This window comes from Haliotis rubra, unplaced genomic scaffold, assembly GCF_003918875.1.
Source record: "Haliotis rubra isolate DU_JTF1 unplaced genomic scaffold, ASM391887v1 Scf40, whole genome shotgun sequence".
Classification (NCBI taxonomy): domain Eukaryota; kingdom Metazoa; phylum Mollusca; class Gastropoda; order Lepetellida; family Haliotidae; genus Haliotis; species Haliotis rubra.
In genome coordinates this window covers 714,967-787,055 of record NW_025767080.1, presented here as the reverse complement: position 1 = coordinate 787,055, position 72,089 = coordinate 714,967, and the positions used below count along the sequence as shown (strand labels likewise).

Below are 72,089 nucleotides of genomic sequence, written 5' to 3'. Positions count from 1 at the left end.
ATGAAGGGGGTGTAGGAGAGTGTGGGTGTGTGGGTGTAGGAGTGAGGGGGAGTGGGGTGTAGGATTGTCGGGTGTAGGAGTCTGGGGTGTAGGGGTGTGTGGGTGTAGGAGTGTGGGCATGTGTGGGTGTAGGATTGAGGGGATGTGGAGTGTGGAGTGTGGGGGTGTGTGGGTGTAGGGGTGAAGGGTGTTGGAGGGTGTGGGGTGTTGGCATGTGGGGGTGCAATACTACTGTGGTTAAAACATAAGTAAATGACTTGGTTGCCTGTGCTCGACAAAACTAAGTACTTAGTATTACTTCACTCATTTTTGGCTTAAATGTGCAACCTGTTTCCCACATTACAAGCATACATCTATTGGGTTGTTTTAAAGTTTCCTTTTTTTTTCAAAATATGCATTGATACACCATCTATATAAATATTTTCCAACTATGTTTAAAGGCTGCAGGTTCAAGTACCTGGCTGGCCTTCTATATCTGCAATCTCAAAGGAAAATAGAGAATACTGAATACAAAACTCCTCTGAATTGGTTGGTTTGGAAACACAAAAAATCAACTAAAAGAATCCGGGACAGCAAGTGATCAAATCAGCATGATGTGTATGGAATGGGTCATAAAGAAATATTCTAAGGTATATGACATTATAAATTATGGATACGAAACATGACCATATCAACTAAGATATATACATCTGGAAAATAATATTTCAAAAACTACCAGTCAGGTAAAACTTTTCCAATGTTGCTTTGCAAGTTTTCTTTGTAGGTTTACCCCACTTGTGTGTAAGGATACGGCACCAGCAGCATCGATCCCCGGAGCATCTTCCACACTACAGCGCCACGCCCCTCCTTCATCTCCAGCTGCTCAGCATCACACTTCAGCATGTCTTGGGCAAGATGGATCACCCAGTCCGCTACAATATCACACACACCCAAAACATGTGTATATTTCATAATTAATACTTAAGACAATATCCTGAAGTCATTTTGTACATATTTTATACTCAAATATCTACAAAATGATGAAAAGAAATAATTATTTAACCATACTTACAAAATCAAGAATATCAGCAACCTCACAAAGGGTTTGTCATGTTCATTGTTATATACAATAAATAAATAAATAAATAAATAAATAAATAAATAAATAAATAAATAAATAAATAAATAAATAAATAAATAAATAAACTGTATTTACATATGAAATGAAAAATATATTTTCAAATATCCGTAATCATGGGAAGATGTTCAAACGCCCCAACTACAAGGATATACATGTCTTCTCCTCCAACTGAAGTTAGTACAGACAGTATGATCCCAGCATGCTTAACCTCAAGGTGACATACATGTTCCACTCCTCCATTAACAGAATTCCACATTCAGACAACTTAAAGAAGTAATCTCTCTTCAAATGCTCTACAACTGCCAATTTTCAGTGACTCACCCGAAAATAGTTCTCCTTGGCGAGAATATTTTTTGCTCTTGCTTTTCTCAAAGATACTTTCAGCTGAAACATCCTGTTTGGAGAGAAGGGGGGCAGCCATTGCTAGTGCCACCATCCCACATCTGGGAGATAAAAGGGCAAAGGTCGTCCTTAAAACTTAACTAACCATAACATGTGATAACATTAAACACATGTTCTTATGTGCATTGGAGAAAATGTCCATCTTATCACATGCTCCTATGACAAATTCCTTTGAAATTCCATGACATCAAATGATAACAGAAATAACTTTACATTATGGTGAAAATATTTAGATTCTTTTCACAAAAGGATATCTGTAAATGATCATTGACAAAAAGTTATGCACATGTCATTGACAAAAGATTAGGGATCCCAAAACTAATGTGACATTACCATGCCAACTATCACTTTTACCAATAGATAGACGGCAGATCAATTTGGTTGAGAAGAAGCTACATTGTACTTACTAAACTTGTTCATAAGAGTTACTTCCCTTGAATAAAGTGAGCCCTTCATAAATGCAAGACTGATGAAATATTGTTCACAGACCTGAACACATTATACATTTCTATGTTTTGTTTAATTAGTATTTTTCTTTACTTCATCACAACAAACTAGAATGAAACAAGGGACTAAGATTTTTCAGATTATTACACCCTTAACACTTCTCCATCACTGAAATTCACCAGTTGTTTCCTGACTATGTGATTTGTTTCCAGCTCTATCACCAAATTTTGCAATCCATTGTCCCCCTCAATTCTCATCAGCCCAACACCCACTATTAACTGAATGGTCCCTGATGGCATGCTACTCACAGCGGCCCTTTCTGTATCATTGGCTGCACTGGACGGTAAAAGGACAGGTAACACTGCCCTTCCAGATACTTGGCAATTCTGAAAAGAAAGTAAGCAACATAACAACTGAGTAGCATGCATGAAAATACTTTATCTACTTCCATCAGGGTATGATATCATCCAACACCATCAGGATATGACAACATCCACCCTATCAAGAATGACACCATCCACCCAATCTAGGAATGACACCCTCCACCCATCAGGTTATGACACCCTCCACCCCATCAGGTTATGACAACATCCACCCCATCAGGTTATGACAACATCCACCCTATCAAGAATTAAACCATCCACCCTATCAAGAATGACACCATCCACCCAATCTAGGAATGACACCCTCCACACAATCTAGGAATGACACCCTCCACCCCATCAGGTTATGACAACATCCACCCTATCAAGAATGACACCATCCACCCAATCTAGGTATGTCACCATCCACCCCAACAGGTTATGACACCCTCCACCCCATCAGTTTATGACAACATCCACCCTATCAAGAATTAAACCATCCACCCCATCAAGGTATGTCACCATCCACCCCATCAGTTTATGACACCCTCCACCCCATCAGGTTATGACACCCTCCACCCCATCAGGTTACGACACCCTCCACCCTATCAAGAATTAAACCATCCACCCCATCAAGGCATGTCACCATCCACCCCATCAGGTTATGACACCCTCCACCCCCATCAGGTTATGTCAACATCAGTCCTATGAAGGTATGTCAACATCCACACCATAAAGGTATTACACACCATCCTTGCCAATAATTCATTTAATCTTTGAGTGCATCACAATTTCATATATTTAATTATTTAATTAGTTTTCCAGGCACTGTCTGTGTAATAAGGAGTACTTTACCAAGCCATATTCACCAGCATTTAAATATTAATGGAGCAGAGGCTCCTTTCATGAAGCAACCTTTACTAGGTTAACCTTAACTCCCATTCTTTAATATTGCTCTAAGTTTACCATAGTGACTTACAATCACCTTAGTGCTTTGTGAAAGGAGCCCCAGGACTGCAGTCCCATCTAAACTACTGTTGTTATTTTTAAGTTTCACTGGAGTTGGGTGACATTCCAGGCAGCTTGGCACAAGATCAAACCCTGCATGTTAGAGGTATCTGATGCTGCTTCAGTGTGGGCAGTCTTCACTACCACTTGATGGTGAGTCATAGCCAAGATAACAATCTCATGATGCAATGTGTTTTGTTTAGTTCTGTTTCAAACTTACATTTACTAGTTTTAGGAATGTAATTAGTCACAACTTATAATATAATGGCACATACTATAAACATGGAGAAACATATAAAATTTTATGCATAGCTAAATAGATAGTGACCTGTCATGAGACATACTGAAAAATCCATGACGTATTTCCTGTCCAGTGACAGTAAACATATCTAGCTATTCTTATTTTTAACTAAAACAACCATAGCCAAAACCTCACCAAACAAATCAAAACATAAATCTTTCTTTTGAGGCACCCTACTGAGCCACAATAACTAACCAAGCTTATTGTGACACGATTTAAGTGCACTGAGTAAGATTTATGGTTCATTTAGAAGAGAACGTGTTTTCCAATTTGCAGATATTTATGAGAAATTGGCGCCTTTAAATTTCCACTGTCAAATGCTTGAATCATCCAATGTTAAAATTTCAGAACATCAAATACTAAATAACACCTCCATATCTAACTCCAGTGATGTTTATTGAGATTTTAAAATACAAAAGTTGTCAATAATTTTCCTTGATCAAATCCAGTGAGTAAATTAAATGTTAAATTTAACAATATTAAATAATTATTAAATTATTATTAAATACTAATATAATTTAGATCCTATTTCATATAACATGGTAAGCATAATTTTCTATAGCAGTGTTTAAATAAGCAATACATGTTTACCCTTCTACTTTCACTTTCTGTGGGATGAAAAAGGTTATCACAAGTATCCAGTTAAGTTAAACCTACTTACTGCACAAGTTATAAGAAATACCATTTAACTGCTGTGGTCTTCACCATTATCAACACATTATTAGTTAACAGAAAAACCAGAACATAATGACATAAGGCCAAGAAAGAAATACTTGTTTCAGGTACCAGGGACAAGTATTGGCAGGTACATTGGTTGTTTGTTCCTTATTTAATAATGTTCCACGGGTGGCTTGTTTAGAACTGATGTTCATTGCATTGTTTCTTTTGTTCATGAAACCAGCTAGAACAACATTTAATACTCAAAAACACAAAATATAAAATTGTAAAATATGAGTTTTGTGATAACAATTGCAAGCAAAACAATGTGTCAGTCATGCTACCTGAAACACAAGTAACTTTACAGTGGCCTTAAGTATAACACTCTCTTCATTGGAAAGTCATCATACTGATCCTATTGTAAAGATAATGTGTTCCTTCAGTGGAGTTCTCAGTTCTTTGATTCCACAGAGGAGTGTAGCATGGTTGTATTTACCTCCACACTGAAGAGTAACTGACTGACAGCACCAGTCACCTTGAATTGTGCACCAAGGTGGAGCTAGTTCCTGCATCCCCTCTGACACAGGGATAATGCATTAAATCTCGCTCAATACAGACATGCCTTACCTAAATAAGGCCAGTGTTAAATGCATTAGAAGTATAAATAGGATTGTGATTAGAAAATGGTGAAAGATAATCTTGTACAGAAATATGTAATTTTTAGAGTAAAATTGATATTTTATACTTATCCTGACTCATGCTCTTTTTGCTTGTCTTCTTCTTCTTGCGAACATAGTGGAACACTTGTATCTCCCTAATTGAAGCTCCCCTTCAATTTAAAATCACTAATTAGTATTCACCACGAGTTACCTCCTTTCCACAAGCGCGGGAACGAGGGCGCGCCACCTCTACCCATGTGCCTCACTCTCTCCTCATATACTGAGCCCAACATTTGAATTTACAGGGAAATCCAAAGTGTTATTTGGGGAGGATGGGAGGGCTGACCTCATGAGTCAGGATAAGTATAAAATATCAATTTTACTCTAAAATTACATATTTTCCTTATCCTGACTCATGCTCTTTTGCTTGTAGCATCCTAACGGAACGGAGGTGGGAATATCTAATACTTTGGATTTTAATAATTAGTGATTTGAACTGTGATGATTGTAATAACCCTATGGGAACTTCATAAAGGCACTGAACTGATGAATTCCTGCTGCTAACTTATCAGCTGCCATATAAAAGGTTTATTACCATGTACTTATTATGATAAAGTATATATAACATTAATACAATGCTTAAGACTAATAGACTTAAGCTTGTTAATATGCTAGTATAAACTCCTTAGAGTTTGTTAGCTAAAATACTTTAAGATATAACATAGTACTAAGCTTAAGATATGATTAAACTTAAGCTAATTATATAATAGCAAACTCTTTAGAGTTTGTTAGTTAATATACTTATATGATATAGATATAATGCTGAGCTTAAGATATGAATAAGCTTTAGCTACATATATAATAGCAAAACTCTGTAGAGTTTGTTAGTTAATATATTTTTATAATATTAGTATAGTACTGAGCTTAAGATATAATTAACTTAAGCTACATATATATAGCAAAACTCTGTAGGGTTTTGTTAGCTAATATATTTTTACAATATGAGTATAGTAGTGTGCTTAAGATATAATTAACTTAAGCTACATATATAATAGCAAAACTCCGTAGAGTTTGTTAGCTAATATATTTTACAATATGAGTATAGTAGTGTGCTTAAGATATAATGAACTTAAGCTACATATATAATAGCAAAACTCCGTAGAGTTTGTTAGCTAATATATTTTACAATATGAGTATAGTATTGTGCTTAAGATATTATTAACTTAAGCTACATATATAATAGCCAAAAAAAACTCTGTAGAGTTTATTAGCTAATATGTTTATAGTGTAACCATAGTACTAAGCTTAAGATAAGATTAGACTTAAGCTAAATGTATATAGCAAAATAAACTCCTTAGAGTTTATTAACTAATATACTTTTTATGTTAAAAACATAGTACTGAGCTTAAGTTATGATGAAACTTAAGCTATATATATATAATAACAAAACTCCGTCCGGGTTTTGTTAGCTAATACCTTTATAATGTAAACATACTGCTTAAGATATGATGAAAACTTAAGCTAATTGTATAATAGCTTAAAACAACCCTTTAGAGTTTGTTAGCTATGATATAAACCTAGTATTGAGCTTATGAAGGAAAACTTAAGCTACATATATATAGCAAGAACTCCGTAGAGTTTGTTAGCTAATACATGTTATAATGTAACCATAAAGCTTAAAATATGATAAAACTTAAGCTTAAATATATAATAGCAAAACCCTCTTTTAGAGTTTTGATAGCTAATATACCTATATGATATAAACATAGTACTGCTTTTAAGATATGAATAAGCTTAAGTTACATATATAATAGCTAAAACTCTGTAGAGTTTGTTAGCTAATACATGTTATAATATAACCATATTGCTTAGAAATATGATGATACTTAAAGCCAAATAGCAAAAACTCTTTAGAGTTTGTTAGCTAATCTACTTATATGATATAAACATAGTACTAAGCTTAAGATATGAATAAGCTTAAGCTACCTATATAATAGCAAAACTCCTTAGAGTTTGTTAGCCAATATATTTTAATAATATGAGTATAGTACTATGCTTAAGGTATAATTAGCTTAAGTTACCTATATAATAGTAAAACTCCGTAGAGTTTGTTAGCTTAATTAACTTAAGCTATGTATAAAATAGCCAAAAACTCTGTAGAGTTTGTTAGCTAATGCATTTATCATGTAACCATAGTATTACTCTTAAGATATGAATAACTTAAGGTAAATATATATAATAACAAACTCTGTAGAGTTGTTAACTTATATATTGTATGATGTAAAAATCATAGTACTGTGATGATAAAAGGAACTTAAGTAAATTATATATAGCATGAAGCTATTTAGTATTGTTATAAGATAAGTAAAAATCTGTTAGATTGACTTATCTTCTCCGAGAACTGTCAGCTGTTGTGCGAGGACCATGGGATCGAATTGGTGTATACCTGAGACGTCCTCGGTGGTGATATCTCTCAGATAATGGTTTGCAACCACCATATCGGATTTCCAGAAATAAACCCTCCATTATTTCAATCATATTTGTGTACAACAATTGTAGAAGTTAGCTATAATATCATGAGTATTAAGCTCATGGAGGGTCGAATAGGTCCATCCGCATATGCACGTAGTATGACAGTTCTGATCCAAATGGAGATATAATACATGAGACTTCACTCTGCGTGAAGTTGATGATAGAGAAAATAATCTGTTGCATTTTTTCCTCCTGTTTGGTTTGGTGGAGATAAATTTACAGTGCTCTTGCTGGCCATCTTGATAGAATCATCGTATCATGGGGTCCAAGTATGTCATCCAGGCGTGTTCATAAACCTCACTTGTGAGGTGTTGGAGCACTATATTCATATCCCCAGGTTGGGCGTGAAATTTCCGTTTTATTCTCCAAACAGAAGTTTAGTAGGTTTACTAACCATCTAGTTGTGTTAGTCGCTGATGAAATTCAGCTGTAGTCTGAAACGCTGTGGATTTAGATCCACTTGTATCTTTCGCCTAGGTAATTCGCCGCGAAGTCCTTGATGATGTAGGTGCACAACCAGGTGTGTCTGTCCTCGTTGAACTTTATGTAAAATCGCCTGACTGCCGATCCCTCGCCTTAACTTGACAGGAGGTCTCTAACTTGAAGAAAGGCAGTCTAATCATGAATGTTCAGGTTAACTGGACTGTAATGAGGCTTTGCTCGCACTGATATATAGTTGTCACTTGTGGCGTAAGTCTTGAACTGTGAATAGAGATCGACCTCTGTGTAGGTCGTTGTCCCTCGCGGTCCAATCAGAACAAGGCATTTTGATTCTGTATAATACCAGCTGTGATGTCACCGTGTAGCGGAAAAAACCCACCTTGAATAAATTCTTGTCGCCGTTGATATTAGCATAAACGTCGGTCTTCACCGTAGCTTCCCCGGTTATCCGAAAGTGACCACGTGTTTCGAGGGTTAATAGTAACCGCTACAAAACCTCCGGCGAAAAATCTCGCCTCTGTAATTTTATGCTGGGTAGGTTATTTTCCTGGTTGTCGTGGAAAGTAATTTCAGTTTTGAATATAATTCCGACTTCCTTATATATAAGGGTATAAACAACTTGCAAGTTGTGAGCTTGTAGACTGTATACATGAATGTATCGTCATAATTGTAGAATTAACGTTGAACTTGTACATATTTCTTCTCAGAAACTTTGACGATTAAGAGTTATACTGCGCTGTAACAAGGCTGCTGTTCAATTTCGATATTGAATTGTCTGCAGATATGCGTAATGGTCACGCATGTAGATAATCGTATCGTCGTCCGGGATTGTATATTAGCAATTTATACGGAATAGTTGATTTCTGTGAAGATCTATGAAATGTCGTTGACTAATAATACAGCGACGTTCTGTGTTGTAAATAGCTGAGCAATTATCTTCGCGTAGGCTTATAGACGGCATCTGGCATACAGTTGATAATCAACTTATGCGGCGCCTTGAACGGACTGACGAGTAGCTATATATGACGAGTGGCTAGTATATGGAAACCTTGGAGGAGACTTCCTCGGTGAACGCCGGAGACTTCGCTACGGGTTCTCGGCATCCCTTCTAGATCTTCTGGGTGAAGTAGACTTGGAGTTACTTAGCCTTGGCGACCATCGCGAAGGTGTCGAGTCAAAGCCCGATTAGTATATATATATATATATATAAATATATATATGAGCTTGCTTCGTGAACAGCCTCTGTGTTTAACAGGATGTGGGATCGCGGCGCTTTGCCTAAGTAGGGTCCGCGCATGGATCATCTTATCATATTCAAGTAGTCGTTACGAAGTCTGGTGATAAGTGTCTAATTGATCGCTTCTAGATCTATTTAGGCCAGCGAACATACGCCTCGTCATGGATTCAACAGAACCAATATACGATTGTAGTTCTTATACTTGATATCGATGATCAACTTGTCTATGGGTTGATCTTCTCGAGACTTGTGAGGGAACGTTGATAGTTTCACTGGCTCTTTGTATAGTCCCTCGATGTCCTTCTAGATGATGATGATCTGGATTCAGGTGTCCTTCGCGGCATGCCTTCGCTGGCTTCCTCTGCGTCCCGTCCGGGAACGACGATATGACCTTCGCGAAGGCTTCCGTGATGTCTGATGGTCCGAGTCCACATCTAGGGATGAAACCGCAAAAGGTGATGATCTATCCTGCCTTCGCCGAAGTCCTTCGCGCGAAGGCTGTACATCTAGGTTCTTTCCGCCGCGCGAAGGCTGTACATCTAGGTCCTTTCCGCCTTCGCGAAGCCTTCGCGAAGGCTGTACATCTAGGTCCTTCGTCAAGGTGGTCCGTGACTTCCTTCGCGAAGGTGACATCGCCCTGGCTGCTACGTTGACGGGGGTGCCTCTGGGGTGCTGTCTCACGTTGGAGCCTTCGCTGGCTTCGGACCCTGCTACCGCGAGATATTGGTCCTCCATGATGTTCATAATTTGTGGCATCATGTCTTCTGGGATGGTCTGCGGCGAGGTCGTCGGTGCTTTATCTGCGGTGTTAATGGAGGGTCCACCGAAAATCGTCCGACATCAGTGTAGAGGCATCAGGCTGCATGGTGATCTCTGCTGATGTCGTTGTAGCTGTCACCGGTCGTTTCTTGTGGCGTCACGTCGGGGATGATGATCAGCTGATCATCGTAGAGGTCCAGGTCATCGGCTGGAACAATCTCGCTTGAGAAAGTCCTAGTAGACTTCGTTGATTTTCCCTCAGAGGTCGACGCTGCCCTGGGTGTCGCGGCGTCTGCGCTTGAGTGTTGGTAATGATGGGACCCTCAGGACGATCATCGCGATATCTCGCGCTTGGTACATCAGGCTGCATGCTGATCTGTGCCGACATCGGTCAATCTTGATGTACATCCGGTATGATGACCGGCTGATCATCATACAGGCCCAAAACTTCGATGGGAACGGTCTCGGTTGTTGAGATGTAGTAGAAAAACCCTCTAGTCTTCTGCTGCGGCGATGGGATGTCTGGGGAAGCAGGATGCTTCTTGGAGATGGCGGACTCACGTCCCACACCTCTCCACCACTCTAGCGGAACACCACACGGGGGGAGTCGGCCAACAGCAGTAGACTGGCGAGGGGTTCCGGTGTATCAGTCATACTAGACTCTGCATACGCGACCTATCTGCTGTCGCGTGCCAAGCGCCAAAGTAAATATTAATAAAAAAGGTAGAATTGGATAAATTAGTACCGCAACTGCAATGTGAATATAATAAACATGGCCGCACATCATATTAAAGGCGGATCAGCAGCAGCATAAAAACGTAATCTGCAATAGTACAGAATTTTCATCAACGTAATCCACTGAAACAAACACGGCGCCCGTGACTAAACTGTAGAAAAACGACTAAATATCAATATATAATCGTTGAAGGATACTAGCTAAACCTCTATAGATGTCTATACGAGGTAACTAACTAAATATAATTCAAAGGATATAGTGTGTCGGGAGACACAGGCGCTCTCACGTCCAGCTCACTGGGCGAAGAAGGAGAGAGTGAGGCACATGGGTAGAGGTGGCGCCCTCGTTCCCGCGCTTGTGGAAAGGAGGTAACTCGTGGTGAATACTAATTAGTGATTTTAAATTGAAGGGAGCTTCAATTAGGGAGATACAAGTGTTCCACTATGTTCTCAAGAAGAAGAAGACAAGCAAAAAGAGCATGAGTCAGGATAAGGAAAAATAAGCCTTTTGGTTAAAACTGCCTACCCCTGAGATATCACAGTTAGGCATACAGTTTGTTTGGTATTAATGACTAACATGAAATAGTGAAAAATGCAGTGTTAGGGACCGTTCATAATTTATGGCCTCTGTGTGTGTTGGTGTGTGCGCTGTTGTGTGTGCTGGTGTGTGTTTTGTTTTTGTTGGTGTGTGTGGGGGTGGGGTGGGTGGGGTTGATTTAAGTGGGGTCACCCATTTTGTTCTGGGGAAGTGTGTCTGTGTGTGTGGGGGGGCAATTTTATACAATTGTACTAGAGGGGTCAGCAATTTTGTACATAAAGATTTGGAAAAATATGCTTAAACATATGCAAAGGGGACGGAGGGAAGGGTGATTGATCTTGTACATAACATGCAGGTGGGGTCACTTACTTTGTACATAAATTTTAGGGGGGTCAGTCACATTATACATGCTTCTTCATAATAATCATCATCACCCCCCTAGCCATAAATTATGAATGGTCCCTTATTTTCAAAGAACCTTAAACAGAGCTTTAATAATCTAACAGAAACTAAAACCTGATTTCAGACTTGACTTATACTTTCAGGGCTTGATCGAGATTTGTCCATTTACCTTTAACCTGAGAGTTCTTGAAATGACTTACGTATTGGGATGATTGACGAAGTTGTGGTAGGCCTCCCTTCCAAGGTGTTCAGGCGACTGGCAGACATGGTCGGAGCATATGATGGCTCCTGGCTCCTCCACCTCAGGCTCCACCCTCAGGGGAGGAGGGGGTGGTGGGGGGGGAGGGGGTGCTGGTGGAGTCTCACATCCTTTCATAGTAAGGGGTAAGGCATTCACCTGTAAAAGGAACAGAAAAATTAATTTTGAAGCCTCTAAACAATTTGACACTTACCACATAAGCAACCAGTTTTGTGAATATAAGCTTCATCCACTTTTACAGAGGTGAAAGAATGATTTTAAAACCCTACAGTACAGGGCACTTTTTCATAACGGGACTGTAGTGTTAGAGTAACACTTATACTTTAACAGATGCAGGGTTCAACATGACGCAGAGTTCCATGACCACAAATGCTAACAATGGAAAAACAACAAGAGTTATTGTACCATATTCTTGACAAGATATAGAAAAGCCCTGTAATTAGGGAAATAATAAAATATAACAGTAGAGTACATACTTTCATTTCATTACTTTACAAGATGTTCATACTTGCTGTAGACACTAGACTATTGGGGATCAGCAGGCGACAAAGTTTTGTAAATCCAGCTACATCCCTGCAGACTAATAACAGGCATAGTGCTTTGATGAAATGGGTCTCAGATTAGTAAGTTGTAAGTAAAATATTAAGTGGACACTGATAAAGAAAATGAATTGAACTTTGGTGCAGCTGGAGTACAGACAGCCTCACTACACGAGTCAATAAACGTCACCACTCATCATAAATATTGTCAAATTCCACTTGAGACTAAGCTTCTCTGTGGAATCCCTTTTGACCAAAGCTTTAGTGAAAATATGTTCCTATTGAGCATGTACTTACTTTTCTTATGCATAGTTCCTTTCACAGTAATGCAGTTTCTCCCAATCAGCAGCATTGTAAGTGGCAGTGTTATTCATTGTGCAACAGTGTTTCCAGCAGAATGCTATGTTTAGACAAGAGTTCTGGAAGGTACTACAAGGTACTACAACCACAATGGAAAATCCAGCATTGTCTAACTCACTCAGAATATTATTGAAAATTCCAGAAAGTTACACTATATATAATGGGCATGCTTTTGCCTCAGTCATCTAGTGGTTAAAGCGTTGGCTCGTCACGCCGAAAACCCGGGGTAACAGCCCAGAATAACCCCTGAGCAGATTATACCCCGGGGTAAACTATGGGCTAGCCCAGTTTATACCCCGGGGGTATATTCTGGACCAGGCCAAAGTATACCCCTCCAGCCCAGACTATACCCCTAAAAAATTATGTTGACAATTCACTCAATATGAGTGTGTGACTCAGGGCAATGGTCTTGGTGTCATTTAAAGGAATTTGTAGGTGCATTTTATTTACATTACTGCATAATACAAAATTTATGAAGCATTTGTTTAGTGCCTCTCTGCGATGTGATATTTTCGACTTTGCGTAACCCAGCCATGCTGATATATCATCATGGTTAGTAGTTAGTTATCTGCTTTATCTGCTTTAACTAAGGTATTTCGGCGACGGGGAATTACACTTATTAAGAAATGAGGTGGAACCAAAAATAGAAAATTTGAGAGAAAACTGATTTGAAAAGTTAAAAAAACATATATACATATTTATAACAATTTTAAGATGGTAAAAAGTGGAATTATTCTATTATTGTTTTGGGAGATTTGATGGTCTATGGAGATCATCAAGGTGTTTGTGGAATTATTTTATACCTACCTTCTTGTTGTGACACAAATTAGTTTGACTTTTAGAGAGAAAACATATAAGTTAAAAAAAATTAAACAAAACATTTTGACAAGTGTTAAACCAATCAAATGTGAAATGCGAAAGATTAAACCACATGCTTCGAAGCAACGAAAAAGACTCAGAGATGAACTGGAGTCAGGCGGCCATACAGACCTTACTACCAAACAAATCAAGTAAACCCGTTTGTTCAACCCTATCCCCAAAAATGCTCGAGGAGGCTGCTGCTTTAGGCCTGAACTCTTCAAAGGACATTTATCACGGAAGATCAACAGACTTGACAGCACCCCGACGGACATACAGAACCAAAGGCGACGCTGCATCAGTTACAGCCTGACAGGATCCGAAGACCGTCACATCACTATCCGAGATCGAGTGGTTCAGCATATGAACAATGACATTAATGATGAACTAAAACATTTCCTGAACCAAAATGTCAATGAGTAGTCACTAATTTGGGAATTTCACGAGAAGGAGTGTGGGCAACAGATGCAGAAGTTATGTCAACAGCCAGTCTGTTATAATGTGACATTTATATTTACAGTGCAGTTGGTCAGTCAATGCAATGGCTGATGTACCCTGCCAGCTTCAGCTTGAAAACTCACACTGATTATGCTTTGTATCTGGAAAATGTATCGGACCATTTCAATGTTGTAACCAGTGTTTAATTGTGTGAGAAGTACAATAAAATTATAGTAGTATCCTTAATCACTTGTTTTCTGTAGGGGTATAATCTGGGCTGGGGGGGTATACTATGGCCTAGTTCAGAATATACCCCGGGGTATAAACTAGGCTAGCCCAGATTATACCTGGGGTATAGTCTGGGCTAGCCCAGTTTAACCCCGGGTATAGTCTGGGACAGGGGTATACTCTGGCCTGTTACACCGGGTTCGATTCCCCACATGGGCACAATGTGTTAAGCCCATTTCTGGTGTCCCCCGCCGTGATATTGCTGGAATATTGCTAAAAGCGGCGTAAAACTAAACTCAGTCAGTCAGTCAGTCATCTCACAATACAAGACCAGCAGTTCTGCAAGGATCATTATCACCCAGGATTCTCAGCCAGTGGGTCTATGTTGGAAGTTTGACCAGTGTTGCAGCACAATGAACATTATCAACACTGTCTTTATTGTATAATCACTGTTGTTATGCTATACTTCCTTTGAAGTTTTATTTCCACTCTATTTTGTACTGTTATTGGCATTCCTTTGAAGTGATTTGTATTGATCTGTAAACAAAGCCACTTTTAGAATACAATTGCTAATTAGATCACAAGTTTTGTTGGTGTGTTGGTTTGCCATCAAATTCATTTTCTGGACTGATTTCCATGAGCCATATTACCAATAGTTTGAATAATGTGCAAAGCCAAATTCTTGTGTTCCCCCAAAGTAATATTGCTGGAATACACCAAATGCATTGCAAAACTGCACTCAGTCACAAATATTTAGCACGTTAAAGGAGCACTCGGCCTTCACTTCTACCACGCTGTTTGACAGCCTGACAGAAGTAATCAGCTGCCATGGGTGAATCTCCCAGATGACTCAACCCACCGTGACAACAGACTGAAAATGGGTCATTTTGCATTTCATCTAGAAAACCATGTGAACATTATCACAGTGTGGGAATAATTCAAGGGAATTTTTACATGTCCTGAGCCACTTGCGAGGAAATCTAACTTGACAGGTGTATCCCTTTCAATCTCATTTTTGTCATCAAGGCACCAGCCATGGGTTAGTTTGTCATTATGACCTTTGATCGTGTTAATAACTTGTTTTTGAACTTTTACTTACAATTACCTTATTCATGTGACAGCTATCCCAATACTAACAGACTTGTTTGAAAACAGTCACCTCATAACCATACTTTTCATGCTATTTTCAGTAATCCATCTTTAATAATGTTGAATAAGTAAAATTCGCAAGATAAAATATGAGGCATTATCCTGTGTATATATTTCAGTGTAGGGAAGATGCATCTGACATGCGGCACCATCTATTGTGCATGGAAAGGGGGCGGCTTCTTTGATCAAGCCTCCAAGCACGATGGGATGCATGTTTATCACAACAATCTCAACATTCCTTCTGTTGATAGACAAAACAGATGACAAATCAACCATCTTCCAAGCAGCCTGGTGATCTATGTGATATCAAGACCTCATGTATGTGAGGGGTATGCTGTGTGATAAACATGTATATCTACCTGGAATCCCATGACACAGAACTCAACTCTGCAATGCACATTTGGACCTCAGGCACATACCTAGCTTTAGGTTTTTGGGAACCAATATATTCAGGTACTTTGGAAATGATTTAAAATATAGTATTTTACATCTGGTTGGTTTACAGATGAAACCACTAAACTGATGATACAATATGATATCTTGGTCACAATATATACCTACTATGTATCAAATCATATTTCAATCCCTTGTCACATATAAAAAAGTTTAGTAACAACCCAACTTAATAGCTACTTGCCCTGAATTAACTTAATATTACTGCTAAACTTGATTGTTTGTTGCTAAACGTTGCACTGAGCAATATTTCAACTATATAGCAGCGGTCTGGACTAGACAATCCAGTGATCAACAGCATGAGCCTCAATGTACACAATTGGGATACGATGACATGTGCAAACCAAGTCAGAGGGCCTGACCACCCAATCCTGTTAGTCGTCTCTTACGACAAGCAGCGGTTAGTGAATACCAATTCTAACCCAGGCCTTCACGGAATTTGCCAAACATGTACCGGTACATGACACAAAATAGTGCAACTGACTGAAAAAATGTTGGCAAAAGAATAAATATCCAGTCATGTGAGTTTCCACCACCTCATTATGCAAGTATGAAGACATGTATTGATACACAAGAACTGCAAACCGATACAGAATTACATTGTGGAAATCAGAGAGGCGATCTGTACATTCTAGCAGTGGAAGTTACTAAGTGTCTTGACAGGTTTTCTTCTGTTAAATGTGATTAACAGAATATTGCTCAGTCTTTTAGCTTGAGTGCCGGTTAGAAAATGTTTCCCAGATTTCAAAGCTATCAAAATGTGACAGGCTGGCTTGTCCTCCACTGTAGATTGTAATGGAAAGTTCATTTGGTGTTTGGGTACAAATGGCATTTTACAGTATGTCTGTGGTTGGAGGAAACAAAATACGGTAAGGCTGGGTTTTTTTTCATTATATGCAATGGCAAACCCTTGCATGTATCAAGATTACAGTGCAAAACAGAGCTCATGGGCACTGCAGTTGAAAAAACTCCCCCTGGCAGCTGACAGACTTGTTTCAAGCTGCTCAGACTCAGCAGATAAAAAATGGTTGGGAATAGTAATGATACTTGCAGGGCACACAAACACATGGCCCCATGCATCCTCACAATGTGTACTAGCAGGACCTAGAACCTTCTTATGAGTGTGACAGTCAATAAACATGATAAACTAAGATAAAACGACAAGTGACGGCATCGCATGTGACAGGTTGAATGCAATACTGTAACTCTTCTGATATTCGCTCCACCTCAAGATGGCATGTATGTGTCAGCAAGCAAAATTAGCTTGTTGAAATATTGGAGGTGTACGTCCAAACCTATGTTCCACTGTTATCTTACAGATGATCATCTGTGAGTATATATCACAAACAAATATTCTGGTATAAATGATCAGAAAAGGCGTCAGAGTAACTGAATGTTTTTATGTTGCATTTAGCAACAATTCAGTAATATCACGTCAGCCTCAGGCATTGTTTCATGCACTATATGTATATGAGGAGACAGGCTGTTGGAGACACTTTAAAGACTAGGATCACTTCCATGCAAAGTTTTAGAAGTTAAGAATCACAGATTTGCTACAACAATGTTTCTAGGACTTTTAACCTGTGCTCATGGAATTCACCAACATCTGTGATATTATCACTTTCAGCTTTTCTCCTACATCAAGCTGACAGGACTTGATTTGACTAATCTACTGTTTAATGCGACATAAAACTCACTCACATTAATAATCACATTTTCACCTAATCAACTGGAAAATGTACTGCTCTCATATATGTTAGTGTTACTCACATTCAGTATTAAAACAAGATCATACTTGGGTTAATACACGAACACCTTGAGGTACCAACCTGTTCCAGGGATTATTGTTTGACAAAGATTGTGTTTTTAAATTGTGCTTAAAGAAAAGACAATATTTCTCTCAATAGAGGTGCCTTACCCTTACTTCTTTACGTACAAAACATTTGCAAAAACACAATGCATGTACAGTGAACTGTTACTTATTTTCATAAAACCTGAGAACAAATGTTTTCATCCAACATTTATTTTTCAACAACATATTTTTCCCCTGACTCCCTCAAATATCACATGGTCAGTAGGGGTAATTATTGAGGGGGAAACAACTATTGCGATAGTGATAGTCTATTGCAAAATACTATTGCGATAGCGATAGTCTATTGTGACCAATTATTGCAATACTTTTTCTCTCCTTGAATTGTCTCATTTGAAGTCATTTCCCAAATGAATGTATAGTTTATATGAAATGAAAACAAGTTGAAGTAGTTTCAGTCTCTTTTAATAAGTGACAAGAAACCTGAAACCCACATCAAGTAAACAGTTAAAACAGTTAAACTTAATGAAGCTGCAAGTCTGCACCCAATCATCCTGTATTTGGCTTTGCACACTTACCTTGTTTAAGATGGCTGCGATGGCAGCCATGTTGAAAATAACATCTGTTCTGCACAAACATCTCTATTGCACATATACTGGTTCTAAAAGAATATATATCTAAAATATGTTTTCTTAACCTCATTCAGGTGCCAAGGTGACCTTTACATGCCAAAACTCAACTTTTTAAAAACATTTTCGAAGCATATCTGGCATTACCAGAAAAGCCAACTGCTGCCAACTTCCCTTCCAGTTAACCGTAAGCACAATGTTAGAAATCACCTTCAACATGATGTAGAGACTGAATAAGTATCCCAGTCACCCAAAACTGTAATAAATATTTGTAATTATACTCTGACAAATAACTTCACAATCTGCTTCTTGTCAAAACGCAAACTCCCTCCACTGGAAGAAAAATCTTATTGACATAGCACTGTTTCCAAAGTGAAAACGTTTAGACAAAAAAAAGTTCTGATGGGATTTTTATATAAAAAAGACTTACATGAAGACTGAAGCAGGCTGAGAGCACTGTATCTACCCTACTGCTGCTGCATCCATACCTAGTGTAACCTGACACTTCAAGTGCATCCAGATGTCATGCTGCCCTGTCTGAGGGTCAGGTTAATCCTTAGAGACAGGCCAGGTGAAAGCAGTAACATATATATACACCATCTAGATGATATACAGTCTTCCTCCTGGAGTGAAAATATCAGCCCAGCTTGTCTCCACATGACCAGAATGGTTCTGTTGCCTGTATACATCTGTATGGTGATTGTGTAGATCATTCTCAACTGGATTGTATGATCGAAATCTAGTGACAAAGTGTTTGCCTCCAATACTGTGTTGTATGAAAAAGTATGCTTTGTGTTATGAGATTCTCAATAGTGGTTCCAAATTGTGACCTGTTTTAACTGTGGACTCCATGGACATTGGTTTCAAGCAAATGCCAACTTTGTGCAAAACGGCACATGAATCTGATAAGCACTTCACTCAGTTTTGATTTTAACAAATTAGGTCTTCTGACTGTGGTAAAATATTATTTAAAGAGGCGTCAGGGTTGATAACAGTTACGAAACAAAAGAACATTGCTTTCTTCTGAAGTTCACTAAAATAAATGGTTACATTGAAAATTAGAAATAGTATCTCCTTCTGATGAATTCAATGCATTCTGAGATTAATCTAAAAGTATAACATAACACTTAAAGGTTTGATCCAAGGACGGTGAGAACATTTAAACTCTCATGGGTGGTGTCAATTTTATATAAACTTATTTGAAAACATATGGATCATCAGCTTCACTTGCAATTAATTTCTTTGACTGCCAAGCTGTATCAGTCCAGCAATGAATGACGCTACTTCATCAACACATCATCAGAGATGATATTACACAACACCACAGTTCTTGCACAAAAAGAAGGATACATTATGTGTATTTCAGCCAAGTAAGCTTACAGAAACAACATGTATTTCATATGTGTACACAAACATACATTCTGTGAAGCTGAAGCTGTTGTTAGGGTTGTTTACAAGGCGTCCTCATTGCATGTATTCATTGACAATGAGGGTTTGATGGTTAGGCTAAAGCAGTTGTCTCTGCCACCATGTGTTGTCATTATCAAGTACTGCATCAGAACCACACAAACAGAATAACAAGGACTTTTGCGTATGTAGCCCTGGTATGGAATATCAATGACACACAATAGACTACCGTATTTCCTCTAATAAAGGTCAGCCTCCAATAAGCGCCGGGGTAAAGCAACATTTTTAAAGAAATAAGCACCGGGTCTCCAGTAAGAGCCGAGTGTGCCAAATGTTTACAATGGAGTTTTCAAATAAAATACCAATGTAAAATCTCAGGGCTCCAGATAAGGGCCGTATCAGCGTATGTACGGATAGCAAATATAGACGATACGGTAGGAAATAATTTAGAAAACGTAGCAGATAAGCACCAGAGCAATGGTGTACGATCTTAGAATCATTTACAGACGTATTTATCTGAAAAAGTATTGTTTTATTGTTTAATGACCAGTTTACACAAGAGTAGCAATGTCCATTCATTACTCTAAATGTACACTTCAGGTTTTCCAGTACTCCTGTATTGGACATATAAGGAGTACGTACTCCTGATGATGAAAAATTATCTGGAGCCCTGAATCTACATTTATTTCCGTTGAAACTTTAAGCGCCTCCAGTAAGCGCTGGCCCCTAAGCAAAGGATCTGAGAGTATGCTGAATTAATAAGCACCGTGCACTTATTAGAGGAAATATGGTATACAGAAAACTGAATAAGGATACACAGTGTTAAAATGAGAATGACAACAGGCAATCATGTTACTTTTGTCACAAACCATGTTAAAAATCAGTCAAGCATGTTCAGATTCCCCTGATTCAAAATGGAAATATAAAAACAGTACTGAATAGTGTCAAATATTAAGCATGAAAGTCAAGGCTTCCTGACTACCATTTGTTACAGGTTGAAGGAGTTCCTTTATTCAAATACTACAGCAGCAAAACATCAATCATTAATGCAGGTTGTATTTTGTACGATAATGGTGATATATATTTTTTCAATGGAAACTGACAAACCAATGTTTCTTATGAAAATTTGCACTGACTGCTTCACAATTGTTGAGACCATATACCGATAATAGCATATAACCTGAACTCAAAACGATGAGCCAAAACATCTAAAGAAACCGTTTTCTATTGCCGTTGGTTGTGATTAAGGATCAATGTCATATGATATACGTCGGGCAGTAATGTAGAAGTGACATATAAGTCAGTCATACATGGGATATACCCTCATTATACCACCCCTCTTGGCGAAACAGTACGTCCATGGAACTGTCACTACATACAAATCATGAACGATAATTAATTTCAACAAATAATAGAAAATAATGCCATGCATTAAAATATCACTTACGAGTGAGTTACATCACATCCCTGCATGAAATACTTGCTAGTCACAATCCCACGTGCAGAACGACGATTCGTAAACAACACGGAAATCGTCTGCCGCAGCTTCCGTGACCTACAGAGGCGTGCGCCCTCTACCGACCAAACCATACGCACCCTATCAAAGCTAACAGGCGCGCTCCAGCTGTTGGCTTGCTTATCGTCGAGTTCTTGGCGACCTTAGGGTTAGTACTTACACCGCCTGTTGAGAAGAATAACTCCCTTAGACTCCTATCAATTCCAGGAATACCTGAACTGTTAGTCGAACTAATTAAGTTGCACGTTAGCATCTGTTCCATTGGAACAACAGGATTGGGTGTTTGCTTATCAAAAAAATTTCATATACTTCTGCAGAAATCATTTTAAACTTAGCGTTTAGACGCAGAAAATGTCAGGAAACCTCTGATTATAATTCATCAGCGGTGTACATATCAGCTCATCAATCTTTAAAATGTGATATTTAAATAATATATTTTAATATCTTGAATTTGTTGTTTGGAGAACATTTAAAAAGGTATAATCTCCAATATCGACACAAATATGTACGAAATCTCCTGATATTCACAACCTTATATCAAAACAAATATTTCCTCGTATTTTTCTCTCGGCATTTTGCTCCGTAATGCATCTTTCGAAGATGTTACCGCAATGATGCCTATCCCACAAGCCAGGAAAAGTGGGCAGATTAAAGTCATTCTCTCGCTCGTCAGTTTTTTCCCCTCGAACAATAACACATTGGCAGTCTGTCTAAACCACGAAGTTCCTAAATGTGTTGATCATCTTTCTCCACTTCTAAAAGAGGCACCTACATACCTAATACAGGGGTAACATCTAAACATGTTGCAAATATAGATTTACGATAAACAAATCAACTTTAAATGCAGATTATACATATATGAGACATAACTAAACGAATAGTATGTTTGCAGTGATAAATAAACACCTCAACAGGTTTGTTCGTCAAATTCAATTTTTCTTACTTTTTCTGACGCATTGAAAGTAAATTTCAACATTAAAGAATATTGACGTTCAACAGAAAACGACAAGTAGCTACACACAAGATCGGAGAAAGTGAGGTAAAATTCCATACTCCATCGGTTTGGGCCATACATGAATTATGCAAAACAAAACTATCACACGTATAATCACGTATAACCGCATCCAGCAATTAATTCATTGTCAATCATGCATTTGAACCGCTTCTGTTAGAAATCCATGGCTCATGTATGTATACACACACTGAGACTGCGATTTTGTACAATGCCCTGACGTCATAAATTACACGCGACCACAATGGTTTGACGTAATCAATTACATGACTCACAATGCTATGACGTCAAAAAACTTGATGACATCACAATGCTATGACATCGCTGCACTGCAAGTCTAATGGCAGTACCGTGTTCAGAGATGTACATTTTTCATTGAAAACTAAAGAAGGGTGAGGTTTGATGATCAATAGAATCTCACCCTCGTGTCTTCTGATATCAAATATATCAACTCGTTGATAAAAGTATTAAAACAATATTCGGCAAGGCTCGGATATTTTTATGAACTCGTGTTGAACTCGTGTTGATATAACTGATATCAGTAGACACTTGGGTGAGATTCTCTATACGCAACGGACTTTGAGGATACCTGATGTGGTCAATCCGAATATCCCTGGCAGGGTTGTCAATACTCTTCAATACTTTTATTTTCAGTACTTCAGAAAGCGACACAGTACGTTTTGTCATCTACTTGTATTAGTGGCGTTGGAAACACTGGGTGCTTGAGTTGAAGGTGCTGATGATTGTGATCTGGTGTTTTTTAGAAGTCATAAAGTTGGGACAGTTTAGGTGTGTTTACACATACATTCTTCACCCTATGTTCGCATATTGATCAAATTCATAATTAGCTGATATGTCCAAAACTTTCACAACCACGTGATCTAAGACAACTTGTTCGTGAGGGTGCCACTCCAATAGTTGATAGACCGATGGAGAAAAACACCCTTTTCGCAATATATTGTTGCGTCTTACTGTTTTATAGCTGAAGGTGTTGTACAGACACCAGCATGTAACAAGTCAATACATGTGAAATAAGCAGAGCTGGCGGTTTTCGGATATTTTATTTAACTTGTCGGTTATGCAAATTGATACGAGCCTTGTTCCCGACTTCTCACAAAAAGGAGGATTTCACTGCATTCGCTCCTTTCCTCCCAAGTACATACGAAGTCATCACATGCCCCAGTTCACTTGGAGATCAAGGAAGTATGAACTTGTCCTTTATCGGCGATCTCCAGAAGTACTAGATAAGATATCCATCCACCTGCGGTTTACTGAGTTAGTAATTAGTACCACTTATCGTAATATGACCTGGCAAAGCAGATCCTGGTGGACGGACTCCTTCTTTATCATGACACACGAACATGATTAACTTGCTTCCCCGGTGTCCCGACCGAGCCCTTTGAGAATGGTGACAAGGATCGCGCTTTACATGCAGTAACACACAGCTTGCACCTACTTGAGTCAGTGGGTAATTCAACTATAACAATAAATATGGGAGGACTGCGTAAATTAATACAGCTCCAAGACACACCAAAGATAATAACTTATCAATATCTTGATGCCACACCACGGCCAGCGGTTGCTGGCACACATAAGGGACGTAACTCTGCTCTGCATATTGCAGTGCCTTTTGACCACTTGGCAACCCACACACCACGAGATGTGAACACAATGCTTTTGTTGTAGGAATCGAAAAATACACATTCCCTCAATAATAATGATAATGATGTTACTGTCCAAAAGTATGTGTACAACGACTTGGACAGGTCCTCCTGTGCAGCGGATTGCACTCTTCAAACTTCCAGTAAACATCACGACTACTCAGATAGTATTCAGACGTTGGCCCAACGTTGGCAATGGTTTTGCCAACATTGCCAACGTTGGGCCAACGTCCGAATGCTATCTGGGTACTGACGACACCCGGATTTCCATGTGCGGCCATTAGTGGTTAAGCAAGTCATACTCGTACTTTTGTCAACTGTTTGTCTTGACACACCGACCGATGTATGGGTGTAGTTGACTTATCACACCCTGGGTTAAGCTTAGTTGTTTACTGTTAATCCGAGATGTATATTTATTGCCGTTAACAAAGTAACAGAAGCGGACATAAAATGTCCGTAACCAACGCTTCAGATTGGGTATATCAAAATAAAGAGGTTACGCATTCTGATATTGATTTTTATGTCCACAAAGTATGTATGTTGCTCAAGGTTTAACGCCCCAAAGAACACTATCAACACTATGCAAGCTAAAGCATGAATGGTACAAAATAGCAAGTTTGTGCCAGACAAACCAGTAATATTACAGGTGAAAATGTTAGCCAAGATCTCATCTGAATCTTTCAAAATATAACATTCACTTGTATGATCTAAACATGCCAACGTGAAAAGTATAGATATACTCCGAAAGGTGTCAGTCCTCTGATACCTATTGGTATGGAACCTTGGTTAGGAGACCAGATATCACCTCAACCTGGATAAACCAAACTAATGGTTGATGTGTGAACCTAAGGATCTCTCATTAAAATTCATGAATATTCATGAACAAACCTTGGCCTTGTGTTGTGTTGGTCCATAATAAGAATGAAATCGGCTAAACTTCCTGTCAGAACTGAACAAAACAGAGGGCTTATGTTACCTTTTTGCAGTAAAAAGTACAAACAAGTAGAATCTATTCTTACATGTTTATTTCTTATAAATTTGGCGCGTTATTACATGTGGGAAATGAAAAGGTGAAAATGAACGAAAGTAGGACATTATGCCTAAAACACAAGTTACAACCCTTGCCATTAAGCCTGAGAGAACATAAGCTTCAGAGGACAATCCACTACATGATGAACAAACATGAACAAGCAAAAGGTATGTTTCTGAGGAAACATCTAACTGGGAATTAATCCATAACTTTAGTAGGGAATAACTTTTATATTAATAAATTACATAATATTATGAAAATACAAAAACACTATGTGCAACATAATTTTTATGCTCGTATTATCCTACCAATATCTATATCTAAATAACCTTTGTTTGAGCAGTCTATTATCTATGGAGCCTTATGTATGTAAATTGACAATACAATTCTGTATAAAACACATACACTTTTAAGCTCCATCATTCAGTCAGTCCTTAACACATTAATTAAGCACTTCCACAAATCATATGCACCAAATGAACTTATTTAAACTTTAATTGTTATATTTGACTTATTTGTTTGTGTTAACTGATTATAACCAGTCACCACGTATTACGGTCACATTCCTTAACATGCAGATTCCACCGACATGCACTACGACATCCCAGTCACCATTGTAAACCAAAAGTCACTGTGTTCTTTAATCTGATTGGTTGAAAAACGTGATCAAATGGTATTTGATTCCCGGAAATTCTCTGCGTATTAATACATACAAACATCGCTCACACCATTGTATTGATACGTGGTCAGCTGTGATGACGTCATTAAAATCATATTGTGACGTAAAGTCCGAATGACGTCACAAATGAGCAGTTCCAGATGCTACCATGGGAGACAGCCAAAACGGCCGGCTGATGACATTTCACTGCTGTACCCATACTCGATGTCAATGAGAGCAGACACAAAAAACGTGTGTGGACCTTTTGGTTTACTTTTGTGTTTACAATGTCGATAAATATCATGTGTTGGCGAATTTCCGGGTGTTATTGAGTATTTGAAGCACGGGAATATTTCATTTGAAACCTCTGGCTGACGCCGTCGGTTCCAAATGAATTCCTGTGCTTCAAATACTCAATAACACCCGGAAATTCGCCAACACATGATGTTTATCTCCTAATTGTCACATGATCTGTAGTACACCCTACAAGTATCCGTGGATAGACTACGACATCCCAGTCACCATTGTCACATGATCTGTAGTACACCCTACAAGTATCCGTGGATAGACTATCATGGTATAGAGTCCACCCATAACCATACACTACTTATACTGTATGTTGTTATCAACAGAGGATACTGGAGGATGCCAGGCAGGGAATTACAGTATCACAGCATGAAAACTACAACGTTCACAACTTGTAGAATGGTAGATTGGAGGTTGATGTTTTATGTTTAAGTGAGTGGAAATATGAACAGAAGAGGTTTATGTACCGAAGATACCCAAGAAGGGGAAGATGACAATGTAATGATGTCTGTCCATGATCTGAGATGTCCAATATTAATGTTGGGGTAATCAGTTCAAGTCTCCCTACAATCATCTTAATTACAGTCACTGTCCATCAGTCTGCGTTAATGATGACAATGTCAGCAAAGTTAGGGAGTAGCATTGTATTCCTGTCAAAGTTTGTAAATGTCTGCCGGAGTTGCTTGCTATAGGTCAGTGTTAAAGTGTAAATGTGACCAAGGTTGATGTTGATGAGATGAATACATGATTCAGATGAAAATGGATCCAGGAAGATGCAGAACAATTTGAATGAGTAAACAACCTGAGTCTAAAATTCAGCTAAGATATCCAGTAAATCAATGGCCACAAGTGTCTCAGCGTACTTCCTCTCTGGTTTCCATATTTGATGAACTGCTTTTAGTAAAACAGGTTGATAAAACACAATTGAATTAAGTGGTACCTTTTACATCCACAATATTTAAAACCTTCAGAGACAATTGATAACCCTCATCACTAAAACATGTTTGAGAAAAGCATCTTGACACAAATTCATTCAACGATCAACAGAATCTCTTGTGTGAATTTATCATTCAGACAATTCTGTCGACACACTTTCTACAGAACACTAACATGCTTAATTTAAAAATATTCAACATCCTTAGATTTGAAGTATTTACAAGTGTAACCTGCTGCTTGGTGGAGGTTCAGTCTGATGGCTTCTCCTGCCCAGTCTCCTGGTCTACTGTCCGTCGCTCCTCATCCACCTCCCCCTCCTCCAAGTCCTTCTTCTCCCTATCCTTAGCTCCTCCATCTTTACTCTTATCATCATCTCGTTGATCACTCAATCGCCTGTCCTTATCGTCCTTAGTATGTCTAGTTTCATCATCAACCTTTCTCTTTTTCTCGTCTGTCCTATCCCTGCTTCTGTCCCTCTCGGAACTTTTCCTCCTTCTCTCCTTCCTCTCACTTCTCCTCCTGCTGCGATCTTCATCATGCCTGCTTTTCCTATTCTCCTTCTCTCCATCCTTATCACTCCGCCTTTCTCTCCTCCTCTCCCGATCTCTGCTACGACTGCTGCTCCTTGACCGCCGTCTTTCTCTCTCCTTTGCACCACTCTTTCTCCTCTCCCTCTCACTGCTCCTATCTTTCCCCTCTGTCGATTTACTCCTGTCCTTTGTTGACCGAGTCTGTTCTTCATCTTTAGACACATTTCTGTCTTTCCCATCCCTTGACCTACTTCTGTCTCGCCGATCCTTTGACCTACTTCTGTCTTTCCCATCCCTTGAACTACTGTCTTTCCCATCTTTTGACCTACTTCTAGCTTTCTCTCCCTCCCTTGACCTACTTCTAGCTGTCTCATCATCACTTGACCTATTTCTGTCTTTCTCTCCATCCCTTGACCTACTTCTAGCTTTTTCTCCATCACTTGACCTATTTCTGTCTTTCTCTCCATCCTTAGATCTACTTCTAGCTTTTTCTCCATCACCTGACCTATTTCTGTCTTTCTCTCCATCCTTAGATCTACTTCTAGCTTTTTCTCCATCACCTGACCTATTTCTGTCTTTCTCTCCATCCTTAGATCTACTTCTAGCTTTTTCTCCATCACCTGAACTACTTCTAGCTTTCTCATCACCTGGCCTATCTATGTCTTTCTCCTCATCCTTTGACATACTTCTGTCTTCCTCCCCATCCCTTGACCTACTTCTACCTTTCTCTCCATCCGTAGACATGCTTCGATTGTCCTGTCCATCCCTTGACCTCCTTTCTACCCGTCTCTTCTCTCCATCACTCTCACCACTCCTAACTCGCCTTCTTTCCTTCTCCAAAGCCTTACCACTTTCCTTCTCAGACTCAATCTCCCCCTCCTCATTCTCATCATCCCCTTCCTCCACACCTTCCATCTTTTCCTCTTCCTGTACTCCATCGCCTCCTCCCCCTCCCTCCTCTGCAGCAGCCACCACCTGCCTCACATCCACCCTCCTTTCATCCCCAACTTCCCCGTCACCATTCTTCCTCTCCTCCAGCACCACCTCATTCTCCTCAATCTGATCAAACTTATCCTGGTCGTCCTCGTCCTCCTCCTGGTCCTCGTGTTCCTCCTGATGTCGCTGTGCCCCTCCCCTCACTCCCTCCCCACTCTCCCTGCGTGCCCTCAGTCTCTCCTCCCTCTCAATCTCGCGAGTCATCATGTCCTCGATCTCCTCCTCCAACTTGGCTCGTCTGTCCTTAATCATTTCTGAAATCAGAAACTCAGTCATCTCAACCATTCCATATATAGCATGATACAGAATAACCCTACACAGGTGTAGTTTGGCGGAGTCCCTTTACTCTGTAACATGTAAATGACATGAAATGGGAGGGGTGAAATTGGTTTTAACATTAACAAATTATTGTTCAAAATCCATGTTTAAGTCCAGAATAATGGTGGTTTTAATAGTGATGTGGGTGAAAGCCTTCAGTATGGTACTGATCATCATACACGATCATCACACACACTAGTCCGCATGATTAGTTTCATGCCAAGTACCTTTAGTTGACATATTCATACAAACTGGTATGTCCTAGTTACCATGTCACCCATACCAGGCTGTGAAAAGTAAACTTTATTTTTCAGTATTTGACTGTAATCATGTTTGTTCAAATTCTAAAAGAAAATGTAGACCACTAATATTTCTGTTGATGTTAAACTTTCCTCCTCAGCGTGTGTGCTGGGCTATTTATTGTAGAGTGACAGTTGGTATGACGTAAGTCCAATCACCCATCAGGATATACCACTGTCCTGTTACAACTGTAGTGATAAATAATCACAGTACTCACTGTCTACAACAACTTTAGTTTCCTTCAGTTTGGCTTCAGTGGAGCTGATCAGTCCTTTGGGAAGGTAAAATATCTGAGGTTTTGCCTTGGTGCAGATGAAGTTTTCCAGCTTCTTGGTCTCCATGGCCCAATTGTCATGCTGAAACACAACCTCTCCTGTAACAACACTCTGAATACAACAGAATCCTCTCATAACTGGACACCTCTCTGTGACAAGAAACCTCTCTCATAACACACATACGGTCATAGACACTTCACAACAGACCTTCACGCTGGCCCAATAGTGAGGTGAGGTCAAATGGGGGGCTACTGTAGCCCATTCAGGATTATGGGAACACACACACACACACACACACACCCTAAATATTATGAATGGTCCCTAACATGCCATGTCCGGAAAAAACACAGATTCATATGAAATCAAAAATTATCAGATAATTTGCTACTTGTATGTAAGTTGCGTTTAATACTGCTTTAGTGAGTATGGTTTTACGCTGCTTTTAGTAACATTCAATCAATATCACGGGAGGGGACACCAGAAATAGGCTTCACACTAATACTGCTTTAAACAGGATTTCTGCTACACGACGATGTGCTAGCCCACTGAGGAAGGTCCTATTTGTATATCAACTTCATGAATCTTACAATCACCATGGATCATAATAACAGTAATCTGAGAACTGAACCCATTATTAATACCAGATCAAGGCACAACTAGGGCCACCCAGCACCTTGGCTGATACACACCTGTCTGACCAGCTCCATCTTCTGTTCAAGTCGATGTATTTTTGCCTGCTCTTGCTCAAATTCCTGCACCAGCTGTTTCTTCTCCTGGACAAGTCGGGCCTTCTCCTGTTTGGCCTTCGACTCCAACTTCTCCTCAATCTTCTTCCTTTGTTCATCCTGCAGACACACAGACATCAGCAACACTTACATCAACAGACAGACAGACAGACAGAGGTAGATCAGTCAGACGCACAATATACAAACTAGCAAAAGCTACAAGCCTCTGATAGACACCTGTGTCACCACAGTTCACATACATCTGTGTGTGGTAATGAACCTACTGGGTGTTTCTACGATTCATTCATTTTATTTAATGGCTTGCTAACTGTACACTTTTAGTGAGATGAGTAAGTTTAGTTTTACACCGCACTCAGCAATATTCCAACTATATGGCGGTGGTCTGTAAATAATCAAGTCTGGATCAAACAATCCAGTGATCAACAGCATGAGCATAGATCTACACATTTGGGATACGATGACATCTGTCAACCAAGTTAGCGAGCCTGACCACCTGATCCCGTTAGCCACCTCTTACGACAAGCATGGGTTACTGAAGATCAATTCTAACCCGGATCTTCATGGGTCAGAACACTTTTAGATTATCATGACACAGTACATCAATATCCCACAGCATACACTTAGAGTCTCCCCTAGTACACAGGAAAGGGCAGAGTGATATGTGTAGAAATATACCATACACCACTGTTACTTGCAAACAAATATAATTCATGCAAGCCACATTCATCAAACATTTATCTAATAGTTTGTCTGAAAAGAAATGACACACCTGTGAAAACATATATTTATTCAGCATAACCGCATCAAACCCACCTTCTGAGGATGTAAATGTGAAAGACTAATAATATTCTGAGGATCAGTCCTAATCAACAATTCAGGTGCAAATACCACCAATTCTATCGGACAACTTCCAGTCTAGTTTATGTAGTTACAACAACAGCTAGCTATTACTGAACCCACCTTGTCCTTGTTTTCCTTGGCTTCATGTTTAAACCTCTGCAGTGTTCCAAGGAGAAGACCAAACATTCTCTTGTTTCTTCAAAACACAGACACAAAACACTTGTATTTCACAGCAGCTAAAAATCTGCATTTCTCACAGAAACGATTAGCATATGGAATTGAAAATTTTAACTATAAATTGTATATTTATATAATTATCCAATCTCACGACTTGCACCTCTCTCTCTTCATTCGACCATGAGTGGAAACGAATTAAAACTTTGCTCCAGGCCTACCTTGTCCCTCTCCCGTGCTGTGCGTGCCTTCCTGTCTCAGTCGTGCTCACTAGTCCATGACAGCACGAGGCATGCGCAGTCCTCACCCACGTGATCACCTCACATACTCATTCTCGATCTTGGAGCCATAAAAGGACAAAACCGTAACGGTGGTAATCTATGTAGTGGGGAGGTAGGGAGGGACTTTATCGCATGAGATAGGATAAGTATATAAATATACAATTTATAGTTAAAATTTTCAAATTTTTAAACTTATCCTATCTCACGACTTGCACTTATCCCACGGTAGGAAGGTGGGTCATAGATTACCCGAAATTCAAGCGATAACAGCTAAGTGTTAAGCCCAAACAGCCGTGGGAAGCAACTACAAGGTAGGCTAATAACTACCAAGTTACTACGTCATGAGGGTTAGTTCGAACCCATTGACTTACTACTAAGCACAATTGCTCCCAGGGACCGAGATTCCCGAGCAATGTGGTGTTCAGTCACTACCTTCACAAAGTGAAAGGATCGTAGCTTAACGAGTGTAATCAGTCGCGCATCGCCCACGATTTCCAAGGTACCCCGTAATAAAAGTCTAAAGACTAGTATCGGGCCAGCCCCTGCTTCGAAACAACCCCCACAGACACCGTCCCGAGGAGGGTGAAAGAGAAATTGAATCGGTAAAACTCACAATTTTAACGTTCAGTACCACAACATCATCTAATGACTTCCACTACTTACCACAGTAAGATCACATAGATGTGTATAGGCACTTAGGAGCATGAACGCTCACGGTGTAACACTTCGAAGGACTCACTTCACTGACTTAATTACTCCGTGGAGCAGAGGACAGTAAGTGAGGTGGCGACTCTCTGTAGTCTCAAACAAATGAGAGGAGAAATCTAAATCCCGGAAGAAATAAAGACGTAAATCAGAAAAAGGTTTTCAGATTTATTCAGATTGTACACAAGCAGAAACGATCGCGACTTGGGATCAACTGCACAGTGGGATCCATATAGCATCGAAGCACAAGGAAGTTCATTATCTGCGATGTTGTGCCACTGATAACTGCTGGGCAAGGACGAGTGGTCCAAACTGATGAAGGCCTTGAATATCCGTCATCGACACATCTCTGAGGTAATGAGATGAAAATACCGTGTCAGATCGCCAAAAACAATCCTCCATTATGGCAGTTAACGAGCAGTTGCTATGCAACGCCATAGTAGAAGCCAATGCCCTGGTTTCATGAGGGTTGACTGCCGTAGGTGGTGGCAAACCGGCAAAAGTGTAGGCTCGTAGTATTGTAGCTCGTAGCCAATATGAGAGTGTTGTGCGAGAGACTTCCGCTTTGGAAGCAATAGACAAGGGTATAAACAGTCTCTTACGCAGACGGCGGCTCTTCGCGATGCTTTAAGGTAGCGCTTCGAAGTGTAACACTTCGGGAATGACTCACTTCACTGACGTAATTACTCCGTGGAGCAGAGGACAGTAAGTGAGGTGGCGACCCTCCAGCATCTCAAAAGTGAGACCTGCGATGGTCAGTTCGAACCCATTGACTTACTAAACACAAGTGCTCCAGGAACCAGGATTCCCGAGCAATGTGGTGTTCAGTCACTACCTTCATGAAAGTGAAAGGACGCAGCTTAGCGAGTGTAAACAGTCGCATTACCACGATTTCCAGGTCTGACGACCAGTATCGGGCCAGCCCCTGCTTCGAAACAACCCCCACAGACACCGTCCCGTGGAGGGTGAAAGGGTAATTGAATCGGAAACTCACAAGTCCCAGAAGAATCGAAGACACAAATCAGAAATAAAATTCAGAATTTTATTCAGATTGTACACAAAGCAGAAACGATCGCAACTGGTGATCATCTGCGCTGAAGCTGATGGTTGTCCCGAGTGCCGAACAGGCGATAATGACAGTGCTGAATTCCAATTCGTTGTGATGAAGGGCCCTTTCTCCTGATGACCACTGCTAGGCCACTTGATGGAGAAAGTGAGCGCCCCAGCTTGCAAGATGTGCCAACGAATAGGTGTTGAGTCGGTATGAAGGGCACCCTAGAGACTCCAACACAAACATTCCACTTGTTGAGCCACCAACGAAAGACTGAATGTAGTTGTGCGGGAAGACGAATCAACTCCCTGGGGTTGTCGTCCCGATGTATGGGCACAGAACCATCTGAAGGGGCAAGCTGCAGCTGGCCCCTGTAAGTCAGCGCTTGCGCCGACGCCAACCACCCTAGTAACTTCTGCCACTGGCGAAAAGGTGTGGGTTGGACCAACACTAGTGGTGCGTTGCACTGAATCTTGTCCCACCTCTCCTGGGGCACAAACATCATGACCTGGCGTGTTGAATATTGTCCCAAGAAGAAGAAATCAGCGGGTCGGTGTTACCCCTGATTGCTCTGAATTTAGCAGCCCTCCTAATTGCGTGAGCAACTTGATGATGAACTGTCTGTGGAAAGGAAGGACGACTGGACCCTGCTGGGCTTGAACACAGTCGTCGATATTGTTGTCAATTGTCACGCCTCGACAATGCAGGTAGCTTGTTATCAGAATGGGTATCGGAGTAAAAAGCCACTGGGCTGCACATATGCCCATACAGCAGGATCCTCCATTGGTATCAATGACGCCCCATAAAAGTAAATCGAAGATACTTCCGATAGTCTGGATGTATCCGGATGTGAAGGTAAACGGCGTCTCACAGGTCGAGGGACTGACTGACTGACAGACTGAGTTTAGTTTTACACCGCCTTTAGCAATAATCCAGCAAGATCACGGCGGGGGGCACCAGAAATGGGCTTAACACATTGTGCCCATGTGGGGATCGAACCAGGGCCTTGGGCGTGACGAGTCAACGCTTTAACCACTAGGCTACCCCATGGCCATCGCAGGTCGAGGGAAATGAGAGGCCTAACCACTCTTGCCTCTGACAAAAAGATATCTCCTGATATAAGAACGTTCAATAAGTCGAGCAGCTACGTCAGTTCTGACGGAGTGCTCAATGTAGTATGTTTCGCGCATGGAGATTGTCAGTCAACCTACAGGAACGTTCACATTATAAACAAATTGTAGAAATTCGTAGGATCGGTGACCTCAGGAACGTTTCTTTCGTCCGAACAAAATAATGGTGCGCCAGGTGGAGTGATATAGGTAGTAGATCGCTGCCTGGTGACAGTCCTTGCATAATGCAGTGACCTCTGAACTCAGTGCTTGAACTAGTCAAACCGTTCACGGGTGTTTCTGTCCGTCACCCTCAATAAGCAGTCTCTCTTGACTGGCTGTCAAAATCCCGACACATTCACTCTTACCGGGAATGGCAGTGTTCGTTGTTACTTGCATTTAAAGGCTGGACTTGGTATCCGATTCGTGGGACCAAGAGAATTCTGCAAGGGCACTTCATAGTCACCCTAATCATCAAAATTCTGGTAAACAAACAGTAGTCCGCCATTTGCAAACGTTACACACGAGTGACAAAAAATACGGACAACATGGGCTTTGGTTAACCGGGCGAGTTGCAACCGATAAATTCCGGGCTGAGCTATGCTGGCTATTTGACAAAACATTGCTGGTACCATGCTCAAGAACTTCACCCATTTGTTATCTGTCCAGAAACTTGCTTATCATGTAAAACAAAGGGAGCTGAAGATGACGAGCCATCTGCAACAATTGCACCCAGTGATACATAAACACGCTGTTACCATTAGTCTGTAGTAACAAGACTCATCGGAGCGTCGTAGAGTATTCCTGGCTAGTAAGCGTATCTAGTTATGCCATATCGGGTGGTTGCAGAACTGACATCTACACCGAAGGGTAGAATCGTTGAACCGAATCATTCATCAAAAGTGAAGATCGGATGGTAGATTAAATCTGGAATGAGATGATCCCCGGTCACGGAGGACTCTTGAGAACTGGGATCGTCAGGCCGTCAAGTGCCGAGCGTGATATCTCTAGATGACTGCGCTACTAGCATCACATGTAAATCAAATCGGCATGGTGAAGCACATAGCTACTACCTCTGTACATTAAATCTTGAACGGCCAGGAGATCTGGTTCGACGATAGGGAGCTTTCGACCTGGTGAAACGGTACGAGCCGGCTGGTAAATCAGTTCAGGGTGGTGAGCCGGAAAGTTGACGTGATCTGAATCAGTCCGATGTGATCTGAATCGTGACTGATCTGGATCGGTTCGGTAAACCGAAACGGTTAAATGATCTCAGCTGATGTAGAGATCTAGAACGCTCAGATGAACCGGTGAGGCGAGGTGAAATGTTCCGGCCGAGGTGAATCGTTTCGGTGCTGTGAATTGAATCGATGATGTGAACTGTTTCGGCGATAAGAAAGTCTTAATATTATGGCGCACTGAGTCGATGTCGTATTCACATACGGCGTGGCGAAACGGTTCGGTCTGGTGAATCCATTTGGTATGGCGAACCGATTCGGTGTGGTGAATCGGTTCGGCAATTTGATGGTTCGGTCTGGTGAAACCATTCGGTATGGCGAGCCGATTCGGTGTGGTGAATCCATTCGGTATGGCGAACCGATTCGGTGTGGTGAATCCATTCGGTATGGCGTTTTGACGATGTAGATCGGATGTGTGAGTCAACTGGCAACACAGAGCGTTTTGATGAGGCGGAACCACAAGAAGACATCTAATGATGCGCCCATAAAATTATCACCGTCCGACATGGGAATCTGCGGACGACGAGCAGTTAAAACCGGTCGTTAAAAGCGGGGGTTTGTCGGGTGATCAACTGTTGAAGCGTAACGAGCTCTGTCAGCCAGCCATCGGGAGCAAGCATGTCTACATGCTCTAAAAACGTCCTTAATAAGGGAGCACATTCCCGACGTTTGCTCCAGGAACATGACGATTGGATACCCGAGCAAGTAAATATTGTTACAGTCTGCGCAAAATTACGCTACTGAGTCTAGACTGACAAGACAGGATATCCTGATTCACCTGAAGTGAATGAGACCGACTACGAGAATCACTCTGACGAAACCACACCGTACGGCTAGGTGAACCGGATCGAAATGGCCAACCACCTCGACCAGGTGAGACTGAACGACTACAGGAATGAAAACGCTGTGGTGAATTGATTCGACTATGAGATGGTGCGTCGAACTAAAACCTATGTTGAGGTGAACTGAGTCGGGAATGTGAACCCGTTCGTCCTGGTGAACCCCTTCGATTACGTGAATCAGTTCGGTCAGATGAACCCATTCGATTCATGAATCAGTTCGGTCAGGTGAACCCATTTGATGACGTGAATCAGTTTGGTCAGGTGAAACCCCTACGAGTACGTAAAACAGTACGGTCAGAGGAACCCATTCGACTACGTGATTCAGTTTGATCAACTGAACTCATTCGAGGATGTTGTAGTGAGCCGGCTCGGCAGGGTGAGCCGGTTCGGCCTGGTGAGCCGGCTTGGCTGTGTGAGCCCGGTTCGGCAGGGTGAGCCGGTTCGGCCATGTGAGCCAGTTCGGCAGGGTGTGCCGGTTCGGCAAGGTGAGCCGGCTCGGGAAAGTGAACGAGACCTCGAACGACTCCTCCCAGCCGTGGAAATAGGAGAGCAGGTACGTTCCAACCACGCCGATCCAACCGCGTAGATCGCAGGTCTGGCGTAGAAGAAATATCGGTCATTACCACCCTGGTACGCTCATGAGAACTTAACTGGGTGAGGGAAGCTCCCCTAAAAAGCCTTCTAACGTTCTCAGATAAATAGGAATCCGATGAAGCGTCCATAAATCTTCGTCAGGAGAGACGGGCGATTGAGAACGGTTAGCAGTGAGGGTGGGGCGATCTAAGCATTGTTTCTTAGCGGGAGATGGACCAGACCCCGCAGAATTAGTCCTAGCCCTATCTGCCAAACGTCTGGCACAAGCACGTTTGTAAGATTTAAACGCCTCATTAGACAGACCTGAACACTTCGGACAGCGTGTGTCCCAGTCACAAACACCCACACAATCAACACACGATGTGTGTGGGTCCCATGCTGAAAATACTTTATTACAACGGGCACAAAACTTCCGTTTACAGGCCTGAACAGGCTTAACCATTTTGAGCAAATCTCAGACGAAAAAAATTTTCACGTCCACTCAGTGGAGCGACAAGAAAGAGAATGAGTATGTGAGGTGATCACGTGGGTGAGGACTGCGCATGCCTCGTGCTGTCATGGACTAGTGAGCACGACTGAGACAGGAAGGCACGCACAGCACAGGAGAGGGACAAGGTAGGCCTGGAGCAAAGTTTTAATTCGTTTCCACTCATGGTCGAATGAAGAGAGAGAGGTGCAAGTCGTGAGATAGGATAAGTTTAAAAATTTCTTTGTAGTGAAGGAGCTTTGTTTTTTTTTCTAACATTTATACAATAGTGGTCTAAATATATATTTCAGAATATCCCAAATGTCGTTATTTTGCCATCTGACACTTCACAACCACTGTTGAACAGACATCATATCAAAGGGACTCTTATACATCAACATGACTCATACTTGTGTTAAAGACTATGCTCTGTATTTCTACTTTGTAAGTAAGTAAGTATTGTTTAAAGCAATATCAAGCACCTCAAATTCACATGTTACCACAAATACAATTTAGAACTGTCAATCTCAAATTAAACCTCTGAAATAAATGTGAAGGATGAATGAGACAACATGTAGGGAGGAGATGTGACGAGGACGAGGATCTGTACCTGGCCATGCCGCGGCTGTCCTGGCTCTGCTCCTGTATCATGTCCCGTCGAGATCTCTTGTTTCCGGCAGCAGCAACAACAGCTGAGGCGATAGCGGGCTAAAACACCAACATCAACACAAGGCTTATCATACCATCTCAGCACCTCCTACTATGCAAATAGGCAGATCTTATACATTAACATGATGAAAATATGCATTAAGTCACTCAAATGACTTACACTCTTTAATCCTATGATCAGGGGGTATGATTATGGGTATGAAAATTGTGTCATCGATATGATCATTCGCAAACTCTTGAGGTGAAATAAAGTTTCAATTTACACACATAAACTTATACATTATGTCTGTATTCAATGGCTGCTTCTAAAGAAAATCTAGGATGCTGTTGTTGTTGGTAATCCATAAATAGATGTATCAGACTCAAAGTCATGTGAAATATTTTTACTAATATTTTACTTATTTTTCACTTTTGTTTCAAAGTGAGTGAGTTTCTCATGACTAAACCTAAGCAACATTGAATATTTATATATTCTGTTTGACATTGAACCATTAGCAGGATTAGGTTTCATGGTTATAATCAGTGATAATTATTCTAAATGAATTTAGAATTTACATGTTCCAATTCAAAAATTAAAACAGATTTCCTTCTTAATCATGTTTATTTACAGATAAATATTGCATCTGGGGATATGTAGATTACCGGTAATCCCTGAAATTCCCATCATTCAATGTTCAGTATGAGGAAAACATCTTTTGGCATCATTCTCATAAGTTGAAGCATATGAAAATCAGATCTTTTACACCAACACGATTCCATACTATATGAACATCTGACCCCGACAGCCTCGTCTTCCAAGACTGACCTCGGCCCCTCCTGACTTACCTTGTCCTCTCCATCCTCCTCCTCCCCGCTATCCTCCTGCTGTCGGCGCTGCGCCATCCCCACCGGCAGACCCAGCCTAAGGACAAGAACCGAGTTACAACACTGTCACAGAGTGAGAGGGATTCATGACAGATTTGATACTGCTTGCAACTGTACTTCACTTGAGACACTGAACACATCAGAAATCGCACTGTGATGCTGGTTTTAGATGGTTACTATTTTGGTGAAACAGCGGAATCAGGAATGGTTCTCAAAAAACCAAAATAGCAAAAAGATGAATCAGGGACTTAATCCCATTACCATAGGAATATGGCACACTCTAGTGATAACTCCGCAAGGTGATCTGCAATGGATCAGTCGACATGGCCATTGTGCTCCCATATCATATCACGAAGTGATGTATCAACACACATGGATATGCGGAGATTAAAAATAATGATGGTGAAGATAACCAAATGTGTGTCACCAAACCCAAGTTCTCTACCTACGTTGAAATGAATACTGCTTCAAGTGTCAGGTTTTCGTGTCACAACAACATGATGGCAGATTATCACTGTGAATAGTGCCAGTTAACAAGGTTACACTGTTTGCTACAACAACTATAGACCAGAGACATGTCAACATATGTTATATTTGGGATAACACTTTCTCAGTAAAGTGCAGATTCTACTCCTCCGACATGTGGAAACTGGCATGGTTGAGGCAATGTCTACTGGTGAATAGGTGCCATACTCTGAGCAGTGAGAGTAGGGTTTTTTAGTACAGATGGGATGCAACCCAGGAAACTACTTGAATCTGTATTTTATGGCAAAAGTTTAATCCCATATATGACATTATTGCATTTTCACAACTTTCTAAAAGCCATAGAGTGTTCAAAGTGACATGTCATATAAATATAATTCCCTAAAAGTTACAACCTGGCAAAAGCTCCTCCAAGGCCTCTTCTTTTTGCCGCTGGGCTATCATCCGATCGACGCCTGAAACAGATGAACATTGAACAAGTTAAAACATGCACATGTGATGAACATCATACTCGCTGTATTCCAGGCTGTTTCCAGCCAATGAATCGGTCATATATATCAACATGAAATGAGAAATTAATAGTTCCATTTTGGGAGTTGTGAACATGGTTGATGGACGTGGATATTTCTGCAGACAGTGGGGCCCAATATAAGCATCTCGGCAGGTTCAGATAATCCCTGTAGGCCGTGAGAATTCATATGTAACAAATATAACAGTTACAAAAAGATGGACAACCAGACAAAATATGACAAAACCATGACAAACTCATTTCTGGGGAGCTGAAAGAGTGAGAGTAAACTGGGTTTTACGCCGCTTTTAGCAATATTCCAGCAATAACATGTCGGGGGGACACCAGAAATGATCTTCACAGGGAGCTGAAAGAAACAGTAACATCAACATGATCTGGAATGATTTTTGAATGTTCCATCGATCACATCACCTACTGGATACGACGTATATGTCAGCTTGGAAGATTTTCTACAAGTTGGAGAGCAGGATGAGAGTAATGCAATTTTGAACAGTATTCATGGTATTCCAGATGCATGATGGCACATCAGCTTGTTGAGGAAAGTCAAGAATGATGTAGGTCTCAGACATTTACAACTTCGGTGCAACGTACTCGTTTGGAGTGTAAACATGATCAGGGTGATCTGAGAATCAAATGCATCATCATCTGACATATTTAAGGGGTGTAACTCTGCAAAGAGGACTGCAGTGCCCCATTCAGCCAGTGCCCCAAGCCTGTATGGAACTAAACATGTATTGTTTCTCCATTCAGTTTTGACAGCAGATGCTTAATTTCAGTAGTTTCCTCACCGGACAAGGTTGGAGAACCTTCCTCGACCTCTTCCATCGGGACTTGCAAATTCACGGCGACCAAAATTCCTGAAAGACAATCACAGAAAATACACATTTACACTATGCATTTTAATCATAATAAGTCCACCTTACTATTCTTCACTATCACCACATTCATGGACACCAAGCAACCTCATTCAACTGGAGCACAAGAAAATGCAGTCATGCATTATTCACAAGTTGGAAATCAAACCTTTAATCTGATGAGGGAATACCTTATCCACTAGCCAAACCCATCACCCTGTTTCAATGTGTAAAGACGATGTTTCACCTAAATAAATGACAACAGCAATAAATTGATTGCATTCAACATGTTCAAGGAGAGAAGAAACAATGCAGGATAATATATTTGACAAGATCTTACGATAGACATGCATACATCTCTTCAATAAAGTTAACATGTTAGGCCATATGGTGATATCAAAATGCCTTATACAAATGAACACACTAACACTCAGGTATCCCAACTGATGCATTAAATGAAACATATATCCTCACTAAAGCACACAATCCAAATGAAATATAAGCCACTGATTGTGTAACACCACCTTTAGTTTCTTAGAAGTATTCCCATGGTAATATAGAGGGTTTCCTGTAAATAATTAGGTCCAGAAAACACCAGCCTGAGACTGATATTATGTGTAACATCATTTAGTCCCTTATTGTTCTGAAACTGTCAGAAACAAATCATACATAATGCAGCAGCGACTTTAGTGGAAAGATTTCCGCCCGTAACCCCCGTATTTTTTTTAATCATTATATGCCAAAGAATATACGCCTATGTTTTTTATAAAGAGCCTATACCTAACCCTAAACCCTAACCCTAAAATCTAACCACAAACCTAACCCTAAACCCTCGAAATAACCCTAATAAATAGAATACATTTCAAGCGGGGGTTACGGACGGAACTCTTACCACTTTAGTTTTTCAAACCTCCCTCTACCAATGATTATCACTAAGCAAAAAGTCTCATTGCCATTTGTACCACTCTTTGTGGGATTACAGATTCATGTGGTTACTATAAAAAATTCTAAATGTTTCAGTATCAATGGCTCTAACTATTGCATGAAGAGCTACTAAAGAGTGACTGGCAGTCCGTCTCAAGAAAATGGGCTTAATGGCAAAATAAAAGATTGAAAACTCGAATTCTAATATTCAACCAACAAAGCTGGATCATAAAATGAAGAAAAAGAAGCCACTGTCACTCGATAAAGTAAGACAATCTGTGCACGTTAAACTACGAGCTAGTCTGAGAAGTGATGTGTGAACATAAAAGAGTTTAGATTGGTCTAAGCCGGTTTCGGGTTATTTTTTGTTTGTGTGTGTGTGTGTGTGTTGGCGTAAGTTTTCTTCCTACATGTTTTGATATTACTATATAATGATTCATTGCACCTTTGTTCTTCAAGATCTCTTCCTGTGAGTTTCTTTATATTTTCATTGACATCTTTCAGTTTGTCTTTGGCACGCAAAAGCTCATCTTGCAACGCATCGACTCCTTTCATTCCATCGGCCATTTTGAAGGAGAGCATGAGCGTTACCTATAATACGGAAAAGCTTCATTCTATCTCGGCACAAAATAATGGAACGAGTTCTCTCTAAAACGAAATATGATAGTACTCTATACAGTACAGTTCGCGTTTGGCTTGGAAAATAATTTTTCGGTAGTTTTATCAAAGAATATTTTTCACTTATATGTTAATACAATCGAACATGTTTCATGACAATACATTAGTATGAATTAATTAAACTCTGTTTAGAAATATTTGTCTGTACTTTATACTACTTAATGAATACTTGGAAAAGATTTGATGGGTTATTGTATAGTTATAAGGCTCGCTGACTTGGTTAGCTCATATAATAAAACTATAGCTATAAATAAATTCTTTAAGTCAAGAAACACAAGTGTTGATACTAGTACCTTTTAATAAAATTGGTCGCATCTTGTCTTTGATTTTTGTTAAAAACATCTTAAACTTTATCCCCAACTTTTTGTATGTAATTATGTGGTCCAATTTTTTAAATCTACACACCAAACGAATGCAGTTGCTTTTTGAGAAGCGAATGTCTTATCAACCGAAGTTCCAATACCAAAACATTAAATTGTTTCTAAGAACCAAGTCCGTTTGGGGAATATGATCCACAATTTATAGAAATCTTGAGAACCGGATACCTTCCCGGACCGTAACGAAAAACATTTCACGAAATCGAAAAACGGACCAATATCATTCTGCTGATCGGTCAGAACTTTGATGAATAAATGCCTTTTGTTATTGGTTTCCATGATAAAAGTATCATAAAAATTATTGCATTCCAGAAAACCATTATACATATCATAAAAACGCTTCATTGCTAAAACACTTTTCGTATCAAGTCGATAGTTCTAATTTTACATAGGGGCGTCAACATGGCGACGATGGCAGACGAAGTGTTATTTGAGTTTCTTCACATGGAACTTGTGTCTCACATATACAGGACAGCCTCAAAAGATGAAAAGGTTATAAGCCTTAACGAAATGATAATATGTGCATGCCTATAGCAGATATGTAATAACTCCATAATCTTGCATTAAACCTTTGATCAGGCAGAAACGTAGGGAAATTCTCAAAAATGTTGACACTCGTGCTTGTGTTTTCCTTATGTTTTCAGTGTAAAATCGAAATAGCTGCTTCTCTGTTATTTATACATGTAGCCTTATAACTTTGAACTACATGACTGTGGCTGTAAGGTCAAATATATTGATTTGGGGACACAAAATCTGTCAAAGCTTGGCAATGTCTGGAACAATATCCAGAGTTTCCACCTTAAAAGAAAACTGCAGATTTTGATTGATGAAAGAATTTCATACCAGTCTCGCACAATTCCCACTTGTGTCAAGCATATATTACACTGCTAAACCAGGGTATGTTTATTCCTTCCAGTTTTATTTTCAGTATATTTAGGTAATACAGAATGTTACCAGGTGTGCATACTTTCTGTACCCTATATGACACCTTCAGTATCAGTAAAGATCCCCGACTGCGTCATACCAAAAGACGTTAAAATATGGTACTTGTCGGTCCCTGCCTGGCGCATAGGGGCGCGCACGGGTACAACAAGGACTGGTCGGCTTGGAGTCAGTATAATGTGTCTGAGTGGGGTATTCATGCTTCACTGCGGCATGGTATCTCAGTGGGCTAGCACAATAAAACCAGCTTACGTCTGGGCTAGTACAAGCAGCCGCACATACACATACACACGCATGCACATCGTCATATGAGCGAAATATTCTCAAGCATGACGTTAAACCCAATTTCACCTCACTTCACCTTTGCTAGTATAGTCCGTTTGGCTCAAAAGCGAACAGATTAATTGCAATCTAACTCGAAAACTAATATGCATATAATACTCAATGAAATGCTGATCATAGTCAAAACATCAGACCAACTCTGTGAGTTGTTTGCAGAATTTATGTCCTAAAAATAAAAAAAGTTGTTAAACAAACTATCATTAAAATTTCGACACAGTTCACTATTTGTTACGAGTGCAAAGAGAGGGACAGCCAGGTGTACACGAAGCATGTGCACAAGTGCCGACAAAGTTAATGATTCATTCTCCTGTGCTCTGCCGTCTCCATCCTTTCTCACACACCTGGCTGTTCCTCTCTTTGCACTCCTCCCTCATCACAAATAGTGAGCTGTGTAAATATTTTAATCATGAAATGACCGGGATTGATTAGGTGTCTTTGTCCCTTGACAGAACTACATTGCATACATGTTTGATTTGTTGGTTTTTGTCTGGTAAAGATTTGGCTATTTCAGTCCACCTTCATATAGGTGTAATATTGCTGAATATGCTGAGTGCACTTTAAAAAATTACACACAAGCAACAAATATGATGGTGTAGTTATGATATACCCCCATAAACAGTGCCAGTGTCTGCTGTCCATGGGATGTTTGACTCATGTGGTTAAATCACACAGATAATCATGCATTTTTCTAAAGGCTGTTTGTCCAAATAACCAAGATGTTTAGATCTATCCTAAAGGAATGCGAGTAATTTCAAACTTCCTCCATGTTTGCAATGCTAATAAAGGGATAAAATTTTATTTAAACATGAAACCAAACACAATTAAATAGTTACAATGTCTTTGTTTAACATGGACATGATAGTTAAATTACATGTACTTCTCATATGTTTAGGATCACTGCATTTCTAAACTGGAGTCACTTGGTTTTCGAGTTGGACAAAGTCTCATTGAAAGGTAAGAAATAGTTCTTACAGTCTGTAACAAGTATAATTGAGTCTCCAATAACTTCTGCTAAGTTTACTATGTTCACAACAATGCAAGCCTCCTAAACATAACCTCCTGACAGTTGCAGTAGTTTATTTACCAAACTTTTTGTAATTTTGTAGGTTTACTAAGGAGACTTCCAGATTTAAGGATGAGCTTGATACGATGAAGTTTATGTGTAAAGAATTCTGGAATGCCATATATAAGAAACAGGTGGACAATCTTCGCACAAATCATCAGGTAAGTTGGACTATAAAACCAGCATTGTCTGGACTCGTACAAGATGTTATACATACATATGCATGCTTGTCGCAATATAAATGAAATATTCTTGAAACTGATATTAAATCCCATTTAACCTCAGATGTATAGGAATGTTGACTGCAATGTTTCCCTGCCTTCTGTATATCCTTACCAAACATCAGGACTTTTGTCATTATGTTCTTGATCTTACAGGGAGTGTACGTGCTACAGGATAATCGCTTTAAGTTCCTGACCCAGCTGTCTAATGGTAAACAGTACATGGAAGCAGCACCCAAAGTAAGTAGCCTTGTCAGCATTTGGATGCATCAAGGGTTTTGATGTTATGGTTTTCGGTGAGGAAAAGTAAGAGCCAGTGAATTAATGCTTGTGTCAAGAACTATACTAATTTGGCATTAATGTGATACCGGTACATATCAAGAAACTTGGAGAATTTTTTTCTTTGATAAACAGCAGAACATTTTGAAGTTTTGAAAAAGTTACAGGTAAGTCTGAAAAGAATAAGGACAATAGGAGATGAAAATTAGGCAGAATTTCATGTTGGCTGAGCAAGCTGAAGTTGAGTTGAGTTGAATTGAGCTTTACGTCACATCGGCATTTTTCCAGCCATATAGTGATGAGAACAAGTTTGCATTAGTAAATATTGTACCTCTGAGCAAGCTGAAAGAGGTACAAAGCCATCCAGAATGTTTTGTGAACTTAACTGAACATTTTGACAAAATGCCAGATGTAATTTTTTAAACAGCACATTTTGATAAATAAGCAGCTCTTGACATAGGTATGTTCTGCATTTTGTAGTTCTTCATCTTCACCTGCAGCAAAAAACTCAAAATGTTGTGTTTGTTTATGTGGAATCTCCCTGGGTTGTAAAACAATGCATTTGATGATCTGGTGATTGTAGTGCCTCAGACCCTCATCAATGTCCAACAGGCAGTCATGGCTCAGCACGGCATCATTTTTTCTGAATACACAAGGTCATTTCAGGGCTGGATTTAGTGCTTTGTTACTTGCATCCCAATATTACAAAGTGCAACCTAGTTATTTGTCTAACTTGCACCAGGTGCAAGTCATTTTTTTAGAAATATATCAACAATAAATTTAACATTACAAGCATAATTATGTTAGGTAATTTTTCTTCTAAACTTTGAATAATTCAATAGCATATTTCTTTCATTACATATTGCAGTAAAAGCACTGCAACTGGAATTTGGCTGGTGCAACTAGGTTTTTATCTTAGGTTGCACCTAGTGCAAGTAGGTTAACATCTCTTAAATCGAGCCCTGCATTTAGATAGTGATCACACTAGAATCTGTACTTTACTGAAAAGGTGTAATCACAAATTTGACATATGTTTTTCATTATGCTTGTTAGACTTCATTAAGACTTTGTTGTCCTTTAATTTATTGCTGACAGTTAAACCACATACTTTCATCATGTATTGTTGTGAAGTACATTACTTTGTATGGTTAGGCAAGCCTATACTTTATAGAAGATGTAATGTTAACTTTGATTGTTCTATGAAGATATTTCCTATGTATTTATGGTAATTTTTGACACCTTATGATTTGTACATGTCTGGTTGTTGATAATTAGCCACAGCTGACTGGGTTAGCTGTCTTTCCATCTTATTGATTGTCTCATCAGAGTGTGCTGTTATTAGTTATCATGGTTTTTTGGTGCCCAGCTAATCATCTGGTGTTTTGTTGGTCAATAATCCTCGTCGTTGTTGATTTGGGCTTTGATCCCTTTGATTGCTTGTCTTGGGATACTGTTTACTGCTAAAAATGAACCTGTGAACTTTTACCACATTTCCTAGTATTTCTTTATTTTAATTTAATGATACGATAATCTCAGGAGCAAAGCTCCATGACAAGGACTAACATCAAATTTATTGATGTCTTTCAGTGGCATTTAGAAGTTGTACATTGATGTCCAAGATATTTTTTATGAAGTTTAATCCATAAAAAATATCTTGGACATCAAATTTATTATCAAAAGACTTTCACACTACAGGAAAATGGTCTTTGAGCGTGTCTTTATCGTAATTCTATACATGAAATATACTCAGCAGCAAAAAAACCCCTGTCAGTAAGAATTCAAAATTAGATAGGCACTGTAATCAAATCATTACAGAAATGGACATAATAAGCGGATGAAAAACATTTTTTGTGTACAATATCTTGACACATCAATGAATAACTCAGCACAATTACAAGACATTACATGAACGTTTGCAGTCCATTAAGACTCTTGACTTCAGTATCTAGTGTGACCACCACGAGCGGCAATAACTGCAGCACAGCGTCTATGCATGGAGTGCACCAATCGATTGATGAAGGCCATTGGCACCTGGAACCACACTCTGAGAAAGGCCTGGCGCAATAAATTGGCCTTGGTATGACATTATTCAGTCTCCTCTGAATTTCATCCCAAAAATGTTCAATTGGGTATAATTCAGGATTAAGGGCCGGCCACTGCATAATGTTGACACCATTCTGCTGTAGGAAGTCCGTGTAGCTCTGGCAGTATGGGCCCGGGCGTTATCATGCTGGAAAATGTTGTTCCGGTGACGTGCGAAGTGTGGTATGACGTGGGGTCTGAGAGCTTGGTCGATTTAGCGCAACGCTGTGATGTCGCCTCCTCTCCCTGGACCAAGGTTCTGGAACACCGCAGGACCCACTTTCTAGTTCAGGCCTATCCCACCCCATACCATGATGCTCGCACCTCCCCATGAGTCTCTTTCCATAACACAGTGGTCTGAGTAACGCTGGCCATGTCATTGCCATATTCTTGTTCTGCCATCTGCAGTTGATATGCAGTACTGACTCTTATCTGTGAACAGAACAGTTCTCCATTGCCTGTATCGCCAGTTTTGGTGTAAACTGTAGACGCGGTAAGGTCTATGGCAAGTGAGGTTCCGGCTGTTAAGACGTTGGCATACTGTATCAGTACTGATTGGTCTTCAGTGTGTTCCCACTGTCTGGCGTGCTGTTTCGGATGCCTGCATGAAGGGATTCTGTACATGCTGTCGCACAACATGGCGGTCTTGTCGTCACCCTTGGTCTGCCAGTACGGGGGCGATCATTTGTGGTGTTGATGGCCCGGAAACGTTGCTGCGGCCTGTAGATGGTCTGAATGTTGACCTGAAAGTGATTGGCAACGGCTTGTGCAGTGTGGCCAGCTTCAAGTCTTCCTAGCGCCTGGTTCCTCTGAGCTGTCGTGAGTGACGGCATCCTGCTGACGTTGTAATGTGAATGTTTCAACCAGGTTTGTGGGTGCATTTTATAGGGCTGGTCCTTGTGAACAGCACGTGCAGCATGAGTTGCATGAAGAACATGGAGAACACTGCACCATCTCCGAGATCAGGTTGTGTTTTTGAGACCATTTCCTGGGTTCCATTCTGAGTTTGGGAAGGAATGTCTTTGCTCAGGTAAAGTTGGAGATGTTGTCAAAAATATACAATCAAAACATTAAATGAGTTTATAGTTATCCGTTTCTGCGAAGGAAAATTCCAAACTGACATTTCTTTTGCTGCTTAGTATATTTGGCAGATCGCTATAGTCGGATGCTGTTGCTGCATTGATATTTCTATTGATTCTAAACAGAGGAGCTATGTCTGACCAGGTAGAGAAAGGACCCTACAAGCCCATATTTCCGAAATTCTCGCTTAATGTGTTATCTTGTGTTTCAGTACCTGGCTTTCCCCTGTGGTCTGATCCGAGGAGCTCTGTCTAACCTAGGAATCAACTGTATAGTAGTTACTGCCGACGTCAGTGCCATGCCAGCATGTAAGCCTACTGCAATTAGCTGTCCTGTCGTTCAGCATGCTCAGTGGTGTTTAGAATAATTACAGGTTTAGACAAGTGAAAATGATGTGTGTAACAAGTGAAAATGATGATTCTGACAACTTGGAAATGACCTTGGCACCTGTACAGTACATGGTAGTTATACAGATAAACATCCTGAAAGCAGCAAGATCTCTCTAGGGGGTGTGGGTGTGTGTGTGTGTGTGTGTGTGAAATTTAGATGATATTTCCTTGCATTTCAGAGCATCTTGTCATCATTCGCAAGTCAAATTAGCTGAAAGAATCTTCCTTGGGGAAGATATATTTTTCGGTTACTTGTTCCGAGAAAACAAAATGCTTTGCGTGCATAAGACGCAGGTAGAAAATATCGTAGCAGATCCTAGAATATTTTGTAGCAAAACATGTTAGACAGAACTGAGATCTCAAACAGAAAACTGACCCTGTCTACTACACTGAGCAAATTATAATTCAGATGAATTGTGACTGTTTCAGGTAAATTCCAGATACAGATTCAAAGGGTCTGATGTGAAAAACATGACAGTGAGACAACAGAAAAGTTGATTGAGCAGGACACTGTGAAGGACTGATATAGTTGTGAAGGTGACTGGTGAAGTCACTGTCTGCAGATCTCTACCAGATCAACTCGCGAAGAGCTTCATTATTACCGGGCATGGGCTCTGGTAGCAGGAAGTGTCATTTCTGATCATATTTCCAGTTTTTGATGAACTCAGATTGATCCATATCAGATATTTGTGAGGCTGGTCTCATTTCTCTGATATTGGTTTCTGTTCCATTCTTGATATTTGGTTCTTAGTGAATATGTTCGCAGATCTGTTTCATGTGAGATGTGCCAGCAGTAAGGAGTGAGTGAGTGAGTTTAGTTTTATGCCGCACTCAGCAATATCCCAGCTATATGGCGGCGGTCTGTAAATAATCAAGTCTGGACCAGACAATCCAGTGATCAACAGCATGAACATCGATCTGCGCAATTGGGAACCGATGACATGTGTCAACCAAGTCAGCAAAACTGACCACCTGATCCCGTTAGTCGCCTCTTACAACAAGCATAGTCGCCTTTTATGGCCAGCACATGGGTTGCTGAAGACCTATTCTACCCCGGATCTTCACGGGTCGCCAGCCGTAAGGATTTATCAGGGTTCACATGATCAAACACACACAGTTTATGGAACCTCCTACCATTAGACTCATTCCTGGTGCATCAAATAACTGGACAAGGTATGTCTGTATATATCATCTTAATACTGTTGCTATACTATAAATTTTTATAAGTATAAGTGGTCCTTGACATGCATATGTTAATGTGAAAATAAAGCGTGGATAATATATAAATGTCACATGAGAAAACAGTTCAATGCAAATGTTTATTTGATTAGAAATGTGTATGTGTGCACATTTTTGTGTTTGATACTGCAGTGTAATATTTTTATGGCAGTATTACACTAGTGTAATACCGCCAAACATAAGACTTCATAATGGTTACAGTTATGACGACACAATGCTAATACCTCTGTCACAATGGTATCAGACCTTACTTGACTGAAGTCATCACACTTTAGACAGTTTCTATCAATTTATGTTGGAGAGTAATAAACAGAATACTAAACTCGCTTCCCTGAAATACCATTTTTATAAAACTCGTGAATGACTTAGTATTAAACGCGTTTTCGCTTGTTTGATACCAAATCATGAATTCGTTTAATAAAAATGGTATTACCGTTTAGTATCCTCTATATGCACACTTTCCAACATAACCGAGTGTGGGATGGTATCTGGCATTGTAGGTATGGAGCTGACACAGATGTCGGGATAAAAGACATAAGCTGTCAGTGGCATCATAGTCTGTCTCACAGTCCCTGAACCACATTATTTTCCCTACTGCCAAGCCTCTCTGCAGTGCCAAAGCTCTCAATAAAGGAAGTCTAGATTTCCTCAGGTTCTGAATCTCTGGTCTCCCTGGGGCTCCTTTTCAATTTAAATGCACTTGTTTGTTACTATCAAAATTATATATATTCAGAGACTAAGCATTAGTCTAGTGGCACCAGAGAGGACATCAATACAGACATTTGAGCTATCAATCAGCCAGAAACTGTGGCTACCACCAATGACAGACAGGTCAATCCAGGTCTAAGTTGTTTTGGAGCTGGGCCCACACATGTCATCCATTCCCTCTTTCTTGCCTTCATGCTTATGATAGTTGAAGGCGGTTTCACTTAATTCATTGGTAGTATCAACACAGTGATTGTATATATATTTCTCAGTGGTGCAATAAAAGATGTATATATGTCATCATGACCTCATGTTATGGATGGACTCTCCTGGGAGGTTAATGCAGCATTAAACACCTTGCTCCCTGCTGATATAGTACAGGGGAGAACATCAATATGTGTGCATTCTTTGTGTGGGGGAAATGCTTCAAATGTCACTTGTGAAACAAATGGCAATATTTTATTTGTACTCATTTTGCACATTTCCATTCACACCCAGAGAAACTATCCACGTAGTAGTTTGAGACATGAGTTCTCCATACTATAAGGCCATCAGGTGTTTGGAGTGGTCCATCTCGATCTGTCCAGCTGTTTACACTAACGTAAAACCTCTTTACCTAAACCATGGATTTCACACATGAATTTCACATAATGTTCCTGTCACAAGTTGTAAGCACTGGACACAATATGGTTGTCAGCAACAAATCTCTATGTACATACTGCCCCCATACAACATGGGTGAATATTGCTGAGTCAGATGTTAAAGGGACACTGATCCAGAGTAGTCTTCCGCGACTGGTTGTTGCATTTGTAATTGTTTTCCCCCCGGAATACCCGCATGATATCCCAGAATTCTTGACTTCCTTGCGATCTCCGCAAGCGCAGTTGGTAGCATAAGTATAATATGTATGTCCTTAAATTGATCAACAAAGATGAAATCTTTTTTTACTAATCTATATTTCCATCTTCATTATTCTGATAACAAATGAACACAATTTGAAGTTTAACTTCATCTGTCAGTGACACAAAATGTTAGGACTGAAAATAAAAACCCAAGTCAATGTACGTCTTTATGTTTTTGTCTAATAATCCTATTGAATTGATCATTATATTTTTATGCATTTTTTATGCACTTCATAAAAAGTACACGATCTGTTTTTAGTGAATTAATAACATGACTGAAAAATCTAGACATTTTATGGATTGCCGACGTAAATCATATTTCACACACACGCCCAGATTGCGACATAGTGTATGTTGTCAGTCCCATCGATTTTCACGGCTAAAAAAATGAAGTGGAATGATTCTGCTGAATGCTACAACAAATGAAAAAAAACAACCCAACCGACTAAAGTGATAGAACCTTGTTCGAGGAATGTATCAATACTAACAGAAACTTACGATACGCCATTCATTTGCAGCTGACAAAGAAACCTGTTCCATGTCGTGTCATTAACAGTCTAATGTGCAAAAATGTATATTACGTTATATAACTAGTGATAGTTCGGGGTCGACGGTGTTTGGAGGATACGAACGGAACTGCATTGTTGAAAAGAAAAACATAAGCATTTGCTGTGTACTAAAGGTAAAAACTTATATACCTATTTGCCTAAGTAAATTTTCAGATTTTTCTGGCAATATTGTAATGTCGGATTGGTTTAGTTTACGGATTCAAATACATGTATATCAAATGTGTTTTTAATAGCATAGGTCAATAAACATCACATTGTTACTTGACATGATGAAATATCGAGGTAAAAATCACGAAATAGGATCAAACTGGATCAGTCATCATACCATCCACGCATCAGAAAATCAGAAAAACCTACAGTGCTGGGATACTCTATTACAATCAGACAAGAACTACCGGGCACATTTTCAGATGACGGCATCTGATGGTTATCCACCGTTCTTATTGTCCCATTGTTTAGGTTGAAGAAATTCTACCTAGGTGGACGGCTGCCCAATCCCCGTGTCCGTCACGGTCGAAGAAGCATTGGCTGACAACTTGACGTAATTAGATTGGTGGTGCGAAACTTTAATCGCTCTGGATCAGTGCCCCTTTAATACAGAGCACAAGGCAGGCTAACAACAAGTGCCATCATTTAAATTCTTTTGGTAATCCGCAAACGGGATGAAAACACCGACCTTCCCTCTCTTAGATGATCTAGCTACCCCGATGACTCTTTCCATACTTCCACGGCTTCAGGGATGAAAACACCGACCTTCCCTCTCTTAGATGATCTAGCTACCCCGATGACTCTTTCCATACTTCCACGGCTTCAGGGATGAAAACACCGACCTTCCCTCTCTTAGATGATCTAGCTACCCCGATGACTCTTTCCATACTTCCACGGCTTCAGGGATGAAAACACCGACCTTCCCTCTCTTAGATGATCTAGCTACCCCGATGACTCTTTCCATACTTCCACGGCTTCAGGGATGAAAACACCGACCTTCCCTCTCTTTGATGATCTAGCTACCCCGATGACTCTTTCCATACTTCAGAAACAGTAGTAGATTTCGTGTCTTGTCTGTTTCCTATGTATCTTGCGGTATGATGGTCCTAGTGACACTACGCAGTGTATGATGTAAATGATGTCTCCTTTGTCCAGAGCCGAGTTCGTAAAACCTCCAAGTGAATACTTTCTTTAGCCCAACACCGAGCATTAATCCACACACACGGACGCACGCGCGCACACACAGATGCAAAAACGCCCAACGGAAGCACCGTCCTACACAGTATGAGTATCTACCCGTTACTTCCAGAACATATTTCAGTGTCGATGACAACACGCGAAGTGTAGAAAGAGGAACAGTATTGGTTTCATGTATATTTTGATCTGTGTCGGAGGTCTATGGTGAGCCTAGAACACAAGGTTCAGACTTCACTCAAGCCAGCCAGTTGTCTGATTATCGTGTGTGCATTTTACACTTTACAATCAAATAAGTGTAGCTAAATATACACATGAGCGTTAATGACGCAGCACCCACTTTTAGGTATAAGTAAAAAAATAACCGTTTCATTTGAATATGCTTTGAACTGGTAAATATAACACATTTTACTCTTACTAAAACAAAAACAAAACTGAAATTGAAACTTGGTATAACAATTTACTTGCAATCGGAGAGGACTATGCAAAAGCATGAATATCAGCAATGGCGGAAAGTGTGACTACGCCACCAAACTGATCGTCACACAGTTCTGAAATATTGATGGTTGTGATTGCATGAACCACCACCAGCTTCCACGTCAGTACCTGGTGTACCCATCCCTGGTACAGACAGCATCAACCAGTCTCCCGCTCATACTGGCCGTATCAAGCGTGGAGCTCACAACATGGAACTCCCCTGCAGTTCCTCGTGGATACCTAACAGGAATATTGCTAACAGGGCGTAAAACCATACTCAGTCAGTCAGTCTCTAGATTCCTAACAGGAGGATCTCTAGCACGAACCTGGCCTCCAAGACAGCCTCCCAAGATGTTCGGGGCGGTTTATATAGAGGCTCCTTACTATATACGGCCATGGTTTTGTTTCGAAGACGTTCTGCAAATGGACGATGATGAGTCATTTTGTCAGCAAAGTGTGGACTATCTTGTCTATAAAGCACATGGAGGGTTTGTTTGAGGTGGTCATTTAATTCAAGTTCTACTATCAAGAGGTTGGTTGGTAGTTGTTTTTTACGCCGCACCACCAATATTCCAGCTATATGGCGGCGGTCTGTAAATAATCGAATCTGACCAGACAATCCAGTGATCAACAGCATGAGCATCGATCTACGCAATTGGGATACGATGACATGTGTTAACCAAGTCAGCGAGCCTGACCACCTGATTTCGTTAGTCGCCTCTTACGACAAGCATGGGTTACTGAAGACCAATACTATAAAGTGACTGCATCAATTCCTATTTGATCACACTGTTACTTTATGCCCGCGCTGTGTCTTGGTGTAACACCACACAACGGTTCAGTAACATAAAACATGGAGACCTAGAGTGAGTGAGTCGCTTTAGCATTATATCATTACGCTAGATCAGCAGTCAGATTAATGTGTGTAAACACGTCGAATACATTTCATCCACGACAAGCGGATCCTTACAGGGTACGGCCTGCCAAACATGCCACCCGATATGACTGAGGCGTCTGACTTCAGGTATACAGATATGGATTTATTTATCACACGAAAAAACACCAATCAATTGGATGCATAAACCAAATTTTCTTCTCAAACTGTTATTAATCACAACCCAAGGCTGGTGATGAACCGGTAACTGATTGTTATCGCCTGGATCGAATGACCAATGTTCCTATACACGCCCATAGCCAGTTAAAAGCGGAAGACACGAATCTGATGGCAGGGAGTTAATTATTGTTATTGCCTGGATCGAATGACCAAGGTTCCTATACACACCCATTACCAGTTACAAGCGGACGAAATGAATCTGAAGGCAGGGAACTACTTATTGTTATTGGCTGGATCGAATGGTTAAAGACTTCATACACCTTGTTACGTGTTGATTTCCATGTTGCAAACATACATTATCTGTAAATAAGTCCGTGCCTGGATTTGGTGTCAGAACAGCAAACAACAAACAAATATGCGTTGAAATAAAGAATTGTATTGTTAATACAAAATATATAAAAGATTCCAAATCACTACAAAGGAATTTTACAATGGCAATACAAACTAGAGCGGCAGGACAATTCCAAAGGCAGTATCATATATACTCGGCGTCATTAATGAAGGATCAAACTATTGTTAACACTATTTCTTAAAAGTTTTAAAATCTTCGTTTTTGATTTAAAATATAGTTTGACCAGAAATTATTGAGAATTTTAGGAATATGTTTAATTGGATTTCTAGTGTAAACAACCTTGACCAGCTATCAAGTGCTTGGGTTCATTCAAGAGAGACAACTCCGTTAATCCTTTTCATTAGTTTGTTTACTTGCTAGCAGACGACATTTTCAGTGATCCTCAGTATGGATGATTTAGAGAAGAGAAAGTTGATTTTAGAGTATTATAACAAGGACATCAGATCAGCTAAAGTGATTTCAAGTAGAACAGGCATCCCTTTGTCCACTGTTTATCGTGTTTTTGAAAAATATTGCAAATGGATATGGCATTGACTTGAGCACCAGGGAGGCGCAGATAGGCCCAGAAAATTGACTGTCGGTGACAGGAGGCGGCTTGGTATTCTTGTTTCTAAAAACAGACGAAGGAGTTTAGAAAGCTTAAGGCTGGATATGATTGATAGAGGAACTGTGGCTGTCTGTAAGGAGACAATTAGAACTGATCTGCATGCAATGGGGTGGCAGAAAAGTCGAGGAATTCCATCACCGATCATGAAACCTGAACAAAAGGAGCGAAGATTAAACTGGTGCTTACAGCATAGAAATTTTAACCGGGACAATGTGATTTTCTCAGATGAAATGTCTGTGTGGCTGTTTCCTAATACCCTGAAATTCTGGACCAAACAAACTGAAAAACCTTTGTATCAGCGCCCAAAGTACAGTCCGACATTTAACGTGTGGGGTGGCATATCTGTGTTAGGGGCAACGCCCCTCTGTGTATTTGAACTCGTCACGATATGGCTGCAATATTGCCGATGTGACGTTAAATAATAACTCACTCACTCACTGTGTATTTGAAGGGAATATGAACAGTGAGCGGTACACAAATATTCTCGAGGGGCATTTACTTCCATCTGATCACGTGTTCAATGGAAATGTTTGGATTTTCCAGCAGGACAACGACCCAAAACATCGTTCAAAGCATTCACAGGCCTGGTTTCGGACCCAAAATATGACATTATTAGATTGGCCAAGCTATAGCCCTGACCTAAATCCAATAGAAAATGTTTGGGGACTTATGAAGGAAAGTGTCAATAAGAAAAATCTGACAAATATTGCTGAAATGAAAGAAGAGGTGGTCCGATATTGGGACAGCATGGACCACGACTTTCGAACTTCTTTGATCAGCAGTATGCCCCGCCGCATTGAAGCCTGCATTGCTGCCCATGGTGACTTGACAAAATACTAACTGTTCACCTGTCTTTGAATCTTTGAGTTATGTTCTGCTAATATTCACATTTAATACGTGAGTAATGAGTGAAAAAAATATATAAAATTACAATCTTTATTTTCTCAATAATTTCTGGTTGTACTGTATATACAACTTTCTTACCAGTGTGGTAAAACACACCAGGCTGTTGAAATGTCATTATTACGTTCTTTAACATCCGATATATTCTGTTACAAATGGTACAGTTTTTATTCAAATTGTCAACACGGAAATCCTCCTGCCACTTAATGTCAATGACGTGCACCTACAAGTTGCTCTATCCATGGGAAGTGAGTGAGTGAGTGAGTTAAGATTTAAAGTCACATCGGCAATATTTCAGCCATATCGTGACTAAAACTAGTTCTAAATTTATAATACATACATATAATATATAAAACCCTGACAACGAAGGACAGTAAAACCACCAAATTATCACAGATTAAGTTAAAACTAGCTAGCATATATCTTTAAAAGTAGAAAATTATTTCTGGACAATACAATGTAAAAATGGGCTAGAGGTCGCCAACAACTGAAGGTAGATCACCATACTAGGGACCATGGGGACTTACAGTGCCTTTGCTACCTGCATGGACCCTAGTTGGATTTACACCATCCCTTCAGCCATTGGCGACAGAAGAGAAATCTAGCCATAAATTAAAAACACACTTATTCTACGATTAAAAAGCAGGTACACTTAGATTGACTAAATGCTTTGGGACTTACGCCATGGAAAGTGGAGGACAACACACATGTATTGATGCTTTTTTACTGTTCATTTACTGTTCACTTACCTTTATGAGGCGGCTTTTCACACTTGCTGAAACGGGTCAGGCTATAGGCCTTTTGGAATCTGGTCAAACTAAGCGTCAGACTGCTGTCCGCTTTAATGTGAGTCAGAGTGCTATTGGTAGACTGTGTGGCCGAGATTTCAAGCCAATGGGTCCGTGGAACATGCATGTCGAACAGGTCGCCCCAGAGTCACAACAGTTCGAGATGATAGGCGTAACACTGCGTTACGTAACAGATTCCTTAACGCAGCAGATCTTCAGACAGAACACTTCAATGTTACTAATGTAAGGATATCAAGGAGCACCGTTCGTTGACGTTTAGGGCAGCCGGACTCCGCTGTAGGCGACCTGCAGTTTGTCCACCACTAACACCACGTCAACGTCAATGGTCTCGTGTGCTCTTCACATATGGACGCAGATTCAGTTTGTCCTTCCATGATGGTCGGCAGATGATTTATCGTCGCAATGGAGAGCGAATCACAGATGCATCTGTGACCGGTTTGACCGATTTGGCGGGGGGTTGGTCATAATTTGGGCAGGGATAACTCCTACTGGACGTACTTTACCGCACGTGGTCTACGGTAATCTTCCCGGACGCCGTTATTGGGACGACGAAATTCTGGCTCCTATAGGCAGTACCATTCCTGCAAGCTATGCATGGCTTTTATGGTCGACCCTCTTTACTGCAAGACGACAACGCTTGGCCTCATAGGGCCAGGATTGTCACAGAATTCCTTAAGCAGCAGGGTGTAGAGCGGATGGAGTGGCCAGCATGCTCGCCAGACCTCAACCCAATTGAGCATGCCTCGGATGAACTCGTACGACGTGTGTACACACCTCACCCAGCACCAGTGAATATTCCAGGACTCTGTAGAGCTCTAGTAGAGGAATGGAATGGGATTTTGCAAGCCTTCTTTATGAACTTGATAAGGAGCATGAGAACAAGGTGCATCTGTATCTTGGATTCACTAGGAGGGTACACTATAAGTTGTATGCTTCTCTCGAGGGTAATACGGTCTGATGTACGCCTCTTTGTAGCAGTGTCACCCGAGCCTATCGACTGGATTTTAAATTCAGTTAAACATATTCTGTCAAGCTTAAAACTGCTATAAAAATTGTTAATTATGTTTAAGCTGAGTGTGCAAACCACTCAATGTATAAAATAGCTTAAATAAAGCAGTGAAAGTCGGAAAAATATATCTGTAAAAAATGAACACAAAAAACAGCTGATCGAACGGTTTTCGAACTCCTGGCACGGCATGCGTCATATTATGACGTCATACGATTGTTAGCGCTTCAGCTTCTCGGCGGAGAGCTTGGCGGTGGCAGCGGGTAATATTTTTACCAGTTGTCACCCTCCTGGGAGGGGTGACACGGAAACTTGTTGAAGCGTCATTGACCAATGAAATTAAAGTATTTTACATGAAGGTAAGCTAAAATATATTGAATGACAGGGTGCTTCATGTTTTTCATTTTCATTTTGGGAGGGGTTGTTTATACAACTGATGTTTGCTGGTGCTGTTTGTCACGATGTGTCACGTTTGTCAACACATTAAACATTATGATGACACTCTTAGTTCTATTATTGCTTAGAAACTGTTCTTTATTTGTGCTATTATCATTTGACCCTTTATTAATGACGCCTAGTATATATGGACAGTGGTTATAGTAATAAAGACAGAGTTGGTGATACTCACGTCGCTGCCAAAGTGGCCAAGAAAGCCTCCGAGGGAAGTCTAGGCGGAGTATCCAGCATGAAAGGTGATCACCAAACTACTGCTAGTCTGTAACGTAAGATGTATTGTGAGAAGACTGACAGTGAAATTGTTCTGGAACTTCAATAATAAGCTAGGTAAGTGCTGAAAGGGCAGTGCTGAAAGGGCCAATGGTTGTAATACCACGTAGTACCTTCCAGAAACCCCAGTCCAGATGTAACAAAGTCTAAATATAGCAGACCACTGCCCCACCACAGAAACAACATTCAGTAGAGGGGCTACTGTTTACAAATGGACTACTACTACTACTACTACTCCTGCTGCTGCTGCTGCTACTACTACTACTACTACTATTACTACTACTACTACTACTACTATTGCTGCTGCTACTACTACTATTACTACTACTACTACTACTATTGCTGCTGCTGCTACTGCTGCTGCTACTGCTCCTACTGCTCCTACTACTACTACTACTATTACTACTACTACTACTACTGCTATTGCTGCTGCTGCTACTGCTACTACTACTACTACTACTACTACTACTACTACTACTACTACTACTACTACTGTCTCCTCTCCAACGACCCATCGACAATCCATTTTACGCTACTGGTCAAAACCACAGACCTTTGTGTCGTTGCTACAATATTTCCAAATCAATTAATATCAAGCATGCCAGAAATATATTACGCTACATATATCTTTAAAAGGTAAATGAGTGCGCTTCTGACATTCGTAATATTAATTGACTTGGAGTATTTAAGTAACGACACAAGTGCCTGTGGACAAAACATCCGTTCGTTCGCACCGGGTCCGCTCTGAGCACAATGCTTTACGAACTCAGGATTTTCCATGTCCTGGTCGTTGTTTTTTGTTTTGAGTGGTTGTAAATGTTTCTCGGTGCATTTATCTCAACTTGTATTTCCATGTGTTGAGCTCGGGCGCAATGAAAAACGGAACCATCATATAAATAAATAGTGGGGATAACAAGTAAGTGTCAAGATTGGTCATGCATGTAGAACAGCGTTGACGTACCTGCAGCCGGATGTCATGCATTGAGAGCAGCGTTGACGTACCTACAGCCGGGTGTCATGCATTGAGAGAAGCGTTGACGTACCTACAGCCGGGTGTCATGCATTGAGAGAAGCGTTGACGTACCTACAGCCGGGTGTCATGCATTGAGAGCAGCGTTGACGTACCTACAGCCGGGTGTCATGCATTGAGAGAAGCGTTGACGTACCTACAGCCGGGTGTCATGCATTGAGAGCGTTGCGTTGACGTACCTACAGCCGGCGTGTCATGCATTGAGAGCAGCGTTGACGTACCTACAGCCGGGTGTCATGCATTGAGAGAAGCGTTGACGTACCTACAGCCGGGTGTCATGCATTGAGAGCAGCGTTGACGTACCTACAGCCGGGTGTCATGCATTGAGAGAAGCGGTGACGTACCTACAGCCGATTGTCATGCATTGAGAGAAGCGTTGACGTACCTACAGCCGGGTGTCATGCATTGAGAGAAGCGTTGACGTACATACAGCCGGGTGTCATGCATTGAGGGCAGCGTTGACGTACATACAGCCGGATGTCATGCATTGAGAGCAGCGGTGACGTACCTACAGCCGGGTGTCATGCATTGAGAGAAGCGTTGACGTACATACAGCCGGGTGTCGCATTGAGTGTCATGCATTGAGAGAAGCGTTGACGTACATACAGCCGGGTGTCATGCATTGAGGGCAGCGTTGACGTACCTACAGCCGGGTGTCATGCATTGAGAGCAGCGTTGACGTACCTACAGCCGGGTGTCATGCATTGAGAGAAGCGTTGACGTACATACAGCCGGGTGTCATGCATTGAGGGCAGCGTTGACGTACCTACAGCCGCGTGTCGTGCATTGAGACAAGCGTTGACGTACCTACAGCCGGGTGTCGTGCATTGAGAGCAGCGTTGACGTACCTACAGCCGGTGTCTTGCATGTAGAACATCGTTGACATACATACAGACTGGTGACGTGCAGTGAGAGCAGCTTTGACGTACCTACAGCCGGGTGTCGTGCATTGAGAGCAGCTTTGACGTACATACAGCCGGGTGACGTGTATGGAGAGCAGCGTTGACGTACATATACAGTCGGGAAACGTGTATTGAGAGCAGCTTTGACGTACCTACAGCCGGGTGTCGTGCATTGAGAGCAGCTTTGACGTACATACAGCCGGGTGACGTGTATTGAGAGCAGCGTTGACGTACATACAGCCGGGTGTCGTGCATTGAGAGCAGCTTTGACGTACATACAGCCGGGTGTCGTGCATATATAACAACGTTGACGTACCTACAGCCGGGTGTCTTGCATGTATAACAGCGTTGACGTACCTACAGCCGAGTGTCTTGCATGTAGAACATCGTTGACGTACCTACAGCCGGGTGTCTTGCATGTAGAACATCATTGACGTACCTACAACCGGGTGTCGTGCATGTAGAACAGCTTTGGCGTACCTACAGCCGAGTGTCTTGCATTGAGAGCAGCTTTGACGTACATACAGCCGGGTGTCTTGCATGTAGAACATCGTTGACGTACCTACAGTCGGGTTTCTTGCATGTAGAACAGCTTTGACGTACCTACAGCCGAGTGTCTTGCATGTAGAACATCGTTGACGTACCTTCAGTCGGATGTCTTGCAAGTAGAACACCACTGTCGTACATATAGACGGGTGTCTTGCATGCAGTGCAGCGTTGACGAACATACAGTCGGGTGTCTTAAGAATAGCCTTGACGACAGATGAGCATGATTCACAGCCCGTATGGCTCATTGAATTTTATAATCAAATCGTTGTAATAGAGACACATACATACAAATATTGAAGCTTTTCTTGAGCGCATCATTCGTTACGCTCAATGTCATCGTTTCGCATTTCAAACTCAATTATTTTTTTAATTGTCTCACGTTTACATAATTATGTAGTTACAAGTAAACAGTATTTTTTTACCAGGTTTGTTTCTTTTAGCGTAACTAAATAACAATCAAATTTGTATAGTTTGTCCAGTAACGATTGACGCATAAAAGTGGCTTGTAAATTGTCAGTTGATATTCCCGTGATTGACTATGTAAACACTTGCTGGGGCATCGACATTGATCAGATTCGACATGTAAGGAATTGTATTTGACTGACATACGAACAAAGAAATCGTAATTTCTGTGAATCAATATATCATGCTCGTAAAGGAAGTGTTACGAAGAAACATAAGTCACAAAGGAACTTCATTAACTCTTTCCGATACTGTAAATTATTCAGGAATAGAAAATAAGTGGTTTCTATATTTAGATTAAATGAAGATTTTAATTTCTATTGTGTTAACCTGTTCTGGTTTTGAATATGTCCCATTCATTGGTACTTATGTGGTTAGCCACACGACAAACCACATTTCCAGAAACCCAACGGAATACGTTCACACTGTTGATCAGGTGAGCTACTGTACCTTGGAACGCCTATCGGTTTTTCTGTTGACTTGGGGATCTCAAACTGAGGCCGAAGAACGTGACATTGTCTGTATTAAAGATTGTCCATACGCATGCGTGCTTTGCTGTCCATGAGGTACAGTGTTTTGATAAGACGCTGAAGGAACTAAGGGGATCATTAATTGACCAGTGGACCTGAAGTCAATCTCGGCGCTCACGGTGGCAAGGAGATTCGCTTGTCGACAAAGGGACGGCGTCAAGAATACATGGCAGTGAACATGGCGTTGAACATTACAGAACATATAAATGCCTCCATCGCTTTCACAACAACTTCGCCATTGGGGGTGACCAGTGTATCCGAAATGTCTTCCTTATCCGTGAGTAACGGGACGAACGACGGTAACGGAACCGGGGTCATATGGTTGCCGAACTACTGGTCCAGTTTTGTTGAAAGACCAACATCTCAACAATCCACGTCCGTTGGTGTCTGGATCCGCCTCGTCGGCTTGCCGCCTGTCTTGCTTCTTGGAATTATTGGTAACATTCTTGCTATATTGGTGATGTCCCGACCAGCTATGAGACGCCATTCGTTCAGCTTCTACCTTCTACTTTTGGGCGTCTGTGATACCATATCTCTCCTGGTCCGGTTACTCTTCTGGATCAACTTATTCCTGGAGTTCAAAGGGTCTCCTGTGGTCATCACTTTTACAAACCTACCCGCCTGCATCATCAGTGAATATTTCATCACCGCCAACACTGTCGTCTGCTCCTGGGTTGTCGTCTGCATCACCTACGAGCGGGTAATTATAGTGATGTTTCCTCTGACCGGTACCAAATTGTGTAAGCCATATATATCCCGCAGGGTCGTTGTTCTACTCATCCTGTTCCCCTTCCTGTTGATGGCCTACATTCCCTTCAACACGAGCTACTTTCCAGACCTCGGCTGCGTCATGCGCTACATACCCGACATGTTGATGCATTACATCATGGCCACGACGTTCGTGACCATGCTCCCTCTCGCCCTAATCTTCCTGGGTAATGCCGTCATAATAATACAACTGAAACGTCAGAGCAAAAGAATCACCGGAACCGGAAAACGCGAAAACAATGTTAGCCGTGTAACTACCATGTTGGTGACGGTGTCCTTGACCTTCTTCATTCTTGTTCTGCCCAACGCCCTAATGGCGCTGCTGCTCGCCCTTCGGCCTGACTGGGGTATTCTCCGAGCCGCTGTGGACCCTGCCGCCTTCCTTTGGGATCTCAACTTTGCCATTAACTTCTACCTTTACGTCATCACCGGAGGCAACGTCAGAACTGAGGCGAAGGAGATGTTTTCGTGCTTTAAGACTGGAACTACAGAAGCAGTACAACGAAACAGTGTGATGTCACGAAAGTAAGGGAACTATCGTGGTGTGTCGTCCAGTTGACGTTCATGTGTTTTCTGGGACTGTTAACCTTGTGTTCCTAATCCTAGTTTTCACACAGACGTTATGTGACGTGATGTGACCATTTGTTACCTTCTCTTCTTCCATGTTCAGCACAACAGAAACTGGTTGAAATATACCAACTTCCACATGCTTTGTAAGTTCTTTTCATACGATATTATAAATATTATGATGAAACCCGTTGTATATAATTTCCGTTAAACAAATAAAGAATTTCTTATTGTTACACATTTGCTGAAAAAACGCTCTGGTTACTATTTCTAAGCAGAGTGCCATGTTGCTCCACTTTTATGACACACACATTTCGGACCTATTGTAATTAATTCGTTGAACACCTGAATTATGAATCGTATTCTTAACATCGGCATAATCTGATCAAATATCAAGCCCATTATTAAGGGAAAACATGCAGGTGGTTGATTATACGTTTAAAATATTTAAATATACTTAGCTACTCCTTTAATTCAACATGATTATCGTGAATCTCCGACAAGGTAGCAAGTTTCACGAGTAGCACAATGAGAGATGTTGTTTAACGGACACGGAACAACACTGCAGTTATAAAAACATCACGGCGTGGTATAATACCCCGATGTAGTACAGGTCTTGTTGCTGTTATGAAACTCACCAACACGTCTTCGTGCCGCAGACAGAGAAACATAATGTAAGCGAATTCGTGATTTGAAACCAGGATCACTTTTTTAACTTTCGTTACGAAACCAAATTTTGACTAACAATATCTATATATATATATGTATGTCACAATGTGTACGTTCTAGTGGATTTAGTGTTGCACCCTGTAGACATGTAACGCCCGTGTTACATACACAGAGCTTTTCTACAATACTTTTGGTGAAGCCAGCAATGTACATCGATACGTGTGAGATTTTCAATGCCATTCTTGTCGCGCTGAGATCCGAACAACAGTTTTTTTGGCTCTGCTATGGTGAAATCTTGCCCTCTGAAATATTTTACATATTTGTCGAATACGTAAGGGTGCGTAAAATATACATGTGTTTAATTGTAGTGCTGAGCAACTGTTTAACAGTAGCTATCGTGGATGACCTAATATGTGATGTCCATTTGTAATACCATTTGTAATACTTTGCTTCCCGTCAGCTGTAATAGCACAATACTGGGTGGAAATATGGCAATGTTCACCTGATCTAAAACGGTTTTTCCGTGTTTAAAATATAATGCATGTTACTTTTCCTTTTTGTCAACTGTAGTTTTCAAAATTAGAACGTATCATCTAAAAAACCCACACCATCCACAGTGACACAATTCTCTCTATTGTATTGATAACGGTCAGACCCATTTAGATAAAATGTTCGTTCTGAGGTCTGATATGAATAAGTACTGAGATCAGGCGTTCGATGTTAGAGATTGCGACACGTATAGTCTATGATACGAAGTGTTTGTTCTGATTTAATGAAACGTGTCAGTAAGATAATTGAAGTCAAAATATTGTTCTGATCGTATGACGTTACAACCGTTTGACGTCATAGCAATGTGACGACATATTGCTTTATTGAACAATGCCTTTTTCAGTCGACCTTTGAAACGCTTTGCAATAAAACTGAAGTTGAGTTTTTTCAAAATCAATATGTTTCATTAGCTTATGTTAGCTTATTTATATTATCACAACACTTACCTGTGCTCGATGTACAGGGCAATCTTTAACGGCCTTGACTTACCTTTACACTAAAACTCATTAACCATAATTAGTACGTTAAACTCTAGTGATTCATTGAAGCGTTTCCTCGTGGTATTGCAGAGAGCACATGAAAACTACAATAGGTTCAATGGAGAGTCGTAATGATTAACTTGTCACCTTGGCATAACTAGTCTAAACGTGACTTCAACATAAGCTTGTGTTCTGGAGACATAAAAGTGAAGTTATGTGTGTGTGCATATTTTGAACTTCCGGAATCAGTGCGATGCCGGGGTTTTCTTTTATACCCCGACAAATGTTAAAAAAGCTTGAAGTCAGTTTTAAGCATAAAATATAATTATAACCTCACAGAGAACGTATGTAATCAATAAAAGCTGTAGACAACAATGCGAGATTATTGACAACGTTGATCAGCAAAATATTTCAACCGATTTATTTTACATCAGCCAACGATAAATGAAAACATATGTGCTTGGTTAGCTATGGAATTATTTTCAATGTATTACCTGAACATTATTAATCTCATGTAAATGCAACACTGGAGGTTTCTACGACCGGGTCAGTGTGTTTTGTATTAATACACATTTGTGATCATTGTTTAACGTCATCACAAAACTTTGAATTGTGATACATGTATTTTCGTTAACTTGACAATTTCTGTTGTCACTGTTGTTAGTACACTCTGATAAACCATTAAAAGAAATACATAGGCTAACTTTGAAAATGTTAACTTTTTCACTTTAATGTGCATATCTCATTTACTTTGATTGATGCCAGGATGAGACTAGTACGCTGATGGTCATGGTCATAATGGCTATACTGACTGCCTTGTCACTAGACACGTACGTTCACCAGGAGGACGTTCTCATCAGTTCCTGGTGTGACTTCCCGGGCACAGACCGAATAACTCTACGGATTCTGTCCTATGGAATTCTCCCCCCACTTGTCGATGGTCTGTGCCACATATTGACTTTGACGTACACGACTATCGAGTTCATCCCTTCAATCCAAATGTCTCAATTCATGATTCACGATTCATGATTGTTTGGTCTAATATCCTCATTAAGCCAGATACATGCCCTGTAGTCTCGGCGGCAGTGGCATGACGTAGATGAAACACCCGGATGGAACGATCTTATGCAGGGGTGGTGACTCTTGGTTCACAACTTTTGTGGAACGCAATAGTGCAGCGGTAAGGCGTCTGCCTATCACGCTGAAGGCCCCCGGGTTCGATCCCCGGTGGAGGCACCTAGGTTCGGGTCCCGAGGTGGGCACATTTGCGTACTATCCTTGGACAGGATACTAAGATCCACATTGTCTCAGTTCACCCGGCTGTAAAATGGGTACCCGTGAGGATGTGCTGGCAATGTGGGTGTTTAGTTCATTGCGTCTAACAGGCAGCATGGCTGTATGCTCCTCTGTGAGTATGAAACGTATCGGAAAGTACGATAGTGTCCTATGACCGGGGATAGTCATGTACGTAGCGCCGTGAGCAGGCAATGTGCCTGGATATGAGCGCCATATAAACGGACTATTACTATTACTACTTCTCGGAAGATCCTGGGTTGCATTGTGGCAGGTATACCTATGAACGAGATAAGATGCTGTAGCGTACGTCAGTACTGCACACTGGGGCGCTCCAGCTTTAAGATGTGTTATTGCGATGGGCAACAATCTGTGTCGACATTTTCCCAATTCCAATAAGTCAAAACGTGTGCCATTTTTCAGCCAATGTCACAGCACGTGATTGTCACAGCTTACATTCTGCACCACCCGGCATCTGTTTTGAATGTTTCGTGAATATTACGCATACAAAATGACATTCTCACTACCTCCTATGTGTTGCTTTTTTGTAGAATGTATTCTATCACCATGTAACTTGGACACAAATAAAGTATATAGTACTATTCCACCAGCTAGTGTTTCTTTGCTACATGACGTACTATCAGTTTGCGAAAGTGTGATGTCGGGAAATACAAGGCAAATAAACCCGACTCGTTTCAATACTGAAGCATTCGGTTCAACTCGGCTTATTACGTTAACTGTACATAATGCCTCGGATTAAATTGGAGAGGTTATATTTCATAACTGTAAATTGCATAAGGACAGATCCCTCCGCATATAGTTCATGCACATAAAGGGCACGTTTTCGATTGTATTAATATATATATTGGGTTTTTATAAATTTTAGGCTATGGTATTCGGATCGTATAACGAAGGGTCCGATGTCCAATAATGACAATGATAAGCTAACACGCCAGAAGCAACAATCAAAAACACAATACAAAAAACACTGGCGACAATATTGCCATCCTCCAAATAGAATGTGAAACACATTTACACAATGTTACCTTGTCGAGGCAGGTGAACGCATTAACCGCTTCACAAAAACATTAATCAGTGGACGAGATTAAAGCTTTCCCGGCATAACCTTTTTCTCATTGATGGTGGTAAAAGTCTTACAGTAATGGCGTATTTCATTCACAGCACTCATAACCCGCAAGGAATGTTCATTGCCATACATGTTATGTTTTCATTTGGGCAACCCAAAGGCGGCTATTCTAGTCATCGATCTGTTCTGTGTGACGCCAGCAACCAATCAACGTCATGGACTTCCGAGTGCAAGCTGTCAGCGAAATACCATCCTACCTGGACGCCTAGCAGGTATACTCGGCATTTACATGTGTCATACAGTGATACTTCCGCTTTCACCGGACCCAGAGCTCAATATTGAGATGCACGTGATGATGTGATGATAAAAGCACCAAGACACCTGAACAACTCTTCAAAATAAGGAGAGATAGAGACATTCTTATGATCACAGATGCACCATATGTACAATTCCTGTTCAAATCCTGTATCAAATTCTTCCAGAATGACGGTAACTTGTATTTCCGAAATGAAAGCATATCTGTTTCAATATCAAGTTAATCAGTGAGAAAAGAGAACAATGCATTTCTTTCTGACAAAAAGGCTTCACAATGTCACAAATTGTGCCTGTCAAAGTCGTCAGATTGTTCATCATAGGGTTTGCATTGTTTCGAAAAGGATTTCCACGCAAAGTTGTAAAGCAGGGGCCATATCCACAAAGCGTTCGTAGCATTACGTCATTCGTAAGCCAGTGATATATAGAGGTACGACAGGTCGTAACGTTACGAACACTTTGTAGATCGGGACCCAGGACGATATTCCGGAATAGCCAAAGCCAGAAACTTTTAAAGTACCAGTGCTAACGGGATATCTTTTTACCATTTTTGATACGCGTTTATATGAAACCGATTCTTCAACTCCCATCAATTATATGCATGAAACGTTGCACTCAGTCAGTATCGGCATGACCAAATAGGTACGGCGAGAATTACACTTAAGTTTCAGGGTCTCGATCCACAAAGCGTTCGTAACGTTACGACCTGTCGTAACTCCCTAGGTTATCATAGACTTACGAATGTTGTAGCGCTAGGAAGGTTTTGTGGATCGGAACCCAGGTATATCAATGATCTGTTATCGTTCAATAACCATCAAATAGCCAACCCCTTTCACTGATTTACCCACCTGACCGTCTCGTGTGTTTCATATTCAGATCTATCCATAAAGAACTCTCCACGAGGCTGTATGATCGCCTTCAAATAGTCAGCTTCCCTTTAATGTCGGGCAAACTCTCAACAGCTCCAGCCGATAGTCCGATCGTTTGCAGATCGTGTCGTACAGCTGTAACACTCCTAAATGCCGCGCCAAACAAACATATACTCATGATGTAGTCAAGATTGTGCAATCGACTCTGCTCTTAGCTGGGATTTCTTACGAAAGTGGAAATGGTTTTGTCGTTTCTATACATGTGAATGGGGTTGCATTCCTTTCAGTCAAGTCAAGTCTTGTATTCTGTATGAAGGCCTCCGGCGCATATATATAGATACAAATAAGTATCACAATGGTGACTACAGCATAGGTACATTATAAACACGTATACTGTCACATAAGGGACATGGTGAAATACAAATACATTATCCATTAACAGGGGCGTAGGGACGGTTTCAGAGCGGGGGGTGGCTAATTTATGAAAAGTATTGAAAATCAAATTGAAATTGTAGTTACGGTAAGGTAGATGTGGTTTCTTCTTGGAAAAAGTGTGTGTGTGTGTGTGCTGTGTCCCCCTAGCCCCCAACCCCGTTCCTACGCCCCTGAATTAACCAGCCGCTGTCTTACCTCAAAGCTCAAACATAAATATTTACAAAAATTATTTAATAGTTCACCTTATGTGGAAGATAACAATTGATGAAATTTATAGATAGACGGATTGTCGTTATACATTTGTGGTAAATAGCAGTTTCTTGGATTATTATAACATTCACATATACGTATAAAATATGAAATTCATTTTCTTTTTCTTTATTACATACGGGGCAAATACGTTGATCAAAATCAACTCCTAACAACCGTCACTCATTAACCTTTAATTTTACAATTCCCGCTCTGATCCTAATAACAATGTTCCTTTGTTTTTTTATTTTTTTACAAAGTTAAATATTTTTTCTGGTTCTAAATTGCTTTTATATTGTCTGTACAGCTGATACCTTGAACTGTCTTCAATTGTTCTATTCCATAGCTGTGTATACACGTCAACTGCAACTCTTTTAAACATTTAAAGAAACTGGAATTCATTACCGACACCTTGAAATAACCAAACATAACCACATCCATATGATTACGTACAGATGAAACATAGTTAACGTAACCACAATAACATACGTAACCACGTACATTAACATGTTATAAGCTTTTTTAACTTCTTTGTTGATGCATATTTACAATTTTAAGCCAGTATTTTATCAAATGCCCTGGTGCATTTATGTACAGTTGGTAACGTCCACATTCACCATAAACAATTACATTTGGTGTTTGAGGACTAACATTTAAGAGTTTCTTACATGCAATTAAATGTACATTTTCAATCTTATAAAAGTTATTGTTACCCCACCCTTCGGCACCATACAAGAGAATTGGTTGAATTTGAGTATCAAATATTTTGAAAAGTACAGATTAGTCAACATTGTTCAATTTACATAAGTGATGTAATACTGCTAGAAGTGCCCTTTTTACCACGAGATGATAAATCTAATACGCATTTATCGAATTTACAAGAAGATGTAAAAGGTATACCTAGATATCTATAAGAATCCTCTAAAACACGTTCACGTTTGTAAAACAATTTCTCATTTCTCGATAAAGGCCCACCTATTCTACAAATATCTGACTTTTCTCCAGGTTTACTGTTCATACCGACGTGTCTGCATATGATTGTAAAATTGCTAGTTGTCTTTGCAGACTCGGTATAAATTTGACTCTGAGGTCCATCCATGGTACGACCCCGGAACATGTCCAGGGCCTCGTAGAAAATGATGCGTTTAACTTTCTGTGGAATAGGGCTATATACAGCCACAGAAGAATTCCTGCCAACAAACCTGATCTTGTCCTTTTTGATAAAGCCAATGAATTTATTTATGTCATTGAATTTTCTGTCCCTTTTGACAGGAATGTGATTGACAAGATTAAGGAAAAGCATGATAAATATGCGGACCTCGCCTTTGAAATGTCTCGCTTGCATCCTAAGTACACTGTCGTCAGGCTCCCCATTGTTCTCGGTGCCCTTGGTTTGGTACCTCCTGATCTCTTGGCGCAGATCAGGAGAGTGCCCGGGTTCTCCACCGGGAGTACAGCCCTTCTGACACTCTGGGTAATGCAGAAGGCTGCAGTGTTGGGGAGCCTTCATATTCTCCGGAAAGTTCTTGGTGGGTTCGACTAGGCAGCGTTTTCTGGGAGAAGTCCCATTCGCTGTCTGGGCTGCGTGTAGAGGGGGCAAGGGCCCTGAGCTGATGATGAGCCTTACCAGCCTGACTGTGCCAGGATCACCCGAACCC

At 40.5% G+C, this 72,089-nt stretch overlaps 4 protein-coding genes across 6 annotated transcripts in view; 2 read left to right on the top strand and 2 right to left on the bottom strand.

Moving 5' to 3' along the window:
• LOC124287372 (UPF0692 protein C19orf54 homolog) overlaps nucleotides 1-21,303 on the bottom strand; it is a 26,214-nt gene extending 4,911 nt beyond the window's left edge. For both annotated transcript variants that reach the window (XR_006901257.1, XM_046723884.1), the window contains exons 1-5: nucleotides 21,178-21,303; nucleotides 11,801-11,997; nucleotides 2,278-2,355; nucleotides 1,442-1,563; nucleotides 791-911 (exon numbers count right to left, since the gene is read on the bottom strand). Coding sequence is in view for 1 of the 2 variants with exons in the window: in XM_046723884.1 (XP_046579840.1) it covers nucleotides 791-911; nucleotides 1,442-1,563; nucleotides 2,278-2,355; nucleotides 11,801-11,976 (497 nt within the window). In the remaining variant the exon portion in view is untranslated. The remainder of the gene's footprint in view (nucleotides 1-790; nucleotides 912-1,441; nucleotides 1,564-2,277; nucleotides 2,356-11,800; nucleotides 11,998-21,177) is intronic.
• A 4,769-nt stretch (nucleotides 21,304-26,072) lies between these two features.
• LOC124287347 (pinin-like) lies at nucleotides 26,073-42,222 on the bottom strand. Of its 2 annotated transcripts, XM_046723847.1 has the most exons (11): nucleotides 42,083-42,222; nucleotides 40,648-40,716; nucleotides 39,726-39,785; nucleotides 38,809-38,884; nucleotides 37,925-38,022; nucleotides 30,975-31,050; nucleotides 29,958-30,113; nucleotides 29,211-29,349; nucleotides 27,735-28,629; nucleotides 27,690-27,704; nucleotides 26,073-27,638 (listed from the first exon to the last, which is right to left on the bottom strand). In XM_046723847.1, the coding sequence occupies exons 1-11, from the start codon at nucleotides 42,217-42,219 to the stop codon at nucleotides 27,098-27,100; spliced, it is 2,262 nt and encodes a 753-aa protein (XP_046579803.1). In that variant the 5' UTR covers nucleotides 42,220-42,222; the 3' UTR covers nucleotides 26,073-27,097. The 2 variants fall into 2 exon arrangements, with proteins under 2 accessions (XP_046579803.1, XP_046579802.1); XM_046723846.1 differs by having other exon boundaries at nucleotides 27,690-28,629.
• An 866-nt stretch (nucleotides 42,223-43,088) lies between these two features.
• On the top strand, nucleotides 43,089-49,984 carry LOC124287348 (trafficking protein particle complex subunit 6b-like). Its single transcript, XM_046723848.1, has 6 exons — nucleotides 43,089-43,184; nucleotides 44,869-44,930; nucleotides 45,083-45,200; nucleotides 45,417-45,500; nucleotides 48,913-49,009; nucleotides 49,520-49,984. Exons 1-6 carry the CDS (start codon nucleotides 43,095-43,097, stop codon nucleotides 49,549-49,551), a joined length of 483 nt encoding a protein of 160 aa, XP_046579804.1. The 5' UTR covers nucleotides 43,089-43,094; the 3' UTR covers nucleotides 49,552-49,984.
• Nucleotides 49,985-63,416: 13,432 nt separating this feature from the next.
• LOC124287334 (FMRFamide receptor-like) lies at nucleotides 63,417-64,451 on the top strand. The gene has a single exon (XM_046723831.1). It carries the CDS (start codon nucleotides 63,417-63,419, stop codon nucleotides 64,449-64,451), a length of 1,035 nt encoding a protein of 344 aa, XP_046579787.1.
• The last annotated feature ends 7,638 nt before the right edge of the window (nucleotides 64,452-72,089 follow it).

Excerpts from the sequence above, each read along its gene's own strand:
- LOC124287347 (XM_046723846.1), bottom strand. The coding sequence starts at position 42,219 with ATGCTCTCCTTCAAAATGGCCGATGGAATGAAAGGAGTCGATGCGTTG. Across the intron at positions 39,786-40,647 it reads AGGTTCTCCAACCTTGTCCG|GCGTCGATCGGATGATAGCC; the intron begins GTGAGGAAACTA and ends CATCTGTTTCAG. Across the intron at positions 31,051-37,924 it reads GACAGCCGCGGCATGGCCAG|AAACAAGAGAATGTTTGGTC; the intron begins GTACAGATCCTC and ends TGTGTTTTGAAG.
- LOC124287348 (XM_046723848.1), top strand. The coding sequence starts at position 43,095 with ATGGCGACGATGGCAGACGAAGTGTTATTTGAGTTTCTTCACATGGAA. Across the intron at positions 45,201-45,416 it reads ATCTTCGCACAAATCATCAG|GGAGTGTACGTGCTACAGGA; the intron begins GTAAGTTGGACT and ends TTGATCTTACAG. Across the intron at positions 49,010-49,519 it reads CGTCAGTGCCATGCCAGCAT|GTAAATTCCAGATACAGATT; the intron begins GTAAGCCTACTG and ends TGACTGTTTCAG.
- LOC124287334 (XM_046723831.1), top strand. The coding sequence starts at position 63,417 with ATGTCTTCCTTATCCGTGAGTAACGGGACGAACGACGGTAACGGAACC.